Source organism: Sorex araneus, chromosome 10 (genome assembly GCF_027595985.1).
Source record: "Sorex araneus isolate mSorAra2 chromosome 10, mSorAra2.pri, whole genome shotgun sequence".
Taxonomy (NCBI): Eukaryota; Metazoa; Chordata; class Mammalia; order Eulipotyphla; family Soricidae; genus Sorex; species Sorex araneus.
Genome location: NC_073311.1, coordinates 51,648,302 through 51,720,390, shown reverse-complemented (window position 1 = coordinate 51,720,390; position 72,089 = coordinate 51,648,302). Strand labels below are relative to the sequence as shown.

Below are 72,089 nucleotides of genomic sequence, written 5' to 3'. Positions count from 1 at the left end.
TCGTTTCACTATAATAAGGAGAATATATTTAGTGCAAAATTTTAGCCAAATTAAATATCCTGCAAAAGTTTGGTGCAAATTTTTTTAATTAAAACTGATACAGAAAGCAATAATGCCATGAATAGAAATGGTAAGTCTGTTAGTTTAAGTATTTAATACGTACCTGTAAATGTTGTCAGTGTTGAATGATATTTAACTTCTGATGTGAAAGTAATATTTCCTTCTAGGCTGGCCACATTTTCACACTTCTGAAAAACTTCAAATCATAGTTTAAGGTTATTATTATAAATGGCTAACTAAGATCACTTTATTATTCTCATTTCTCCTAATTCTAACATACCCAGCTGGGCTATAGAGATAGCACAAGAATTAAGGCCGTTGCATTTGTCTTCAGAAAGAAAAGATCATGAGTTTATGTTTAATATAAGTGATAATGAGTTCAATTAGTGAGCAGCAAGAAAGAGCTCAGAGTTCAGACCTTCTCTGGTTAGAGAGAGAGAGAGAGAGAGAGAGAGAGAGAGAGAGAGAGAGAGTTTAGTCTCTGAGAAGGACCAGAGCCATCGTACACCAGGTAGAGTAAGTTTGACTTGCACGAGGCCCATCCAGGTTCCATGCCCGGCATTCCATATAGTCCCTTGAGCACTTCCAGGATTCCTGAGTACAGAGTCAGGAGTAACCCCTGAGCATTGCTGGGCGTGACCCAAAAGGCCCAAAAATAATGTGTTTGAAAAAGCTCTACAGAAATATGAAAACTGAAAGTTTTGAGTCATTAAATGGATGAATATTGTAAAAACCCACAAAAGGTTCGTCATATAACAGAGTATTACTCCACTTCTTCTTGAACCCAGCAGCTATCTGCAAAATTACATATTTATTTGTAAAAAACAAATATCAATTGTACAGTCTTTCACGTCCTTTGTTACCACAAATACAACTCTAGAAAGAAATGTATAGCCTAACAGTTTTAGGATTTATATATATGTTCATGTTTCCTATCCTTATTTCTTTCATGATCCTAATTCTTCCATTGTCACTAATCCTTATTACTAATAGACTCCTTTAAAAAAAATAAAATTAAAAAAACAGTTTCCAATCTGTTCAAAATTACCTTCCAGAAATTCATAACTGCTCGTGTTGCATATATGTTGTCCCTTCATGTAAATCCTTGAATACATTCATTTGCATTAACGAGAAAATATGCATTTTTCAAACACAAAACAACCTTCATGATGTGTGCTAACCCAAACCCACTTCTACCCACATCTTTCATTTGGCCAGAAATTAATTTTTTCATATCTAACTTTATCACTTTTTTCAGCTGTTCTTTACAGCTTCATAAGTCTTCTACATGCTGATCTCCCTAAATTGCTCCTGTGTCATTTACATCTTGTCAGTTAGTATAACGTACAGGAATGCTTTCCCAAGCTGAGGCTATTATACACCATTCACTGATATCTTTACTATCCCATAACTAATAAAGTTTATTTTAAAAGTTAGCATTATTGATAGCTGCTGCCATGCAAATAGCCAACTTCACAACTTCACAACTAATCTCAGAAGGCATACTAAGGGAAGCCAATGAAACTCACTGGTAACCTGTCTTCAGGCTGAAAACTCTGAGACCCCCTCAGTGGGGGGGGAGGGGGCTGAGCATCTGTCCCGCTGAAGCTCCAGAAGACACACCCATACCCACATGCCACAGCCCCCACCATACACATGGCCAAGCTTCACTGCTTCACAACTAATCTCTGAAGAGATGCCAAAACAACAAAACTTCCCAGGTACACTGGCTTGGGGGCTGGAAACTGGGAGTTTCTCAGAATGGGAATACGCAGCTTCCCTCTATCACCCTTACTGCCCAAAGTCCCAGCAGCCACACCCACATCCCATAGCTGCCACCATGGAAAAGCCCAGCTTAACAGCTTCACGACTAATCTTGGAAGAGATGCCGAGCTGATGGAAAACTCACGGGGTACACCAGTCTTCAGACTAAAAACTCTGGGGGCTCCTCGAGAGGGAGAAGGTGGGGAATCATGCTGGTGCTACAGATCCTGGAGTCCTGGGCCTCCCGACAATATGGACCACCCAGTAGGAGATAACAAATTAGATGGGAAGGTAGCATAGAAGCAACTAAGCTCAAGAAGCAAAAACGGGGACGGGAGCGTTAGCACAGCGGGTAGGGCGTTTGCCTTGCACGCCGTCGACCCAGGTTCGATTCCCAGCATCCCATATGGTCCCCCGAGCACCACCAGGAGTAATTCCTGAGCGCAGAGCCAGGACTAACCCCTATGCATCTCCAGGTGTGACCCAAAAAGCTATTAAAAAAAAAAAAGTAAAAACGGTAGCACATAAGATCAACTAGCACAGCTCAGCAAATTCTCAGTCAGCAATTTTAACACCATTGTTCGATATAACAATTTTCACAAACTTCCTTTTACTACGTTATTTTTTTTTTAATTCCACTTACCAGTTTGTCCTGACAGGCAATATAAAATAATTAAGTGCCTGCTAAGGGGGTAGGTGTGGAGGTAGGTGGGAAACTGGGGAACAAAGTTGGAGGGAGTGTCATACTGGTGTTGGGATTGGTGCTGGAACATTGACTGCTGGAAACAACTGTATTATGAACAACTTTATAAACCACGGTGTTTAAATACAATTTTTTAAGCTAGCATTATTACTGTGCTCACTTCAGCAGTACATATACTAAAAAAAAGCTAGCATTATTACTCCAAATGTAGTAACTTACTCTTTAGAAACTGCTTTATTTAAAAAAGTAAATTTAATAACCAATGTCCATTTTAGATTTTGTGTCTTTGTTTTCCATACACTAATTGAGACCAATACAAACTACTCAAAATTGTTGAATGAGTGAACCAAAGAATTTATAACATCAGGAAAAGAGACACTGAAAAGAAATGTTTTGTACAAAAATATTTAAAATTACATGAAAAACATAGCTACAGATGGAAAATACTTAATGCTATGCAAAATATTTTGCATTTATCTTTTCATATTATCTTTCTTTGTGACAATCATGATTTTAATGTGATAATCTCAAATAAAAGTTCACCAAATTTTCTGACTGTACGAAAATCTCATCACTGTCATGTCACTGTCATCCCGTTGCTCATCAATTTGCTTGAGCGGGCACCAGTAACGTCTCCATTGTGAGACTTTGTTGTTACTGTTTCTGGCATATCGAATACACCACAGGTAGCTTGCCAGGCTCTACCATGCGGGCGAGATACTCTTGATAGCTTGCCGGGCTCTCCGAGAGGGGCAGAGGAATCGAACCCGGGTCAGCCACATGCAAGGCAAATGCCCTACCGTTGTGCTATTGATCCAGCCCATGAAAATCTCATTAGAAAAATAAGTGAACTCAAATATATAGTAAATGACACTGTAAAAATCAGCAGTTTGGTGCTATTGTGGGTGTAATTTTTGTATTTTCTTTCAAAATCTAGGTGAAAACAAAATTAAAAAATCATCTTCATATGAAAAATATTTTTGTGTGATTTGAGGCTACACCCAGCATTACTCAGGCCTTGCTCCTGTCTCTGTGCTCAGTCAGGGATCATTCCTGGTGGGGCTCAGAAGACCGTATGGGATACTAAAGATTGAACCTGGGGTCTGCCATCTGCCAGAAAAGCACCCTACCCACTATACTAACTCTCCAGTCCCAAATCTCCCCATAAAAATTTTAAAGATCATCATCATTATAAACATTTATATAAAAACTTAAGTTTAACAATACTTCAGGGAAAGTTTAATAGTTAAAACATTGTATTTTCTTTTCCTGACTCATTTTCAGGAAATGAAAATGTGCATACTGATACTCACACATATATCCTAAAATTGAGATTGCCAGCCGAAAAAATATATATAAAATTCCCAGACATATTGCAATTCTGTGCCATGGAAATTCTGTACAAAATATAAGACAAAAGTCAGAATAAAAATTAGCATAATACAATCTTCAGAGTTAAAACAAAATGGAAATTTACACTAGAAAAGAGTTTCTTAAGTTTTTCCCATCCCTTTTTGATCATGAAAACAGAACAAAATAGTGACCTCTCCTTCTGTGAGCTGGATGTCTTTTGCCCATCCATTTCTTTGTTTGGGGCAGTTTCAGTTCTACACATTCTATTTCCTCTTCGTTCATTACTGAGATTCCAGGCAAAAAAATAAAAATGTTAAAGAGCAGCAAAAATATATGTAATGTTTCATAATAATGCACAATATATAAGTAACAATGGAAATACTTATCATGAACAGAAAATTAAATGAATGGTAAGAATATAAGCATTTATCAGGACATATCTGAAAATATGTATAAGTAAAGAAAATGTGATAAGAGATATCTACAAATGAAGTTTAAGTTCAAATTTATCTCTATTAATTTGTAGTTATCAAAATAGTATCCTTCACTTGTATACACTTCTTTAAACAATTACTCCAAATATTCAGAATATTCTCTTTGTCCAGAAAAATAATAGTGCTTAAAGAAAACATTTTTCCAAGAAATTAGTTTTTGCTAACTTTGTGTAACTTTTTTCTAACTTTGGTTTTATTTTGATATTTTGCTAAATTTTTAAAAAACATTTTTCCTAAACAAATTTGAATCTTGGGTTATTAAAGTATCTTAGTATTGCACTATTTAATTTCTTTATAATTTAAGGAAGCTTATATTCATCAATTATCAAAGAATGCTAAATGTATATAGATACTCTGTCTTTCAACATACAGATACCCATAACCAAATAATAAGAAAATTTCCATAAGTAAAAAGTTAGATTTTTATTTATTATATTATACCAAATTTCAAACTGTTCTCGAATGAGAATGAGGACATTCTAATTTGCAGAATTCATTGCTGACTGGAGGTAAAAATCTATAGACATAAGGTAAAGAATTAGTTCATGTTGTTCAGAAAAACAACTATTTCCCAAATATCTGAGATTGAAACATATATTCTACATAATAAATATGTGACCAGCTCTTATTTTAATCCATTCTTGTCTTCTCCTGAGATCAAAGTTAACAGCACATATTAATTAACAGGGATGATAAGGTAAATTCTTTCTGCGAAAATCTCAAACCCTCCTATGTCTCTAAATGCCTTCCCCCTAATAAATTTGAATTAATTAATCATTTCTGCCCAACAGTGAGAACACAGAGATGCGGGTCACCAGTCATCTGACTGACTGACAGTACCTGTGTAGATCCAGGAGGGTTCACTGCTGGAGCACAGCCTGTTTGGAACACAGTGGGTTGTACTGCACTGCTTGAACCTCCACCCAGAGACCGGTCGAAACTTGGTATGAGGAGTGTGACTTAGAGACAGTGTGTCAAAAGAAAGAGGCAGTGACCATAGGACATACACCTTTCGCACACAGAAAGTTTCCACTCATGACTGTGTCCTCCTATTCAAATTACCCAACTGTATGGGTAATTACCCAACTGTATTTAAACAGCTGAATGCATTTAAACAGCTAAATGTAACATGTTTATAAACATTGCTTTTATTTTTAACATACATCTCAGGGGTAAGCAGAAGCTCAATTGACTATGGAAAACATGAATGCATGTAATATTGTATAAATATACACAATATATATACACATTAATTTCTAAATAATAAGATACAAGTAAAAGAAGTAGAATAGTTCTACTTTTCTTATCTGGTTAAAACATGCTTTCTCTAGAAAGAAGACAAATTAAGATATAAACAACCTTTTAAGACAGCCTAATATATTGATTGGGTTCATATGACTGCAGTTATTTTAAAACATCAAAGACAAATTCATCTCGTTAGCCAGTTGACACCTCAAAATATCACACAGAGTCCAAAGCACTTTTGGTTTTTGGTTTTGTTGTGTTTTGTTCCTTTTCATATCACATGATCTATTCAATTCATTGGCCCCCAAAGCTTGAGTTCTTTAAAATTCTCCTCAATAATGTGTCTGAAGAGACACATTATTGAGGAAACCCACCTCTCTGTCAGACACACAGATTGAAGAATTTTCTAATGCAATTTTCCATAGTTGGAAATGTCTTCTTCTATCACTCCCTAGTGAAGGAAGCTCTCATCCCCTTGTCAATAATGGTATCCCAGGTGACTTTCTCCAGCTGTTTTATCATGTAGTTTTGTTCTTGATTCTTTCTGGGATCCAATGGTTTTCAAATAAACATAACGAGGAAGGTGTTCTAGACAATCTCTGGACAACAGAACATTCCCTTAAACGTGAACATTAATCTCAGACCCACCATGAACCGTGCTGTGCCTGGCACACAGCTACAATCATTCCGCCGTGCTTCTATGTTAAATCCCACCATTCCAAATGTTCTCTTTATAACAGAATGGGAGACTAACACCCAAGGGTAGTAGAGGTAAGGACCAGGAGGATTGCTCCACAGCTTGGAAGCTGGCCTCACATGCTGGGGGAAAAGGCACTCAGATAGGGAAGGGAACACCAAGTAAAGGATGCTTGGAGGGCCCACTCAGGATGGGAGATGTGTGCTGAAAGTGGACTATAGACTGAGCATGATGGACTGTATTGCAAACCACAACACCCAAAAGGAGAGATTAAAAGGGAATGCATCTGCCACAGAGGCTGGAGGGGTGGGGGGATGGGAGATGGAAGGGATGGGGAGAGTGATAGTGGGAACATTGGTGGCGGAGAATGGGCACTGGTGGAGGGATGGGTACTCAATCATTGTGTGAAGAAACACAAGCACAAGAGTTTGAAAGTCTGTAACTGTACCTCACGGTGATTCACTAAAACTATTTTAAAATAAATTTTAAAAATAAAATAATAAAATAAACAAATTGTTCCACTAATAGAAACATATCTTATAAACTTTTGCTATAAAATATATTATTCTTTATTGTAAAGAGGCTTTAAAAGTGTAGTCTAGAGCAATAGTTTCTCCACCTTTTTCTGATCATGTCCACCAGCTAACCTTGTTTCCTTCTTGTGTCCACTTCCCAATCCTCTGTGACCCCCTACTCTCTTACCATGTCCCATTCATACAGGTTTCACCAGTGGCCCTCTTGGAGCATCCTAAGAGTCCACAGGTGGCCCTGAGGCCTCCAGCTGAGAAACGCTGCTCTAGAGAGTCAGCCAGAGCCCCGGTGTCATGAGACTGGGAGAGTTAAGGGTTCCCTGCGTTTCACACATCGGAGTCTCTGGGAAAGCGGAAGGGAAACGCTGAATGAAGTCTCCACCTTCTCTGTAGCATCAAGAACTCCTCCACGCAAGAGGAACTGTTAGGAAGATTCAACTTTGGACTCAGAATATATTATTTGGAATTTAATAACAGTTTTGTATAATAAAAGGAAAGTCCTAAAGTCTCTAACTTGACTCAACAAAAGTAACATATTTATAGTTTCTGTTCTTTGTAAAGTTGTACAGACTTGAGTCTACCATTGTGTAATCTTCTCAGATTAGCTCATAAATTCCAAAGATTTTGGGAAAATCACTCGTGAAGGTGATTAACAACAATTTTAGTAATTGGTATTTTTTAATTAAACACTTAAAGATATTTAGTTTTTATCATATTTCAGAATTTTAAGAAGTCTATTGTACTATACCCTTTGAATGTGTTATCAACTGTATGCTAGAAAAATATAAATTATTATTGTAACAACAGCACAGGTCTATTACATCTATTTTTTTTATTTTTTTATTTTGTTTTCTATTTTGAGTTAAAAAACAGTTGTATTAATTAACTGATTATTGCCAGAGAATCTTTTCCGTTGGAAAAGTTCTTTTCCACTCTTAAGCCACCTGCATTTTATTTTTAAACATGATGATTTACACTGTTGTTTATAATACAGCAGTTTCAAGCATTCAGTCTTCCAACACCTATCCCACCGCCAATGTGACCTTACTCCACCAATATCCCCAGCTTTCCACACCCCCCCCAAGCCTGACTCCTTAGCACACACAAGACAATTAATCTTACATTGCCTGTTACAACAAAATGGAAAATGCAATTATCAAAAAAAAAACAGTTTAGAAAAGAAAATTTGTGAAAACTATTATATCTGACAATGGAGTTATTAAAGTCATTAAGGAATTCCTGCGCTATTTTGTGCTTGTCTAGATTTCTGTGGTATTGTTTCATTTATTGAACTTAGTGGACTTCTGTGCAACTTTCTCATCTATTTTGCTGGCTCCTACTGGGCTAACAGTGTTCTGAATTTGGATATGTCACGTGGCCTCATCTGTAGCCGCTCACTCCTGGAGCAGAAGGACTGGAATGATTCTTTCATTTAGTGTCTCTTGAGATAAGTATGAAGCTGTGGATCTGGGTCATTTCTATGCCAGAGCCAGTGGGGTGTGAGTCGGGCTGCTGGGGTTTTAACAGGATGGGGACTCAACCCAATCCCCTCCCAGGAAGACCCCAGAGTTTTCCACTGAGACAGATCTACCTGGAGTTCCTGAGATTTTTCATCAGCTTGGTGTCTCTTCCAAGATTATATGTGCATTAATATAATATACATTATTGGTACAACATACAATATGTGTATATGTGACATATGCATATATACGTATATTATTATATAGACCTAATATATAATATAGGTTCAATATATAATATGTGCTCATATATGCATATATTGTATATTGCACCAATTACATATATATGTATGTGTATATATATAATATATATAAGATCTTCCTACAATGTTTCCTATACCTTTCACTTGAATGTTTAGTTACTCTTTCAGATCCCACTAAAACGTTTTTCCTGTTTCACTATTTTGATATTCTTCAAATTTCAGTATCAAACACTAAAATGACTTTGCAGTGAAAGATAAAAACCATTAGTGCCCCAAATTAAAACTGGTCCTATATAAATGAAAGAACAAGAAATAAAGAGTGAGAGGAAACAGCAAGAGAAAAAGAGAAAGAGCCAGAGAGAGAGAGACAGAGACAGAGACTTATAATAGGGTAAAGTAGAGCAGAGCATGAGGACAGCAAGTTATAACTATTCTGGTGGTGAGCATGGTGCAGAAACATTGTATTCCTGGAACAATAATTTTTAAAGTACTGTAAATCACAGTGTCTAAATAAATTAGAAAATAACAAATTAGTCTGAATTTTATAATAATTCAGACAATGTTTAAAGTCCAAACGGCTTTCATACAGGTTCCGGATAGGAGCTGTGGTGGTAGCGCAGTCGATAGGGAGCTCACCGTGCCTGTGGCCAACCCAGGCCCCCTCCCCAGCACCTCGTATAGCCCCTACGTCCACCAGGAGTGATCCCAGAGCGCAAAGCAATAAGTGCACCCTGTGCATAGCTGACTGTGGCCCGAAACAAACAAAAAATTAAAAGGTCCGTGGTAAGTTTTCAGACCACGACAGCAGTACTCAGAAACTACTCCAAGTACAGTGCTCGGGGTTCTTTCCAATAGTGCTCAGGAGACTTTGTGGTGCCAGAGATCAATTCTGGGACTCCTGTATGCAAAGCATACACTCTAGCTTTTTGAACTATTTCTCAGTCAACTAATTTTAATTTTTATGCTATATACTTGTTATATGCTATTTCACCCATTGTTAAATTTATTTTGAGAAGACCTTTTATTCACCTTTTAAAATTTTTAATAAATAAATTTATTTATTAAATAAATAAAGAGGGTCTCTTGCCCGCACGCCTGGCTGTCTTCCCCGGGGCCCCTCAGAGGGGATGGACTCCAGCTTCCCTCCCCACCCTGAGCAGAGCTCCCAGCAGCCGAAGACCACCGAAACCTAGCTACAGCCATGCTCGAGGCCCCTCTCCACATGTTCAGACAGGCCTCATGCATGAAGGTACGGGCAGAGGAACCCAGGTGTGTATAATCCCAACAACAGCCAACATCCAGAGAGAGACTTAAAAGCAAGCTCTCAGAAGCGGTATCTTTAGCCTACTTCTCCTCTGGGAGAAACTGGCAATCTTCTGAGAGTGCCCACATGGGACAGCCTTGCAAGCTTCCCATGGTGTATTCATATGCAAAATCCAGTAACAAGCTGGATCTCATTCCCCTGACCCTGAAGAGCCCCCAGTACAACACTGTTAGGAGGGCCAAGTCGAGATAGACTTCTAAGATCTCAGGGAAAGGACGAAATGAGATGTTACTGAACCCGCCCGTGATTTCGTGATTCGTGATTCGTGATTCGTGATGATTTAAACTTAAAACTTTGAAAGACAGAGATTAGATATTCCTGGTTATCATTATAAATAAAGTTTTTATCATATAAAGAAAGGATACATTTCCATGTCTTCTCTTTTTCAGAATTATGTTTGTCAGTTCTATTCTCTGGAACATGAAGAAGCACTTTAAATATAAGGAATATGATATGAAGACGCTCAGTCTTGGGGCAGCAGTTATATACAGTGGGCAGGCACTTTCCTTGCACCTGGCTGACCTGAGTTCTATCTCTGCCATCCCATCTGGTCCCCTGAGCAAATCAAATGGCACAAGATTCTGCATTTTTATCCATTAAAATTTTATTGGGAAAATCAAACCAATCGGAAACACACTGGTGGGAAAGATGGGAGGAAGCAGGAATTCTCAATGCTGCATCTGGGGACCAATAGTCACCAAGTATGAGAACTAAATAGCATCAATATTTAACTGTACAGACATTGCAGAGAGAAACTATACTGCCAGAGAGTCACGTCAGAAATAATACTCTGTGGAAGGTGATACTGTATTAATTCCTGTGTATGAAACTTCTTTCTATCATTGTAAATTAAGGTTTTATATATCCTAGAAAATAAAAGTTGTTGAATAAATGTTGGTACAACATTTGCAACTTCTTATAAAAAAAATGCAGCAGCTCCTAATGCTATGTTATGTAGCCATCAGAAAGATATAGTTCTAAATAAAGTATAAAAGGGCTGTGATTTTATAGTTATATAATATCAAGTTAAGCAGATACCATGTATATGCTTGTACTTTCCTAGATGATGCCTAGAATAACATCTAAAAGTCCACTATGTTTCTAAGTTGAGAAGTAGGTAAATAGAGGACAAGAATATTAAAGAAAATTATTCATTATTTTATATCTGATAGTTTGGATGCTTTACTACTTTAGTACTATGTTAAAAATGGTCAAGCAAATTTAATTAAACTGTTAAGAAAAACAAATTGATTTTATCAATCAAAGTAAATTTGATGTTTATAAATAAAATTAATTGATAAGTTCATGTATTTCAAAAATACTTAATATATTAATAATTTTGTTTAAAATTTTATATAAAATGCCTGCATTTTTTTTGCTTAAGAATATTTGAGACCACAATTCTTCATAAAGCATATACAGCTATTTTGATAGAAAAAATTTTTTTCAAATAGTTATTAAAAATGAAAATTTTCTAACTTTTATACAGTTTCTATTTTCATTATGAAGAACTTAAATTCCTTTCACAGATGAAATGAAATTCTTTAGTACAAACAGCATCCACTATGTTTATTGACTTGAGACGTCCACATTTCTCCTCTGATTCAAATGTAGTTGCTTGAAAAGTCCTGCATTAAAAAACATTTTTGCTTTTTAAACACAGTCCTTGAGTAAATTTGTCACAAGCTTAAAACATTGTGCATTTATTTCAAGGAACATCAAAATCATATGGCAGGTGTGTAACTCTAAAATTATAAGATACACCATATGTAAAATTAAGGGAAATATTTCCACCAGTGGACAAGAAAACTAAGTAGAAAGGGTACTAGAGAATAGAATCTGCATACTTTCAGACATAAACATTTTAAATTCTTTAGACACTTCTAAAGCTTCTGGAGAGTGATTAAGTATAACAAGTGGTCAGGAGTTAAATATTTAAATACTTATTATGCACCATTACCATTCTTGTAAGACATTTTAGTCTTTTACAGAAAAAAATATTACCGTTAAGTAGTAATGGATAGACTGTTAAATATCAAATGTTCAGGAAACTGGACAAGATTTTTTTTTTTCTTTTTGGGTCACACCCAGCAATGCTCAGGGGTTACTCCTGGCTTTGCACTCAGGAATTGCTCCTGGCAGTGCCTGGGGGACCATATGGGATGCCGGGGATCGAACCGTGTCAGCCGTGTGCAAGGCAAATGCCCTGCCCGCTGTGCTATCGCTCCGGCCCCAGGACAAGATATTTTTATGATTATGACTGTGACCTAACCTTTATTACCTGTGTGAGGTTGTTGTTTTATATTTTCCCAATGTCACTAATGATGAACATCTTTTCATATTTTGCTTGAAAATCTGTATACGATCATTGAGGAACTGTCTGTTAAGTTTTCTCTCCATTTTTGATGGGATTATTTTCTTGTTGAGCTTTGTGAGTGCTTTGTATATCTTGAACTCTAGCCCTATTCCAATGTATGATAAGAGGATATTTTGTCCCATTCAACAGAATATCCTAATTAGTTGTCAAACTTAATAAGTGCAGAAGCTTTTGAGTTTGATGTCATCATGTTTGCTATTTCTACTTCTGTCTTCTTTGAGAGTGAAATAATCTTATTAATAACTTCTTCAAGTTCAATATCATGAAGAGCTTTGCCTATCCTTTCCTTAATGTGTTGTTAGAGACACGGGTCTAAAATTGTGATCTTAAACCATTTTGATTACCCTTTAGGATGGTGTAAGATATGAGGCCAGTTTCTTTTTCTTACTTGAAGCTGACTAGTTTTCCCAGCTCCAATTGTTAAAGAGGCTTTCCTTACTTCATTTAATGTAATCAGTGCCTTGGCCAAAAATTAATGGTCCATATATCTAAGGGTTTACTTTGGGGTTCACAATTACATTTCATTAGTCTGATGGCTTGTCTTAATTTCGGTGCCATATTGCTTTTATTAGTATAGCTCAGTAGCATAGCTTAGAGTCAGAGAATTCTGCCACAGCTATACATTTAATTTAGAGAAAGAGAGAGACCAGAGCAATAGCATAGTGGGTAGGTTGCTTGCCTTGCATGTGCCTACCCAAATCCCCCATGCACCACTAGGAGTGATTCCTGAGCGCAGAGCCAGGAGTCACCCCAACCATCAGCAAGTGTGGCCCAAAAACAAAAAAAAACAAAACAGAGAGAGTGCAAGACTTAGATAATTTTTTATAATATATAAAAATTATTACATATTTAGTTTCCACTAATCACATCAGGCAATACAACGAATGTCATTGACTATATTAGGAATAGGAAAGACACAATAGCAAAAAATGTTACGTTATTGTATTTATAGGGACCATCAATTACTCAATACAAGAAGAAATGATGGTTTGGGGGCCTTATTATGTGATATTTAGACACTAGCATTTGGTTGTCTGCCTGAAAGAAAAATCAATCATAAGATGTTCTCTAAGTACCCAAGAATTTTATATATTCTCAGCTTATAGTCTATGAATCAGTCACTGAGATAAAAGAAAGCCCATAAAATCAAAACATACAATTTCCAAGAAGGTCCTGTGCCATCTGTCCACATCCAGGGAGAATTAGTTCCTTTTTTATGCAATCCAACCCAATAACTATATTTAATTTTTGATTGGATAAATAACTGTTAAAAAATAAAATGGCCAGTATTATTCATAATATCAATAATTATACTTTAGCTACAGACAATTAATATAAAGCCAGGTACATTTATCTCCAAGAACTCTCTCAATAAACAGAGATGGTACTATTTTTCTATTGTTCTGATTTTAAAAGTGAAAGTGCAGATATATAAATGAATGAATCCCCAATTATTTGTAACTAAAAAAAAAAAGAAGCAATGGAATTTTTACCTCCACATACAATCAGTTACTCTAAACCCAGAACCAACCTTAATCAGAAAAAAATCTTGAAAAATATAAAAATTTAGTTCAAAAAACAAATAAAATATTCTTATTATTAAATAATATAGGAATATTATCTATTTGGAAAAATAAAACATCAAGAACTTTTAGCTAAAATAAATAAAATTTGTACAACCCAAGAAAAATGTAAACTGAAAGCAAACAAAATTTGCACACAATATATCTAATAAAGAATCAATATCTAAGATTTATGGATAACTTATGCAACATAATCTAAAGAAAACAACCCAAACAAAGATCATGCACTTTAGATAAACATTTCTCAAAAAATACATGCATATATGAAAAGATGCTCATCATCACTGGTTCCAATTTAAATGCAAATTTAACTTACCATACTTACCACCTCATACCTCATACTTCTGAGAATGGTTTCCATTGAAAAGAGCGTTTTGAAACAAGTGTTGGTGGACAGTATGGGTTAAAAAGAAAAACTTTCATGCACTCTTGGTGAGAATGTAACTTGGTAGCAATATAACTTTAAAAAATGATATAGAGCTTCCTCAAGAATGCAAATACAAAGGAACAACGTAATTCATTTTGCCCATTTTTAATATAACTACTTAAATAACATTAAAAAACTCAGCACAAAAAGTCACGTTTATCCCAACATTTGTTGTAGCATTGCAATATAGCTAAATTGTGGAAGCAAACAAATTTCCTATTGACAGATGATTAGAGAAAAATTATGTAGCACATTTATACAAAGTAATACTAATCGGCAATAAAGAGAAGAAAAATGCCATTCACACCAAAATACAAGGGTCTCCAAGAAGCTATGCAAGGCAAGTGAAGTACAGGCAAAAAGGACAAGTACCTGATGATTCCACATTTATGTGCAATGGAAACATATAAAATTGATAAAAACTAAATAAAATTGTGGACATGGATAACAAACTAAGGTACTGATGGGAACCTTAATTATCTTCAATAGGGAGTAGGAGACAAGGTAAGGTGGTGTGGAAAAAGATGAGTCATTCAGGTGGTACCAGCCCTGCCCTCCACCAAGATTTAAGCGCAGAGGCTGCACGTGTGCGACCTTTCAGCTGCTGCAGGAGCATGATCCCAGAGGCCAGCTAAACTACTCTGGGCAACAGCAGCTTCTTGCAGAAATGTCTCTAGACTGTGAACTGAGCCACGGCCCCATGTCGCACCAGTAGGGGAAGGGCTTTTCTCTCTCAGCTTTTCCTTTCCAGGCACAGCATGGCGACCACCATTTTATGAGCACTACAAAAGGGAGGTACAAGCTTGCAGTGATGCAATTTCTGGCAGAAATTTTCCTGGACTTAGTTACTAAAATACAGAAATCCAAAACCGTGCAGCCACAACAGCCGCGACCTCCTATCTCTTAATTGTCAGCAATGGAAAACAAATTATCAAATGCTTCCTTTTCAACAGGTCTGACTTTGGTGGGGAAACTCCAAACAATAATGGTGAGTTTTTTGTTGAAATATTGAATATAATCAAAGTAAAGTAAAATCTATCAGCTACACAGGTTGGGGGCAGGGTTGGGGGGAGGTATACTGGGGTTCCTGGTGGTGGAATATGTGCACTGGTGAAGGGATAGGTGTTGAGCATTGTATAACTGAGATTTAAGCCTGAAAGCTCTGTAACTTTCCACATGGTGATTCAATAAAAAAAAATTTTTTTAAAGACTCATTCATTGTAAAATTAAGCAAACAATTTGCTCGAATATTAAAAATTAAACATCAATAATAAGAAAATATTAAATAAAATATGATGTGAATAAACATAGAAAGGTACAAAGATCACTAGAGTCATGGAAATTTAAATTAAGGCTACACAGATATATTTCTTAACTATTAAACTGACAAAAATTAAGAATACAACCCTGAGTTTATAGGATGGTAGAAATCAAAGATCCTTAAAACTGTTGCAAAAATCACATTGAAACAATTTGGAATTACACAATTTCCAACTCTTCCATACCATGTTACAAATGATTCCACTTCTAAAGGAATCTTTTAAAAGGTAACATAGGACATGGAAAACTCTTGCACGGAGTTTTCTAAGCATTACAATGGAGGATTATTCCAACAGCAAAAACTAAAGAACCCAAATACTACACTAAAGACAATGAGGTGTATTCCCACTGTAGAATATTACGCAGCAGTGAAATTAAAAAAAAAATACAGTTACAAGTTTCAAAATAGGTTGTCATTTGCTTGTTCTGCACACTCTTTTGTACATTTTTTGTTTATCAAAATAATAAATGGAGTATTCAGGAAACAGTCTTAATGCAAAAACATCATTAACACAACATGGTAGTATCATCAGGACCAGGTTATGTGAAATAAGCAAAAGGATAAATAAGTAGATTATCTCATTCACGTGTGGGACACAGAGAAACAAACAGGACAGAACAAACAAAACCACATGAAAACAAAGTCGTGAGCTCAGACTACAGAGTAATGGCTACTTCCTGTGGTTACTCTGGTGAACAGGAAGCAAGGAAGTAGCCATGAACTGTGCTTCGTACTTTGGTGCGGCTAGTGACATGGGAACATATTTTGAAGGGAATGAAATTGTGTCCTAAAACTTTAAACAGAATTATAAACTAATGCTACATCGGTAAATTAAAAGTTTATGTGCTTATGGCCACTCAACACCTTTATTGCAAACCACAACACCTAACCAGAGAGAGAGAACAAAAGGGAATTCCCTGCCATAGTGGCAGGGTGGGGTGGGGGGAGACGGGACTGGGAAGGGGGGGTGGGATGTTGGGTTTACTGGTGGTGGAGAATGGGCACTGGTGAAGGGATGGGTTATCAAACTCTGTAAGGGAGAAACATGAGCACAAAAATGTATAAATCTGTAACTGTACCCTCACGTTGACTCACTAATTAAAAATAAACTATAAAAAAAAAAAAAGAATAATAAAAAAAAAAAGTTTATGTGCTTAATTATGCAGCACTGTAGCACTGTCATCCTGTTATTCATCGATTTGCTCGAGCAGGCACCAGTAACGTCCCCATTTGTGAGACTTGTTGTTACTGTTTTTGGCATATCGAAAACGCCATGGGTTGCTTGCCAGGCTCTGTCATGCGGGCCGGATACTCTTGGTAGCTTACTGGGCTCTCCGAGAGGGACAGAGGAATCGAACCCAGGTCAGCCACATGCAAGGCAAACACCCTACCCGCTGTGCTATCACTCCAGTCCTTTAATTCAATAGATATACTTTATGAACCCCAAACATTTATTTAAATGTGAAACAATAAATTTTCCTTCCTAAATTTAATGTATAACTCATATTTTCTCCCTCTTGATCTCCACAAATATGTGCCTACATATATACCCACACGGAATCACACACATGTACATATGAACACTAACATTTATCCACTGCTATTAAACAGCATAGAAGAAAAATTTAAAAATAACCCCTTTTAATATATTCCTTTTAGATTTGTATATTTACATAGTAATTTTTATGAATAAAATATTGGATCGATGGATGAATAGTATTGAAGCTTCTCTAAATGGGCTTTACTGTCTCAAAGTCTCTGAAGAAGCACTAAAATTAAACATCTGTTCTTTCACTCACAATATTTTTTGTAATACGTTAGGGACAAACATAAGCATTTAAGACCCAATCTGTTTTCAAGTAGCTAGTATAAACCACCACTTTATCTAAACTCTTGGGCTTTATAAAACCACAAAGTATTTAAATCCTAAATTATTCATGTGACAGGAATTCTCATCTACATTAGAACCTGACTCAGAACTTTTTTTAACACCTTCACTATTCTAATTACAAATATGAAAGGGAAATTATTCTTCAGTGGGTTAAAAGTATGATACCTTATTTTTGCCTTAAGGGTAAAGTTTTGAGAAAATTCAAATAAGCTAAACTAGGTCATTTAAAAATATGAATAATAACTGTGAGAAGTTTAGTTGAAAATCTAATGTTCATATTGTTTGATAGCAGGAATAAAACTGAATTGGAAATCACAGAGAAAACTATGAATTATAAATAAGTTTAATTTATTTTTTTTCTTTTGGGTCACACCTGGCGATGCACAGGGGTTACTCCTGGCTCTGCACTCAGGAATTACTCCTGATGGTACTCAGGGGACCATAGGGGATGCTGGGAATCAGAACCAGGTTGGCTGCATGTAAGGAAAATGCCCTAACCGCTGTGCTATCGCTCCAGCCACTAATTTCTTAATTTAGGAATATATTGGTAGTATTTGGCATTCAAGTTCATACTTTGATTAAATCAATTTTTAAATTTATCCATTTTATATTACATTGTCCATTTATTTCTAATAGTGAGTGATTCACTGTGTTGCTATTTTAATTCTGTGTTTCATAAAAATGAAAATATAAGGTTTGTTTTAACATGTTCTCAAAAGTTGCCAATAGAAATAACATATCTTGGGGTAAGTATGAAAAGTTTGGTGCCTAAATAAACTTAAGGATAAAACCTACAGCATAAGGGGCTGGAGCAATAGCACAGCGGGTAGGGCATTTGCCTGGCATACAGCCGATCCGGGTTCAATTCCCAGCTTCCCATATGGTCCCCTAAGCATTGCCAGGAGTTAATTCCTGAGTGCATGAGCCAGGAGTAACCCCTGCGCATCACTGGGTGTGACCCAAAAAGCCAAAAATAAAAAATAAAAACCTACAGAATAAAATTAAATTTGCATTCATTTCCCCAAATCTTCAAAATCATAACAAAGATGACCCATCTTTTAAAAAATAATAATAATAAAGATTCCACTATATATCAAGATTACAGCAAAATAAACATTAAATTTTGACAATATATTTTTAAAACCATATTCATTCTACTTATCTATAGTAATATATGTTACTATATATTACTATAATTTTTATATAATTATAATTTTTCACACAATCATAACAGTTAAGAGAATCTTCTTTCCTCGGAAGTGTGATGACTCCTAAATGATGATTGTGGAAGAACAGAAATCAGCACAATGAGAAACTTTCTCCAAAAAGCTGAAGATCATTTTTATTTTGCCCCATGAGGACAAGTATTGAATAGTGCATAGTATACTACTAAAATGTATAGATATTTTATACATCATGACAATAATCAAACTTATTCCCTAACACCCACAGCTAAGCTACTGATCTGGATTAAGACAAGGATTCTCCAGTCCAATTCCTGGCAACCTCATATGGTCCACCACACATCACCAGAAGGGATCCCTGAATACAGAGCCAAGAGCAAGCCCTGAGAACTACCACGTGGTTCCCCCCCCCCGCAAAAAAAAATCAAAAAAAGTAAAGTAAAACAAGGGTTATCCCATGTTATGCCTGTGTCAATTCATCTGCATAGAAATTGGTGGCATGTACAAAAGTTCCAAAATTTTCAAGTAATATTGGAGGAAAATCTAAACAATGCTAACTCAAGATATGCAAACTCCTCATCAAGCATCTACAAAAGTATGATAAAGTCAGGGTACCTGTTCCTCTTGGTCATCAATCTTAATGAGATTGGATTCAAGGTCTTGGCATGATTTCCGACTCTCATTCCAAGTTTTCTCTTCTTTTGAAAAATAGTAACAGTTTTTTCCACAGCAGGACCATTTTCCTTGATATACATCACAGTCTTTCTCTAGGAAGCAAATCCCATCATGATACTCAAACCAAGGCCATTTATGTTACTTATGATGCATAAAACTGCTTATTTTAAACTGAATGTCCAGCAAAAAGGTGGCCCTGTATCTCTATATTTACATGTCAGAAACAGTTCTTCCACCAAATTCTCTAATAATACGGAGTCAGAGACTGTCACTGACAGATCCAAGGCAATCGTTTCAATTAAACCCAAAAATGTTAACTTCTCTGTACAAATCAATTTCAGTAATAATAAGCAGCTTTCCATCTTGGGAGAAGTCCATTAATGTAAATATCTGGGAATAGTTGTAATTCCAAAGAAGGAAATTTTTATCTAAATTTCAAATAGTGTATAGTATGCTAAAATCTAAAGATCTATCATACATGATGAAAATATATCATACATGATTATTTTAAGCATAAAATAATCAAATCAATACAATAACACAATAAAGTTTCTCACTGTGTATATGTTAAGCTCTATAAAAGATTTGTAGAGAAAAGTTGCACCAAGTTTGAGTTCAGATTAAAGCGCCTGTAATGCTAAGTGAAATGAGTCAAAAAGACATAGAATGACTGCACTCATTTGTGGAATATAAAGTAACATAATATGAGACTGACACCCAAGGACAGTAGAGATAAGGGCCAGGAAGATTGCTCCATGATTGGAAGCCTGCCTCATGAGTTGGGGAAGAAGGCAGCTGGGATAGAGAAGGGATCAGTAAGTCAATGATAGCTGTAGGGATGGCTCGGGATGGGAGATGTGTGATGAAAGTAGATAAAGGGCCAAACGTGATTCTTTATCTGTACTGCAAATCATAATGCCTAAAGGTAGAGAGAGAGTATGAGGGAAATTGTCTGCCATACAGGCAGGGGCAGGGTTGGAAAGTGGGGGGATACTGAGGACATTGGTGGTGGAAAATGTACACTGTGGAAGGATGGGTGTGTGTTCGATTATAGTATGACTTAAAGTCAAACATGAAAGCTTTGTAACTGTATCTCACAGCCATTCATTAAAAAATTAAATAAATAAAGCTCATATAAAATTTTTGTTTGGTTGCTTGACTGCTGGTCAGCTTTCATGTTCCTCAGGTAGATATCCGAAAACGGTATTGCTTGATCATATGGCATCCCCGCTGCCCTTCTTAATACCTACCCCAGAGCCCATAAACGCTATGTCAAACACGCAAACGCGAAAGACATTTGCACTCCAATTTTCATAGCAGAGCCATTTACAGTAGCCAGGATTTGGAAGCAACCGAAGTGCCCAAGAACAGATGAGTGGCTAAAGGAAATGCAGTAACGCCAGAGAGATAGCACAGAATTTAAAGAACTCGCCTGGCCAGTGGCCATACTCAAGTCAATTCTCAACATCCGTCCTAAACACAGAGCCCCAGGAGTGAGCCCTGAGCACTGCTGAGCATGGTCCAACCCCTCTCCCCCTTCAAAAAATAAAACTGTGTTATATGTATTTGCGGTCGACTATTACTTGACTTTGAGATAAGATGAAAGCATGCCATTTGCTTTCAAAGGTGACATTCTGAATAAAATGTTTTAATTTCATACTGAAATGAGACACACTGCATAATTTCATGAAAAGGTCTATAAACTTCCAAATTGCATTTTCAGTACATACCTTTGATAGTTTGTGAAAGTGTGTGACTTTTTTCATTTGTGACTTTGTTATCTTGTATTTTCCACTTAGAAGAGCACTGAAAAACTTCATGTTAGAAATCAAGTTAAGAATTACTCTAATTGAGTGCAGCCACGTGGGCTTTCCCATTTCTCCGCGCCCGCACCCCCAGAATGACTGACGAAGAGGACGGAGCTGCTTGGGACACCGGCAGCCCACCAGCAACCTGCAGTATGTGACTTGAGAGTTTCTGCCAGGTCCCCCGAGCGGGGGCCTGGCGTTTCTCTTTTTTTTTTTTTCTTTAATCTATCTCTCTTCCCCTCAACCTCTGGGCACAGCACAGCATCTATCCCACTTCTGAGCACAAAATGGAGAGACGCACCCAAGTGCGCGGCGCGGCTGGCGGGGGATCGAGGGCGGGGAAGTACCGGTCTCCGCCCACATCGGACACTTAAAGAGAGTGCAGCCACGTGGGCTTTCCCATTTCTCCGCGCCCGCACCCCCAGAATGACTGACGAAGAGGACGGAGCTGCTTGGGACACCGGCAGCCCACCAGCAACCTGCAGTATGTGACTTGAGAGTTTCCGCCAGGTCCCCCGTGCGGAAATCTCTCTCTCTCTCTCTCTCCTTCAACTTTCTCCCTGGACTTTAGACAGAAACCCAAAACCGCGCGGCCGCTGCCGCGGCCGCGCGACTTAATGTCATCTTAGTATCAGCAGTATGTAATGGTTCCTTCTTAATGGGTCGGACTTTTGTGGGTGATCCTAACAAGAATAGTAAGTATTTTGTTGAAATATTGAAGGCAATCAAAATGGTAGCCATCTCTCTAGACTGAACTAAGCTATATCCCCACGCTGGCTGAGAAGAAATATCCTTCTTTCTCGGGAAGAAACGTGGCGTGGTGTCAAACATAGTGTGATGTCCATTAAGCAAACAGACCTGGTGGCGTGGGAATGGGAAATAAGGGGAAAAATTAGGTACATGGACCAGCGGGACGCTGGTGGTATCTCGAGCCGGAGCCGATATCAGCGCAAGAGCTTTGGTTCCAGAAACTGCTTCCAGACACTCTACTAGACTATCAACTAAGCCAGAGCCCCACGCCGGCTGATGACGGGAAATAACCATCCTCTACGGTTTTTTTTTCCCTTTGTCAGACAGCGTGGCGATTACTAAACAGGCGTGAACTCGGTGGGGCGGGGCAAGGGGGAAAAAGAAAAGTTATGTAACAAACAGCAGGACTTAATATCTCTATATGCTTAGTAATGGAGAATTATCAAATGCCTCATTGGCAATAGGACTGTCTTTTTCTTTTTGGGGGGAAACCCCAGCAACGGTAGTGAGTTGTGTGTTGAAACATGGAATGTAATCGAGATAAGCGCAAATGAAGTGAAACCTATCACGTATAAGGGTGGGGACTAGGGAGGTGGGAGGGGGCGGCAGATAGACTGGGGGGGTTGGGAATGTAAGATGGGCACTGGTGAAGGAAGGGGTATTTGAATATTGTATAACTGACATAATCCTGAGAACTTTGTAACCCTCCACTTGGTGATTCAATAAAAAAAAAAATAAAATAAAAAAAAAATTTAAAAAAAAAAAAAAAAAAAAAAAAAGAATTACTCTAATAAATACCACATAACTGTAACCATTTAATCAAACCCTAACTGGCAAAGCAAATTATGTTGATTAAATGAAGTAGAATCAGAGAAAATTAGCTTAAGACATTTTGAAATGATATAATGTGGATTTTAAAATATAACAACTCATGTATTATTGCAAGCAAGCAAATGTTTTCTTTGTTGGCTGACTCCAAAATAATTCCTATCTATCTGTTACATCACATCTATTATTATTTCCGTTAAAAATGCTTTCTTGGCCTTAGAAAATTTCTAATTTTCATAAGACATATTCAAGTCACTATCCTAAACAAATAATCTCTCACTTTAAAAAATACAATGAAAATATTTCCCTTCAAACTGAAATCATTCAGAGTTAAACTTTTTATTTCTGTGTCTTTGATACTATGCTTCACACAGCTGTACGACTGAACCTAAAAGTAATAGTTATCAGGAGGAAAGAAATCTTTTAAAAATATGTGTACAAGAGTTTTTAATTCATAGAAACACTGGTGAGTAGAATTTAATCATAAAAAATACACTTTAAATTTATTTTCTTTTGATTACCTAAGCAGTGTTACAGTATTTAAGGTGTATAATATTTAAATAATGATCATCTCATTATTTTTCTCTTTTACTCTGGTTATTAAAAACTTATGCATAAAAATAAGTTTAAAACCATATGGAACACATTGTACATATGAGTAATTTTTCCATGGCTTAGAGTGGTTATGACATTTTATATTTATGATAACCTAAGTAATAACAAAATAACAAATCATTATAATAATCAGAATTACCAACACTAAAATTATTGTTAACATAATAATTTCTTTAATATTTTTGGACCAAACTCGGCTGTGCTCAGATTTACTCCTAACACAGGGATTACTCCCAGAGGGGATAGAAAGACCACAAGACACGCCAGCGATAAAACCAGGGTCTGCCGCACCCACCTGCTGAACTATCTCTTTGGCCCCAAGATTTCCACAGAATTTTATAGTTTACAAAGACTCACCAGAGATTCGGTATTCATAGTAGCCCGTTTTCCAACTTAACTCATTTTTCTAAACATCAATTTTTATTACTTGATACTCACACATATATCCCAAGGTAATGGTTGCCAGCAAAAGTAAAACACATAAAATTCCCAGACTGGATGCAATACAATGCCATGGAAATCCTATACAAAATCAACACACAAAAGAGATGATAAGCATTGAGTAGAGCAAAGCCCCAGACTTAGAACAATAGGTAAATTATTTGTTAAACTATTATCACAATTTTTATTTTATTTTTAATTTTTTTATTTTAATAAATCATCATGAGATACATTTATTGACTGACAGACTTTCATGACTGCGTTTCATGCAAACAATGTTCAAGTACCCATCCCTCCACCAGTGCCCATTCTCCACCCCCAATGTCCCCAGTACCCAATTTTTGTCTCCACAAATCTTATCAGTCTTAGATTATACTTAAATAAAGAAAAGATACAATGTTAATTATGTACAGACACGGTTGTCACTATCTTATTGTTTTTTTATATGTTTTCAGGAAAAATAGAGCATTACCTCTCTTAATCTGCACTGGGCATCTTCGGGGCTTTCCTTTGAGTTTCATGTTCCTATTCAACAATTTTTTCTCTTTCACTTTGAAATCTGCAGACAAAATATATAATGAAGTCTCGAAAAGTTTTATAGGCATTGATTACAATACTGAAAAATTTAAACATTCATCATGAAGTAATAAAAAGATCTTAAGTATTAACATGGCATCCCGAACCAAGTAAGCAAAACTATATATATGGAACAATATATAAAAAGATCAAAAGATATATATGTAATTAACATAAACATACATTCACATACATATATTATATATCCAGAAATATTTTAACTATATTATAAATTTTAAAATAATTCCATTAAGATATTGAATAATTTCAGGGCTGGAATGATAGCACAGCGGGTAGAGCGTTTGCCTTGCACACGGCCAACCCGGATTTGATTCCCAGCATCCCATATGGTCCCCCCAGCACTGCCAGGAATGATTCCTGAGTGCATGAGCCAGGAGTAACCCCTGTGCATTGCTGGGTGTGACCCAAAAAGCAAAAAATAAAAAAAAGATATTTAATAATTTCAGGGGGCTGGAGCGATAATGCAGCAGGTAAGGTTCTTGCCCTGCATGGGGCCGACCTGGATATGATCCCTTGTATCACAGATGGTAAACCCACCCCGCCAGAAGTGAATCCTGAGTTCAGGGCCAGGAGTAAGCCCTGAGCACAGCGAATGTGGCCCCAAAAAATAAAAAGAAAAATTAAAAATTAATAATTTCTCCTTTAGAAATATGACAATGATTCCTTTTTTTTTAAATAACATTTCATGGGGCCTGAGCGATAGCACAGCGGGTAGGACTGCCTTGCATGAGGCTAATCTGGGTTTGATCCACAGCATCCCATATGATCCCTGAGTACCGCCAGGAGTAATTCCTGAGTGCAGAGCCAGGAGTAACCCCTGAGGATCACCAGGTGTGACCCAAAAAGCAAAAAATATATAGTAATAGTTTTTCATAACTTTACAAACTACCAGATTGTTCTCAGTTGCACATTGGAATATCACAATAGCTTATGATTTTGTCATTTAATTATTTTGTAATGTGAAGAAACTTGATTTGGACAAGTTTTAAATAATGATAAGGTATTATTACCATGTTTTAATATACATTCTTTTTTTACATAGCAACAGATAATAAGGTAAATCTTCCTCTAAAGTAATGTATTTTTCTTGCTAACTACTTCTCTTAGTTAATTCATTCATTGAATAAATATCTAAATAACAAAAGACATGCTTTAAACATAAAAATACTCATAAAAATTCAGACTTTATATTATATGTAACTTTACTATGAAACAGTTTAAACTTGGAAACTATTTGTTGATTCATTAGACTGGGAAAGAAAATAAATATGAATTTATGAGATCTAAAAAAGAATTTTTATAGGATCCAAATATCTGAGTTCCTAAAAGATAATAAATATTTTACCTACTTTCATACAGGTCCATCGCTGCCCTGGCCTGCAGAATGAAGTTAATAGAACATATAAATCAATGTGATCTTCAGCTCAGGTCTTTCCTGCAGCTATCCAAACCCCTACCAGCTGCAATGACCACAGAGGCGGGTCACACACCCACGATGACTGATAGTACCTACGTGGATTCTGGCGATTTCACAGTGGAAGCAGCATACGCTTGTCAGAAACAGGTTAAAATGTTCTACCTTGCTGACTTGTATCTCTGCTCAGACACTAGGAGGAACTGAACCAATGACTGTGCCTTAGTGACACTGTGTCAAAAAAAAAAAAAATCAATAGCCATATGACATGCAGCCACTTCACATAAAAAGTTTCCACTGAGGATGACTATTTTCCATTTACTTGTCTGAAATTGTGTCAGACAAGAGTTACCGAAAACTGAAACAAATATATTTCTAGGCTTCAATCATATCAATTCAGATCTGAGCTTTAGCAAATCACTGTGAAGACTAGGGGGGAAAAAATCTCTGAATCTCATCAGATTATAAAACTAACAACAAAAGTTTCAAAATTATAATAATGAAAGATATATCCATATTTAACTGCCAGGATTTAAACATTTTTTACAGCATGCCAGTAAATTATCAATTTTTCAATATCAATATGGTAAAATATATAAACCTCTAAAACTGGCATCAATGCTAACCCACTTTTATCAAATATCTGAAACATACCCAGATTGCTTAATCAAGTACAATAAACAGAAATACTTACAATATTGGATTCTCTAGTTTTCTACCTCTGTCTTGTATGATGAACAAGTGGTCAGAGAAAAACTTTCTCTTTAAATAATAAAAATTAAAATAAAATAAAACATTAATAAAAATTAACTCATAAACAGTAAGATAAGCATAAAATATTGAAGGAATTTGAATACAGTTCTTTTAAAACATTGAAGCTGAACTTAATCCCCGCCAGCGGTTGGAGCTGCAACCATGCACGAACTTACTTTAAATTGTGATTTGTCACTTCGGTGAGCAGGGTGCTGTCTACATGGCCTTGGTAGCAGGTCACAGGGGAGCAAAACCAGTTTGGTTTTGTTTCATGTCAACCTCTTTGATCTGTGCACCTGAAGAAGCCACCTATGTCTTGATGGTGTAAAATCCATTTCAGAATTTTACTGTAACAGCCACTGAGAACTTAGTTTTATGTCAGCATTTGAACTGTTTTCAAACGCACTTTTCCGTAGTTTGCGATTCCTTCTATATAAGCCACAAAACAAAGCTGTGTTTGCCCCTGCAAACCATGGTAGCTCATTTGAGATTCTTTGGCCTATGGGTTTGCCTTTGATTTATTCTAGAATCTAACTGATTTCAGAGAATCTGTTTCTGACATAAGTATATCTCAAGAACAGCGTTCTCGAGATTTTCCATTCAACTGGCTCTTCTCATGAAGACAGACGTTAGAATACTGCGGAACAACGGTCTTCCAGGACCACATGTGTAATCACTCTGGTTGCCTGCTTTATTTTATGCCCAATTGTCCTTTCTCAAAAATGTTTGGGTTTTGTTTTTTTTTTGCTTTTTTTGGGGGGTCACACCTGGCTCTGCACAGGGGTTACTCCTGGCTCTGCACTCAGGAATTATCCCTGGCGGTGCTCTGGGGACCATATGGGATGCTGGGAATCGAACCCGGGTCGGCCGCGTGCAAGGCAAACGCTCTACCCGCTGTGCTATCGCTCCAGCCCCTCAAAAATGTTTTTTAACAGAAACATATCAAATAGTATCCACTTTATTAGGTCAAGTACAAGTAAGATAGGAAATAGAGCAGGAATATCTAAGCAGGACAGTGAATAAGTGATTCCTACGCCCTCTGAGCACTGTTGCCACTAGCTGGCAGAGCTTCGGACTGACTGCAGGTCACACTCTGTGTTCCCCAGAAGTTGCAGTGCTGCAAACACTGAGTAGAAGTCCCCACCTCCACTGCAACCTCAAGAATCCCTCTGTGCAAAAGGAGCCGTTAGCAAGACGGCTTCATGATCAGAATCTCCGTTTGGTGTATTATAACACTAGGCACTTAGTTTTTCACTTTAGAAACCATTTCTAATTAGGATCCTTTCCAAATATTATCTGATCAGCTAACACATTTGTATCCCTAAATATTTTTATATAGTAAGCAATGTATATTGAATGTTTACTCAATAAAATCTACACTAATGAAAATATGAAAAGAAAGATACTACTTCTAGATATGGGTTTATCACTTTTTTGAGGACTTTCTTCTTGTTATTTTTTTGTGGGGGGAGAAGGGAAAAGAGATTCGGTTCATAATGGATCCTGAATCATTAATTTTCAAGGAAATTCATAGAAAGGTATTTCCCTTTTAAAATATGTCACACTAAACATTAGACCTAGTAAGAGAGAGGTAAAACTTAATCAAATAATACTATAAAACAATAAGACATTTGAATTCTAGGGTAACGAAATAAATCTAAGATTTATTCTAAAGATTAAATCTAAAGATTTAAGGGTCTATTAATTAAGTAAAATTTCTAAAGCCAGATCCTATAGTGCATTTCAAGAATTTTTTCTTATTACAAAGACAAATGGTTGATGCTGGAGAGATAGCACAGCAGGCAGAGTGCTTGCCTTACAGAGGACGAGTTGAGTTCTATCCCCAGCACGCCACATGGTCCCCCAAATCTTGCAAGGAGCGATCCCTGAGCACAGCCAGGAGTAAGTCCTGATCACCCCCAGGTGTGGCAAAAAAAATGACCAAGACACAAGTTATTGTTACTGATAAGAGCGTCAACTGGTCCAGCTTTGGGGGGGAACAGAATGAACTCTTCTCAAAAACCAGGAATTGAGCTCCCCTGTGACCGAGCAGTTCTACTTTTTGGCACCATCCCCACAACTAACTTCACAATAAAACATTTTCACTCTCATGTTTATTGCAGCAGTATTCACAAGAGCCAAAATCCAGGAACAAGCCACGTCCAGAGCAGATGACTGGGTAAAGAAACTATGGTATGTATACCCAGTGAAATACTACTAAACTGTAAGAAGGGATGAAATCCTGAAATTTGCTACTACGTGGATGGATCCAGAGAGTATAGTGCTGAGTGAAGTCTGTAAGAAAGACAGATACAGGATGGTCTTGCTCATAAAGAGGATAAAAATAAGCATAGTAGGGAAATTTTAAAAAGCGCCAAAGCAACAGAAACTGAGAACTGGTCTTTAGTGTGAAATTTACCAGGGTGGGAAATTGCAGACAGAATGCATGGGAGGAAGGCAGAGACAACGGTGGAGGGAACAAGAGAGTCATTGTTCCTGCTAATTTTCATTGATTTACCACAAGCTATCCAATATTCACCAATATTTATACAAAACGCAATGTAAACATAGTATAATTTTGTGTTTTCAATAGTGGTCAATAGAATTTGAATAACATATATGCTACTTATTTAATAACACATAGTAGCATTGCAGCACTGTCTTCCCGTTTTCCATTGATTTGCTCGAGTGGGCACTAGTAACGTCTCCATTGTGAGGCTTATTGTTACTGTTTTTGGCATATCCAATATGCCACGGTAGCTTGCCAGGCTCTGCCATGCTGGCGGGATACTCTCGGTAGCTTGCTGGGCTCTCCAAGAGGGACGATTCTGGGTCAGACGTGTGCAAGGCCAATGCCCTACACCCTGTGCTATCACTATATGTTATTAAAATTATATGTGTCAAAAAAATGCACCACCATTTTTATAGTCTGTTCAAAAGGACTTCCCAACATCCATAGACTTATGTGCCTTAAACTTAAAAAGGGAAATAAGCGTAAACTTTAAGTGTAAACTACATAATAACCTTACAGAACTGGTCTCGAGGTAACGAGGGCCCTCACCTGTTGATTGTCTGTGGTTGCTCTTGTCAGTCCCTTAAATATGAACGATAATCAAGCAGGATTGGTTGGAGGCTCTTTTCAATAAATTAATAACATGTAATTTAATAATATGATATAAGATATTAATTGTAAAGTGTTGTTAAATATTATTCCATTAATTAAATAAATTAATCACATGTAATAAATTGAATTAATAACATGTAATAAAGTAATAACATGTAATAAATTGATAATATGTGATAAATTAATAACATGTAATTTAATAATATTATATAAGATATTAATTGTAAAGTGTTGTTAATTATTAATTATTCCATTAATTAAATGTTATTTAGTGTTAATTGATTTTAACATTCATGAATGTTAAAATGTATGCAAAAATTCACTTATTTCGTATACTCTTCACCACATTGCTGTTATAAGTTAAAGCTTGTGATAAAGTCATATTTTCCTGATAAATTGATTTTAGTTTATATTTTAAATGGAGAATATCTGGAAACCAACTGATATGAAAATGTAATTGTAACTATAAAACTGCATTTATTATAAAATTATTATATTGTTTAAAATTCAAACATTTTCAACATAGTAAGAAGGGAATTTAATTTAGATATCCATTGTAAACCAGAATGTAGCATTTATACAGATGAAAAAAATTTTAAATTAATCATCCGTGTTACTCAGAAAAGTTGAATATTACCTAAACATATGAGAGTTCCAAAAGTCATATTCTGTAATAACTTCACTCTTATTCTGATTCATTCCTGTCTTCACCCGTAGAATAAAGTTAACATGCTAATTAGTTTGCATGGATGGGAGTGTCAGCCCTTTCCAACAGTAACCCTCAATCCACCCAACTTCCCACATAGCTTTTCATAGGAAATTCTGCTTTACCCCTATTGCCTAACAATGAAACCTCAGGATCACACACCTACTCTGACTGAGAGGAAATATGTGTCCCTTAATCTTTACTTCTGTTGGTCTCAGAGTCTGCCTTTATTCCAGTTCCACACAGGGTTTTTTCTATTATAAGTATAAGGTTAAAATACAAAGTATAAATTTGAGGAGTTTATTTGAAGAATGTCATTGGAATTTAGTTGGGAATACAATGAATCTGTGTATAGATTTGGGTAGAATGCAATAAGCATTTTGCAATAAGCAAATGCAATAAGCATTTTCACAATGCTTATTCTACAATCTGTGAAAAACAAAATAATTTTCCATTTTTTTTTGCTTCACTTCTGTTTCTTTCAACGAGTTTGCAATGTTCATCCCCCTCTCTTACAACTTGTTTAGTTTGGATACTAATTGGCCAATACCAGTTTAGCTGTCCTGATATTTCCATTTACCATTTGCCTGTATGATCATTCTCTTACTTTTCACCCTGAGATGTGTTCATCAAGAGAATTAAAAAATCCGAATGTGTCTCTCATAAACACCAGACACTTGACTTGTGTTTCCTGATCCCCGAAGTCTCTCTGTTCCATTTTATTGGGGAGTTCAAAGTCATTCTTCATATGAAGAATTTGTTGCCACATTCTATGAGGATTTGGGATATTTTGGCCAGTTAACATTGTTCTTTCTCTCTCCCTTGTTTACTCTGCTTATGTTTTGCTTCTGATCTTGTATATAATGATGTGCTACCATTGGTTTCTTTTTACTACTTTCTTCTAAGCGTGTGTGCTTTGAGGTTACCTTGTAGTTTACTTCTAAAATCTGAGCTTATTTCCCCTTTTTTAAGTTTCAAGCACAGCACATGTGTCAGGAGGTTGGTTTGTGAGTCACCATATATACACTCCATCTTTCCTTTCATTTTATTACCTTTATGTACTTACTGTCTCCAGATCTTTAACTTATTTGTTAGTAAAGTTGATGAGTAGGTACCTGATATTTTTTCTGATGCAATTGCAGTGAGGTTTTTGTTTCTTTCTCTTCTATCTCACTGTTCAAATATATAAATCAATAGAGCTTTATATAATGATTTTATAATATGGCATTTTATTGGTTTTGTTCCCAATAAATTTTTTGGTGGGATCTTTAAGGTTTTCTGGGAATATTATGTCACAATCAAATACTTCTTTTCTTATTTGAATTCATTCATAAATATGCAGATTAATTTGATAAGTATTCACCTCCTTGTTGAATCTTCAATCCATAGGCATGGTATTTGCATTTTCTTCAGTCTTAGGTTTCTTTGAATAAATCTTTGTTTTGGGGGGGTTCTCAGTGGGTTTTTGTTTTGTTGGGTTTTTTGTGCAGCCTTATTCACTCTAGGCTCTCTCCAGTCTCTAATGCTAGACCTTAGTTCAGCATCTCTGAATATCTCACCTCCTGCTTTCTTTTGAGTGGTGTTTGTATATATCCTACTTCTTTTCTCTGGGCCCATGACTCCATATTTAGATGAATATCTTGTGTGACACTCATAAGAAGATATTCCTTTTAATCTATCATCAGTCTCTTGGTCATTTCACTGGCATGTTTATGCTGAGTGCATGTGCTGAGAGGGGTTTTTTATTTCAATCACAGCAAATGTTAATTACTGGTGAGACTCAACATATGTATAATATTATTAAACCTGACTCATTTGATAACAAACATCTCTCCAGTTACCAAGATCTTCCTTAATATATTTCAATAAAATCTGGTAAATTTCTACATAGAAATTGTTTTGACTTTTTTGTTAGATTATCTTTTCACGATCACGAAATCCTGTTAATCATCGATTTCTCGAGCGGGCTCAGTAACTTCTCCATTTGTCCTTTCCCTGAGATCTTAGAAGTCTCTCTCGACTCAGCCCTCCCAGTGATGTCACACTGGAGGCTCTTTCAGGGTCAGGGGAATGGGATCCAGCTTGTTACTGGATTTAGCATATGAATACACTATGGGAAGCTTGCAAGGCTGTCCTATGTGGGCAGGAAACTCTCAGAAGCTTGCCAGTTTCTCCCAGAGGGAGAAGTAGGCTACAAGATATCTTGAGCTTCTGGGAGCTCGCTTTTAAGTCTCTGGATGTTGGCCGTTGATGGGATTACACACACCTGGGTTCCTCTGCTGGTCCCTTCATATATGAGGCCTATCCGAACGTGTGGAGAGGGGCCTCGAGCATGGCTATAGGTAGGTTCCAGTGGTCTTCAGCTGCCGGGAGCTCTGCTCGGGGTGGGATGGGAAGCTGGAGCCCATCCCCTCCAAGGGGCCCCGAGGAAGACAGCCAGGCATGCGGGCAAGAGACTCTCTGAGATTATCTTTTAGGTTTAAAAATGTTTCCTGGACACACAAAAGAATCTTGGAACCGAGCAGCTCATGCAGAGATGCCTCCTGACTCTGCACCAGGCCGATTTCACCAGGTTGCCTCAGAGAAAAGTAGGCATCATCCCTCCACCTGCCCCCGAGGTATCCTGGCACCTGCCGACTTCCAGAACCCAATGAAAAGCCTTGGTACTCGGGTTAGTGACGACAGACTCCAAGCCACCTAGGATAGAGGATTGGCCAGTCCCTCCCATTTCCCGCCCCCATGGGACTCTGAATGCACACCCATGAGCTGCCTCCAGGCGACTATTTAAGCCCATTCATGGCCAGTACCCAGAGACACACAAAACAATCATGGAACGAGCACCTTGCTGCAGAGATTTCTCCAGGCCCTAATTATCTAAAATTTTAGATTTCTAAAACTGCGGTGGGCAATACAAATAAAATATGTAGCAATCTAGCATCTGCCTCTTTGGCAGGTTTGAGTGGTGGTGGAAAATTCAAAATAATGGTAGTGGGAAAGTGTGATGGTGGTGGAACTGGTGTCGAAATATTGAATGTAATCCATTATTGTGAACAACTTTATGAAAATTAAAAAAAACATAATAAAAGTGTTTTCCTAATTAAAAAAACTTATTGTTAAGCTTATAGAAATACAATAACCATATAAAAATTTGCAAGACCATTTATACAATTTCTTGAATTTTGAAAAAATAAATCTACCTATTTTGTCCCCACAAAAAAACATAGATTGATGTTTTTCACCTGCAGCAACTTTAAAATAAATCACTTACTTCAAATAAGATTTTTGTAGATGTAATAAAATCGATCCTTAGGGAAAGATCTAAACAAATATACTTAAATGGAATATGCTTCTGCTGATACTTAGATTTTGAACTAGCATACGAAAATTTTTTCTACTGTTTACAAAACAACCAAACTGTGTTTTTTATGTTAAACCTATGACACAAATACAACATGAAGTGTCCAGCGTTCAGCTAATTAAGTGCAATATTACTAGCATGGAATAATGTGTCCCAGCAGTAATCCCTTGCAGTAAAATAGCTATTTATTCACCATTATTGTTTCTTCTGGGAATTAACCATATTCCAGTTAGTTTTGTCTTAAGTTTTAACCATGGAAATTATTTTTATTGGTCTTGAACTTTATAAGTCAACAGAATTTTATAGGATGAATCATTTGATGTGTCATTTCATTTGCCCAAAATTATATTTGTGATTTTCATGCAAAAAAGATATAAATAGACATTTTAAATAATATATATCACATACAAAAATGCTCAATCTCATTAATAATGGGAAATTACACATCTAAATGACTCAAGATATGCTTTTTTATTGGATAGTTAATTGTGAAAATCAAGTTGGAAACAGATTGGTGGAGGGATGGGAGGAAGCAGGCATTTTTGAGAGTTGCCATAAAGATGACTAGGGTACCACCTCCATGAAGGGCAATTTCCAAATAGGTATTAATATTTAATGAACACATGTTTGACACAGTAATTGTACTGCTAGAGACTTACACAATGGATATATGCAATGAAAGACGTACTAAATTTTATTCATTGAGAATACATTCTACTCTAGCAAAATGATAGTTAAAATCTAAATATAAGGGCTGGAGTGATTGTACAGTGGGTTGGGCATTTGCCTTGCACGTGGTCAACCAGCTTCAATACCAGGCTTCCCATACGGGTCCTGAGCACTGCCAGGAGTAATTCCTGGGTGCAGACTCAGGAGTAATCCCTGAGCATTTCCAAGTGTGACCCCAAAAGCCAAAAAAATTAAAAATAAAATCATATTTAAATATCTTTAGAAACAAAAGTCATTAGATAAATGTTGGTACATCACTTGCAACTATTTACTAAAAGTACTCTGATGCAACAATATGCAACAATCAGATATGCAACAATCAGAAAGACATTTAAAATATATATAGAACTACACTTTTATCTAGTAATATAGTTAAGCAAAAATTATATATATGAAAATATAACTGTACTTTTCTACGTTATATCTGGTATAATATTTGAGAAGACAATTATGAGTTTAACTCTAAGAAAAAATAAGTAGGCAAACAGAAGACAAAATGGATTAAGAGAATTTGTTTACCATTATATATCATATTTTGAACAATATTATTATTTAATTACCTGGTCAAATAAATGTAATAAAATAATTAGGAAAACTAAATACAAATAAATCAATCAAATGGAATTTGTTTAACATTGTCTATGCTATTGGGTTCTTGTATTTCAAAAAGCAAAGTTTCTTGGGGATTAATAATTTAAGAATGGATACAATTTCTTGTTTTATTCTTCCTCAGAAATGTTTGAGAGATCATCATTCTTTATAAATTATGTTTAGTTGGGGCCAGAGAGCTAGCACTGTGGTTCAGGCATTTGTCTTGATTGCAAATATCTCTGGTTTGGTCCCAGGTAGCACAGGTGTTTTTCTGAGCATTTCCAGGAGTGACCCTTGAGTACAGAGCCAGGAATAAGTCTTGAGCACAGCCAGGTGTGGTCCAAACATCATCCCACTCCCAATTATGCTTAGTTGACAAGTTACAGTGAAATCCTCAAAGGTTTTTTCCTAATAGCTATTAAAGATAATGATAATTGGCCAGAAAGGTGCCAGAAAGATAGTAGAATGGGTAGGGCACTTGTCTTACAGATGGCCAACCTGGGTTCGATCCCCAGCATCTCATATGGTCTCTGAGGCAGCACCAGAAACGACTTCTTTGTGCAGAGCCAGAAGTTACTCCTGAGCATCACCAGGTGTGGCCCAAAAACAAAAATGAATTGGTCAGACAGATAGTACAGTGTGTAAAACACTTGGCTTGTCACTGACCAGGTTCAATCCCCAGCACTATATAAGATCCCTTGAGCAGGTCCAAGATTTATCCCTGAATACAGTCAGGACTCAGTTTCTAAGCACTGCCAGGTGGGACCCCAAACCTTTTTTTTTTGTTTTGGGAGGCAACACCCAGCAGTGCTTAGGGCTTACTTGAGGCTCTCTGCTCAGGGATCACTCCTGGCAGGGCTCAAGGGATCATAGGGATGCTACGGACTGAACCCAGGTCAGTTGTGTGCAAGCCCTATCTGCGATAAGTCTCCACCACCATCATCCCCATCTTTTAAATGATAAAAATATAGAGTTTTAGTATATCCATTATTTTCAATATGAAGAACTTTTCTTTTCACAAATGTAATAAAATTCTCTAGTGCAAAGAGCCGCCACTATGTTGGTTGGTTTCAGGTGTCCACATTTTTCATCCAATCCAGATGTAAATGGTTGAAAATTCCTGCATCAAATAAAACATTTATTTTTGAATAATAATTCTTGGGAAATATTTGATTACTCCAGGTGTCAGATATGTATACAATTATTTCAATGAATATAAAAATCTATGACAAATGAGTAGCTTTGAGCAATAAAATCTAACTATAACCTAAAACTAATGCAAATATTGCTTCAAAATATGGAAAAAGGAAAGGGATACGGAAACAGAGTGAGATCTAGACATGGATTTTGCATGGACATTTAAAGAGTTCTTCAGACACTTCTGAAACTTCTAGGATGGTCAAATATAATAAATTCATTTTAGGACAGAATTGAACAAGATACTAAAATATTACTGATTTTATATCATAGAATACATAGACACACAGGGCATTGTCTCTAGTGTTGCTTACTTTGATTATAGAAGATGCTCTAATAGAGACAGGCATGTGACTCACTGGTACAGCACATGTCTCTTATATGTCAGACCTTGGGTTCCATCCTCAGCACCCCAGATGAGAGTAATCATTTAAACTAATAACATTAGAGAGAGCAGCACTTCTATTTAAGAAATTCCATTATCCTTCATGTTATTTCAGGGGTTGTTTTTTTTTTTCATTACTGCTCTAATTGTTTCTTACTTATATTCACCTCCCTAATTTGTAATCCGTATCTTAAACATTTTTATACTAGAGCATAGGAGAGCCTGGCAAGCTCCTCATGGCATATTCATATGCCAAAACCAGTAACAATGATGGGTCTCATTCCCCTGACCCTAAAAGAGCCTCCAATGCGGCATCATTGGGAAGGACGAGTAAAGAGAGACTTCTAAAATCTCAGGGCTAGGACGAATGGAGACGTTACTGAGACCACTCGAGAAAATCAACAATCAACGAGATGATTATGATAATGATCCTAAACATGTGGGTGGGTGTGCAAGGACTCCAGCCTTAGACTTACTGATTATTACTTAGCAGTCTCAGTGCACCTAGAAGAGTTCAATTCACATTCCCACCAAAGATTTATCATTTAACCATCCTAGTCCTGCACCAGATACTAAGGTGATATTGCTAGAAACAGATATTTAATTAATTTATTAAAACCACTTAGTTAACAAATCTCAACATCTTCCCTGTCAAAATTTGTTCATTAGCATTCCTGCAATGACTGGGCTGAACACCTTGGAACATTCCCTGGTTTCTCTTCCTCCCCATATGTCTTTGAAATATATTTGTCATCTAGCACGTATCAGTAGCACCAAGCTGGCCCACCTTCACCAAGCTCCCACCTTCACTCGTAGGATAACCTCACCTAGAGTTGTTGCATGTTAATTGATCCCACTATCCCACATAAAACCACCCCATTTCATCTCAACAGTGTCAAGAAACAATCTGAAAATAGAAGTCCGAGTCATTCTTCTATGTCAGTTCTTTATAATGCCAGGGATCTTAAGTATACTCACCTTTGCTTCCTTCAGTCAGGATGGAAGGAATTTGCTGTTGCTCAATTTGCTCTAGCATCTCAGAGTTTTTTCTTCTTCCTCAAGCATGCTAAACATACTACCAGTTCAATCTTTACAAACTTTTCCCCTGAGCACGTACTATCATTATGGTAGCCAACATTGCTGGTTCATAAAGACATTGTACAACTATCAGTGACAAGGAGTTGGTTCTGACCAACCCATTTGAAAGAGCAAAATTTCATCTTATCTCCATGCACAATTCAGTACTTTGGATTATGTAAAGAAGCATAAAATGTCATTATATTCTCTAGTAACCAATTATCTATCTCTTCTAATATACCTTAAAATTTAATTAGCAGTTTGGGCACTTTGCCATTCATTTTGTTCGATCAATATCATTCCTGCTTTAGAAAGCATGACCCGTAAGAGCAGGATTCTTTGCACATTTATTAATTACTATAGTTTCTGTGCCTACAATATTACATAACATATTGGAAGCACTAGTGAAAAACATATTAAGTAATCCAATGATATAATATTGGTCTTCTAATTATGTAGGTTTATATATACAGATTGTCTTTTCTTTGTTTTTTAATCTTCTTCCTGAAACACACCCAACTTATTTATGCTCACTTGCAAATGAGAGAATTAACAGGAATTAAGTGTATGCGTGCAAATTAAAGCTTAAAAAATCTTAAGAGCCACACTAGCAGGCCAATGTCTTACCATTAGGCTACTAAATAGTCAAGATAAATAAATGTCTTACTTGGAAGTGAATTTTTTAATTTTTTTAGTTTTACATTATGGTAAAGTAATACTGTAAATTTTAGGGAGTTCTGGGTTTAAATATAATTTTTTATATTTTTTAAATTTTCAATAATTCCTATAAATGTAAGTCATATCATAAAATATATTAGAGAAATATACAAAAGGGAAATCACTTTTCTGTGTTTGAAAAGACCATCATTAAACAATACAGAAAGGAACACTGTTTGGATATGATTTTTCGAAGCTCTGAGGTTAGCATTTGGTCGTATGTTTGAAAAGTGAGATGAATCACAAGATTCTCCCCAAATCTCCAAGAATCTTGACAATTCTTGGTCTATGATACATAAGTAGTTTCCTGAGGAAGAAAGAAAAGGGAAGTTAATGAAACTAAAACTTACAGTTCTGGAGAAGGCCTGGTGCCATCTAGCCACGTCCAGACACTGCTCCCCCTCTTTTTATGCAATCCAACCCAATAGCTGTATTTTATTTTTAATTGTATGAATCTCTGTGGGAAAATTAGAAATTCCACTGTAACTCATAATAACAGCCATAACATTTTACTTACAGAGGATTCACATGAACCAGGCACGTGTTCTGAGAAAATGTGAAAATGGAAAGGTCTAAACGGATCAATAACAACTCTTTGTAACTGGATGAAATATAACAAGGAAAAGAAGTAATGCTCTTTGAACTCCATTTAGAATTGATGACACTAACTCAGGAGCCTTTTTCAGAATGCATCCTAACTAATATGAAAAGAGAAATTTCAAATATGGGGATATCTTCAGCAATTTAAGTTAAATAATAAATGATGCTCGTAATCACTGATTCTCCAAAATTCAAAGTACAGTCACACCAAGTTACCACCTCACTCTCTGAAAATTGGTGTCCATTTCAAGGAACAACAAATGTTAATGAGGACTGGGATAAAAGAAAAACTGTCTTGTACTCCAGTGAAAATGTTTATTGGTAAAACCAATATACAATTATATATTTAGGAAAACAGTTTGTGTTTTTCTCAAAAAGGCAAAGATAGAACTACCATATAGTTCAAAAATCCCACTATTGGGCTATCTTAAATATAAGAAGAGATTAACACAAAATATTATGTTCACCTCCATACTTATCATAGTATTATAGTATAGCAAAAATATGGAAGCAACCCAACTGTCCATTGATAAATGGTTAAAGAAAGAAATATAGTCATTTATAAAAGTAATACTATTCAGCACTAAAAAAAAAATTAAATTTTCGCATTCATAAAAATGGAAGGTACTCCAGGGAACTGTGCAAATAAAAATAAGCTAGAAATAAAAATTTCAATACTGGATGATTTTACAAGTGGGTGGACTAACTTTGACCTTAGATTACAAAAATATTAGCAAGAAGTGGGAAGAAGGATTGAGGGAAAAGAAAGAGGTAGATTACAAGTGACATAAGGACAGAAATGGAAAGTCTTGGGCAGTTTGGTGATGATGAAGGCATAGTAACTTTGTACATAAAAACTATAAATTTTAACATGACTATTAAACTATAATTTTAATTGCATTATTTTTGGTTTGGGGGCCACACTCAGCGGTGCTCAAGACTTAATCCTGGCTCTGCACTTAGAGATCATCCTGGTGGTACCTGGGGACCTTATGTGGTGTCAGGGATCTAACCCATGTTGGCTGGGTGCAAGAAAAGTGCCCTATTTGCTGTACTATCACTCCAAACCCTAAAATATTTTTAATTGATGGGTGGGTGGGGGTGGTGCAGGGTAATATAAGAGTCTATTGCTACTTTCAAACATCTTTGGATTTAAGTCATTACTTTTTCTTTGTATCATTATCATTATAAAATTTTTATATCCTAAATAAACTATTAGTGGAACACGTATGTTCTTCTATGGCAAAATATGAAACAATTTTGATAGTCTATCAGTGTTTCAGTTTTAGGTATGCCAGTCAAGTCATTTTACAATGAGATATGAGAACATGAGAAAAATTTTCAAAGATTTCAAAATAACCAGATTATATGTTTGAAATAAAAGGATTATTGACAACTGTCACTGTATCACTGTATCTCTGTCAGCCCATTGATCATCAATTTGCTCTAGCGGGCACCAGTAACATCTCCATTCTCCTAGCCCTGAGATTTTAGCAGCCTCTCTTTACTCGTTCTTCCCAGCGGTGTCGAATTGGAGGCTCTTTCAGGGTAAGGGGAATGAGACCCATCATTGTTACTGTATTTGGCATATTGGATACACCATGGAAAGCTTGCTAGGTTCTGCTGTAATTGACAACTATAACCAGTTTAATCAAAGCTTGAAACTTCAGAGAACTCTGAAGAATAAAAATAAAGAAAAAAATAATCAGAAATCACAAATAAAAATTATGGAATGTGAATAAAGTTAATTTCTTTATGATAGAACAAAAAACAATCATTTAGTAATTAACTGAAAACCATGATGTTCTGGGGCTGGAGTGATAGCACATCGGATAGGGTGTTTGCCTTGCACATGGCCAAACCAGATTCGATTCCCAGTATCCCATATGGTCCCCTGAGCACTGCCAGGAGTAATTTCTGAGTGCAAAGCCAGGAGTAACCCATATGCACCGCCAGGTGTGACCCCAAAAGCAAAAAAATAAAAAATAAGAAAACCATGATGTTCAAGATGACCATAATACTGTAATTATATCCAGATTTTCCTATTTATGTTGATATTCTATTACTTTATCCAGCTATTTCTTATTTTGAAGAATGATTCACTGTTGGAGCCGGAACGATAGTGCAGTGATAGTACAGTGGGAAGGATGTTTGCCTTGCACACAGCAGACCCAGGTTAGACCCTCAGCATCCCATATGGTCCCCGAGCACTTCCAGAAATAATTCTTGAGTGTAGAGCCAGGAGTAACCTGTACACATCATCAGATATGATCCACCCCAAAAGAAAAAGGACTCACTGTTGCTATTTTAATGAGTTGAGTTATAAAGAAGGAAATGAAGTTTTTAACAAGTACTCAAAATGCCAATATAACTAACACTGCTGGAGTTAAATATTATTAATGGAATTTTGTACCTAAATTGGATCACTGGAACAAAATCTGCATGATCACATTGACTTTGCATTGATTTCCCCACATTTTTTAGTTATGGCAAGCATGACCTAGAGTTTCTCTTTTTGCAGAGATGTTTCAAAGGCCAGAAAGATAGTACAGGAGGTAAAGTACTTGCCTCATGAAACGACATCAGCTACAACCTTGGTTTGAAACTCCAGTACCACATATGGTCCCCTAAGGACAGAGTAAGGTACAACCTTTGTGTACCACCAAATGTGGACCAACCTCCTCCCAATAAATAAATAATGAATTGCTTAACAACAAAAACAACAACAAAAAAGAATTTTATCTATTTATGAAGACAAGTAAAACAAATATTCACTTTTTGAAGTCATCACCTGTGATTTTTTAATCTGATTTATCTAAAGTCATATTAGTAGTAAGAGTTTTAGCTTCTCTTGTGTGAATCCTCCCAAAGAAGGATTATGGAAGAAAAGTACTCAGTACAATGAGCAAGTTCCTCTTTTAAACTGCCTGTGTCACTGACAGTTGTTCCACAGTACTGATAGCACTGTAGCACTGCCGTCCTGTTGTTCATCAATTTGCACGAGCGGGCACCAGTAACGTCTCCATTGTGAGACTTGCTGTTACTGTTTTTGGCATATCAAATATGCCATGGGTAGCTTGCCAGGCTCTGGGAGGGTGGGATACTCTCGGTAGCTTGCCAGACTCTTCAAGAGGGATGAAGGAATCGAACCCAGGTCGGCCACATGCAAGGCAAACACCCTACCCACTGTGCTATCACTCAAGTCCATAGTACTGAGAGCAAAGTTATTTCTCTGAATTAAAGCAATATTTACACTTGTGCTGAAACTCTGCTCCACTCGTGTTTCCTCATCTCTATGCAGATCTGCAGTGTGTACAAGTGTTTTCAATAAAATTCTCCAAAGGATGATGGAGGAAAATCTGAACAACTATCCAAACTGAGACCCGCAAACTTTCCATCAAGAACTTTCGGTTTTTAAAGCAAACAAACCTGCTCCTCTTTGCCAGTGATCTTAATGAGAGTAGATTCCAGCCCTTGACAGGACTTTTTACTCTGTTCCCAAGTTTTCTCTTCTGTTGATAAATAATAACAGCTCTTTTCACAGCAGGACCATTTTCCTGGGTATATGTCACAATATTTCCCTAGGAAGCAAAATAATCATGATTCTCAAACTCAAGAGAACATGGAGATATTTATTTTTGTTGTACTTGATTGCTCCATTCAGGAAGGCAAGGGGGCAGGTCAGTGGTCAGGGCCATATGCCTTGCATGCGCAGGAACCCAGGTCTGATCATTGGAACTGCATGGTCCACTGAGCCCGACCCATTGGCTCTGGGGGTTCCCAGCACCAGGAGACCTGATAGAACCCCCTGGCCTGACCTGGCCAGTACAGAATTTGGCTCATTTAAGCAAATGTTATTAAAAATGCTCCTTGAGCTCTTTAAGCACTTCAAAAAGACAAATAAAACAAAAAAAAATAACAGTTATAGCCCACTTGAAACTGATGTCCAGAGAAAAGGTGGTATATCTGTACCTCAAATATGTGCCAGGTATAGTTATTCCGTAAAAATCTGTAGGCAAGAATAAGGAGTCGAGACTAGCTCTGACAGACATAAAACCATTGTAAAATTTGTATCTAGAAATCTTAACTTTCCTAGTACAAATGAACTCCAGAATAAGTGAAAATCTCCAGATTTGGAGAAATCCATTTTAACGAATGTCTGAGAATGGCATTGATGCCAATGTTGGGGAAACATTGGGAAACAACCAGCCCAATGTTGGGAAAAACCTATCTGCAAGCACAAAAGATAATTAAATTTATATGACAATATAATACAAGCTTCTAAATCTAAGTCAAGCCTTTAAATAACTGTGAAAAAAAAGATGTCTACCATAACCCATGGATGAATATAAAGTTAATCAATACTCATGTCCTAATTTTTGACAAAACTGAAATATTTTCAAATGTGATTTATTTGCCTTATTATAGCATACGTTGACCTATATCTTAGAATTGTTTATAAAATCCTGATTTTCCAATTTTTCATCAATCATTTTGAAATTACCTTGGGCAGAATTTAGAACTTTCTAATCACTTATTTCACTGTCCTTATTATTTATGAAAATAATATTTTAGCATATTTCTTGACATTTCTATCTACATTGAAGTTGTGTTTTGTTGTGTCTAAATCAAGCAGCGCTTATTATAATTGTAAAATCAGGAAAGAGTTTTGTGTAGTCGTGGGTCAAGGCATTTTCTTACTGTCCTATTGTAGGAAAGCACACATTACATAAAATTGTAACAATTATTAAAGGATTTTTCAGACTCCTTAGAGGAAGAAAGGAAGGAAAGAAGAAAGGAAGAAAGGAAGGAAGGAAGGAAGGAAGGAAGGAAGGAAGGAAGGAAGGAAGGAAGGAAGGAAGGAAGGAAGGAAGGAAGGAAGGAAGGAAAGAAAGAAATTCATGTTTTCTTTTCTTTATTTTTTTGCTTTTTGGGCCACACCTGGCGATGCATAGGGGTTACTCCTGGCTCTGCACTCAGGAATTACCCCTGGCGGTGCTTAGGGGACCATATGGGATGCTGGGGATTGAACCCAGGTATGCTGCATGCAAGTCAAACGCCCTACCCGCTGTGCTATCGCTCCAGCCCCAGGAAATTCATGTTTTTAAGTTACATATTGAAAATGAGTTGAACAAGATAGTTCCATGAAAAAATTAAGCTATCAATTTAATTATTTACCGCATACCTTGATTATGTTGTAAAGTTGTGAAATCTTCAATTCCTGATGAAGACATATTTTTTCCATTTGTGTATTTGTTACCTTGAATTTTGTTTTCAGAAAAGCACTGAAAAACTTTAATCATGTTATAAAATCAAAATCAAGAATAACTTTAATGCATCAAGTTACAAGGATGATTTACATCAATTCTAAATAGCGAAGAAAATTATTAGAAAAGTGAAATTTTGCATCCAGTATTTTACTTAGTATTTGGAATCATATTCTAAACAAATGGAATTGACTCTAGGTTTAGTATAATTATAATATATTTTTTGAATATAGGTAAATATAGAGCACAGAAGGGTATGTCTAAGCTTTAAAAAGAGTTAAAAATCTCAGAAATTGTTTCTCCTAGAAACTTGAAAATAGTCTAAAGATATTAAATTATGGTTTCCAATCTCTAGTGGATGTCATTTTTATCCACTGAGAATTTATTAACAACTATAAATTGGCATTTCCATTTCTGCCACCACTTAAGAACATTCCACCAACTTCAGTGTTTATTTATAAAATTCTATTACGAATTTCCATGTCTAGAACTCTCTTCTTTTCAGAAGACGGCCTTAAAATACTAAGTATATACAACCCATTTCTCCTTGGCTGTTTTTACTATAAATATATAAGATTTCATCCATCTATCTCAGATTTACAAAAAAAAAAAAACTATTTTGCTCTTCTCTGAATAAGTCTGGAATTCTAAGCCCTCTGATGGACTTCTTCCTCAATGATGATCTTCCACTATTCTCTGTCAAAGCTTTCCTATATTCCTATTTTAATGTTTCTCTTCTATGGGATAGAGTTATCACATTAACTTTTCCAGAAAATTCCCCTGTTGATTCTTTGAGCCATTTTTTTAATAAAAGAATTTAATTTGATAGCCAGTGATTGGTTAAAAGTATGCATAATCCATCCTTCATGTGTTCTATCATTCTTTCATTGGGTAGCTAATTTGACAATTTTCAAAGAAAATGCAGCTATACCCTTAACCATTTTTTTTAATTGAATCACTGTGAGATAGACCCTGACAAAGCCGTTCATGATTAGGTTTCAATCATACAGTCTTCCAACACCCATCCCTCCACCCTCGCACATTTTACCACACCCATCCCAGCACCAGTGTGTCCAGTTTCCCTCCTATCATCCCCCACTCCCCACCTCCTGCCTATCCCCTCTCTCTCTCTGTGTCTCTCTGTGTCTCTATCTCTGTCTCTGTCTCTCTGTCTCTCTCTGTCTCTCTGTCTGTCTTTCTCTCTCTCTCTCTCTCTCTCTCTCTCTCTCTCTCTCTCTCTCTCTCTCTCTCTCTCTCTCTCTCTCTCTCTCTCTCTGACCCCCACCCCTTTTGGGCTTTGTGTAACCATTATTTTTTAGCAATTGATGTGCTCTACCACTGAATCACATCCCCCAGTTTATATTTTATCTATCTTTTACATTATACTTCATTCCATCCTTTTACCTCTATGTTATACTATAACTTTAATAAATAATAAATATGGTTAAAAAAAACCTGTGAGAGTAAAATAATAAAACCATCATTATCAAATTGTCAGTACGGCTATCAGTTACCATGATCACAAACATTTTTCGAGACCGTTATAACTTTGAAAGGTTCTGCTTTAGTTCCACAGTGACAGACTCATTTCCCATCCTGGCTCAGTGTTGTGCACTTGGTACTCACACAAATATCCTAAGACTGCGTTCGACAACAGTAGAAAAAAACACACAATTCCTAGATTTTCTATGCAGATATTGCTTGAAACTTCTGTACAAAATCAAAAAGATAATATATAATTATATAACATATAATATATATTATATTATTATATATACAGAGAGCGATATAGTAAGCAATGAACATAGCAAAGCCCTCATGATTAAAACAAAATAGGTAACAGTTGAAAGTGCTATTTTCTATGATCACAAAACATTGGATATTTCATTTAAATATAACTCTTAGTATATAATTACTCATGTAATATCAAATATGTTTAGATACTTATATTGATCATTTTTCTTACTTGACATCATATTTTCAGAAATCAGAAAAGCAGAAGAAAATGTTACCTTTCCTTTTGTGTCTGTTTCTCTGTTTCCTCAAGCGGGGATGTTCCAAGTTGGCATATATCACTTCATTCTCTGCATTCATTTCTAAGGGTAACAAGGGAAATGCAGAAAGGAATATCTGTAGAGCTTCATAATGTATAAAAGATAATATTTTTAAATGGAAATATCCATCATGAAATTGTGAGAGTAACTGGGAAGAAAAATAAAATTAAATAAGTGATTTTTAAAAATATTTGTCTAAGGATATAAAAAAATTAAAGTTTTTTCTTATAAAATGTGATTCTACTATGACATTGGAAAAATAAATTGGTGTTGTCTCTAAAACAATGGTTTGGATATTCCCTAAAATATATAAAAATTAAAATTATATTAATTAATATATAATATTAAATATACATTGTACTTATATTAATAAAATAAATATAGATTGTGTTTGTATTAATAAAATTATATTAATTAATATAGTTAATTACATGAGTAAGGAAGAATAAAACACTCATCCTATCCCAAAAACAAAATGGAGAAAATACATGTTCCTTGCAGCACTATCCACAATAGCTAAAATCTGGAAACAACCCAAGTGTCCAAAAATCGGTGACTAGATAAAGAAAGTATGGTATGTATGCATGATAGAATATTACTTGGCCATAAAAAAAGATAAGAAGTAAAACATGTGATTTGCTACTTCGAGGATGAAGCTGGAGAGTATTATGCTGATTGAAGTTAGAGGAAGAGAGATGGGTGCAGAATGATCTCCCTCATACACAGGGTATAATCAATGATAGAATAACAAATACTCAGAAACAATGGAAACAAAGAACAGAAGAACTCAGGAGGAAACACCGCAGGTGGGGGATGGGGACAGGTTACTGGGGGAAAGAGCAGGGAGGGGGCAACCACTATGGTGGAGGGAAGTGGTCAAGGAAGAAGGAGATGGTGCTGAAAGATGCTAAAATGTCATGCATGAAACGCTACCAGCAGCAGTACTGTAAATCATAGTGCAACAGGTGGATCAACATGGAGAGTACCATGCTAAGTGGAATGAGTCAGAAAGAGAGGGACAGACATAGAAAGATTGCACTCATCTGTGGGATATAAAATAACAGAGTAGGAGACTAACACCCAAGAATAGTAGTATATAATACCAGGAGGTTGGTTCCATGGCTTGGAAGCTGGCCTCACACGCTGGGGGGAAAGGCAGCCCGGATAGAGAAGGGAACACCAAGTTAAATGTGGTTGGAGATCCCGCGCGGGAAGGGAGATGCGTGCTGAAAGTAGACTAGAGACTGAACACGATGGCCACTCAATACCCCTATCGCAAACCACAACACCCAAAAGGAGAGAGAGAACAAAAGGGAGTACCCTGCCATAGAGGCGGGGGGGGGGGGGGCGACGGGATTGGAGGGTGGGAGGGATACTGGCTTCACTGGTGGTGGAGAATGGACACTGGTGGAGGGATGGGTTCTTGAACATTGTATGAGGGAAACACCAGCACGGAGATGGGTAAATTTGGAACTGTACCCTCACGGTGACTCACTAATTAAAAAAATAAATAATTTTTTTTAAAAAATCTCTTCTCGGGGACTGGAGCGATAGCACAGCGGGTAGGGCGTTTACCTTGCACGAGGCTGACCCAGATTAGATTCCCAGCATCCTACATGGTCCCCCAGCACTGCCAGGGGTAATTCCTGAGTGCACAGCCAGGAGTAACCCCTGTGCATTGCTGGGTGTGACCCAAAAAGCAAAACAAAACTAAAACAATCTCTTCTTGTAGAGGTCGACTGGTGGGTGGGAGGAAAAGGAAGTGGGGAGGGGGGCACGGGTGATGGGACAGGGCAGTGGGCATGAGCGAAGGGATTGATGTTGAAACACCGGGTGCCTGAAACCCAATAATAAATAACTTTGTAATTTCATGGGGGCTAAATAAAATTGTAAACATTTTAATTAAGTTAAACTTTACAGCATTTAAAAAAGAAAACACTCAGGGGGCTGGAGGATAGCACAGCGGGTAGGGCATTTGCCTTGCACGCAGCCAACCTGTGTTCGATTCCCAGCATCCCATATGGTCCCCTGAGCACCGCCAGGAGTGATTCCTGAGTGCAGAGCCAGGAGTAACCCCTGTGTATCGCCGGGTGTGGCCCAAAAAGAAAGAAAAAAAAAAAAGAAAAGAAAACATTCAGTCCTTACATTTATATGGTTTCTCTCCAGTGTGAATTCTCCTATGAATAGTAAGTACTGAGGATTTGCTAAAGGCTTCCCACACATACAAAAGGTTTCTCTCCCGAATGAGTTCTCCTATGTACAGTGATCCCTGAGGATGTTCTAGAAGCCTTCCCACATTCCTGACACACACAAGGCTTCCAGCAGACCCTTCAGCCTTCAGCAGCGCAGGCAATTTCATACTGAAGAGAAATCTAATGTGTGAAATGTGGAAGGCGTATGACCATTGTGCAAGTCTTTGTAGTCATAGGAACATTCATAGTGGAGAGAAGCCTTGCTTGTAAGGAATGTGGGAAGGCCTTCACCAAGAACTCAGGCTTTGGCAGGCATATGAAAATACAAAGTGGCGAGAACACTTTAGGGTGTCCAGAATAGAAGGCCTCTGTTCCCCTGAGTCCTTAGGAAACATAGTAACATTCATATTGGATGACTCCATCCCTAATAATAATCCCAAGTTTAGAAGTAACCCTTTCAAAAAATAGAATTTTGCTTGGACAAGGTTGATCGGGTGTTGTAAAAGGGCAGTCGAGCATGTCACAAGTTTCCGGTGACTGCAGTACCGTGAGGGAAAGGGTGTTGCTGATGACCACACTTGCCTGGGCATGGTAGTGATTACTAATCCCTACACCACTGTTTCAGCCTTTGGACTCGACGTGTATGCTGACTTGCAAATAATGGGTCTTGGTGATGGAATCCAGATGGAAATTGATTTAAATAGGAACTAAGTACACAGGTACAAAAACAAAAAAAAAATAAATGAATAAAAAAGAAAAAAGAAAACACTCATTCTATTTGCACCCAATGACCATCACAGCATTAGTCAAGACAGACAAGACTTAGAATCAACCTAAGCACTTCTCTGCAGACATTGAGTAAGGAAGTTTGGGCATAAATACTTGAGAGATTTTTCTATTTGAAACGTGAAACTGCGGAGGCCAGAGACATAGTACAGTGGGTACAGCACTTACCTTGCATGCACCAACCTGGATCCTATCCCCAGCACCCTATGGGGTACCCTAAGCCCCGTCAGGAGTAAGCCCTGAATGCAGAGCCAGGAATAACCCCTTAACACTGCCCAGGAGTGTGGCCCTAAAACAAAAACAAAACAGAAGCTGAAACGCTGCCCTTTGGTACAAAAGACATTGCATGTGAGGTAATTATGGCTAAGTAAAAGAAAGCAAAGAAAAAGTAAAAGAAAGCACATGGTTTCTTCTTTTTTCTTTTTGGGTCATAGCCAGCGATGCTCAGGGGTTACTCCTGGATCGGCACTCAGGAATTACTCCTGGCAGTGCTTGGGGGATCCTATGGAACACCAGGGATTAGAACTCAGGTTGGCCACGTGCAAGGCCATAATGCCCTACCCGCTGTCCGATCACTCTGGCTCAGTTTCACTAATATGCAAGGTTTGAATAACTGAAGCAAAAAATAAATGTCCATCAAAAGTCACTCCCAGACTCAGTGAAACTGTGCTGCTTACGAGGGAAAGGGGCAGAGAGGGGCCGAGGAGAGGAGAGGGGTGCTCCAGATGGCAGGATAGCCCTGGAATTTTGGTAGAAGAAATGGGGACTACTACACACTATGTGAAGCTCAACCTCCGAATTTCATAATAGAAGTTAATAAGAAAATAACATTTTGGGGCTGGAGCGATAGCACAGCAGGTATAGCATTTGCCTTGCACGCGGCCGACCGGCATCCCATATGGTCCCCCAAGCACCGCCAGGAGTAATTCCTGAGTGCAGAGCCAGGAGGAACCCCTGAGCATCACTGGGTATGAACCAAAAAGCAAAAATAAATAAATAAACATTTTAATGTAAATATGTTTGTGAGTATATATGTGTGTGTCATATATATATGTGTGTGTGTATATATATATATATATATATATATATATATATGGACTGGAAAAATAGCACAGTGGGTAGGGCATTTGCCTTGCATGTGGCCGATCCAGGTTCGATTCCTCTGCCCCTCTCAGAGAGTCCGGCAAGCTACAGAGAGTATCTCACCAGCACAGCAAAGCCTGGCAAAGCTCCCCGTGGCGTATTCAATATGCCAAAAACAGTAGCAACAAGTCTCACAATGGAGACGTTACTAGTGCCCGCTTGAGCAAATCAATGAACAACGGGACGACAGTGCTACAGTGTAGTGATAGATAGAACCAGGAGTGACAGATAGCAGCCAGGGTGCTGGCCTTGCATGCAGCCAATCTGGGTTCCAACCCCAGCACCTTCAAGTCCCACCAGGTGTGATCCCTGAGCACAGAGCCAGGAGTAAGACCTGAGCACAGCCTGCTGTGGCCCCAAACAAAACAAAATGGACTAACTCCTTCGTGAGAAAAATATAGGAATCTTGGAATTCAAGAGATGGGAGTTGAAGAAGTAATGCTGAATACGGCAGGCTTGTCATTGTCACGTCAGCACCACGGCTTCTGTTCAGCACGTGCCCCCAGCACAGACTTGATGTTGGGCTCACTCCTGCGTGTCCCATTGGGCAGACTGACCCAACGCAAATGGTTATTGTCAAAATTTCATGTAACACTTTAGTTCGGTGCCAACCAACATAACCACAATTCCGGGGTCCCCGGATGGCAAGAAGCAGCGTGCGGCACCCGCTCCAACGTGCTAAATAATGAAAACGGTTACACTATCTACTAGGTGCTTTTATAAGCAGAGTCTTTAAGAAGCAAAACTTTTTTTTTCTTTTTGGGTCACACACGGCATTGCACAGGGGTTACTCCTGGCTCATGCACTCAGGAATCACTCCTGGCGGTGCTTGGGGGACCATATGGGATGCTGGGAATCAAACCTGGGTCGGCCGCGTGCAAGACAAACACCCTATCTGCTGTGCTATCACTCCAGCCCCCAAGAAGCAAAATTTTATGCTTTTACAAAGTGTACATAATAATACTCTTCCTCTAGAATTACTGTAAATATCAATTAAAGAGAAAAAAAATCTCTTTAAAATGTTATTTTTTGATTTTGTAGAAAGAACCAGATAACCATGAAACCTCATAGATTTTAATATTGGATTCTGAAATAAATCTTAACATTGAACCATTGACTTTTTAATTTCAGGAAAGTCTATTTTATCAAATAATGATAAACTGCCATTTGTTTTTCAATAAATGGTTTCTCTACCATAGTGCCAGAGTTTAAGATAAACCTTACTTGAAGTAGCTGATTGACTTTTATTTAATCATTGTAATTAAATATTTGTATAATAAGAAAATAATTATAACTATAAAGCTGCACTTATGTGATAGAAAAGTAAGCTTTTGATGATGGTATTTAAAACTTTAGATAAGCCAATACTAAGTATAAGGGAGCATTATAGAGGTAAGAAAAAAGAAACATTTATTTTGTGTTAAAAATTAGTCACCCAAAATCTGAGGATTTCAAAATTCATAATATTCTTAGTTAAACATTTTGGCCTACTTGCATTCTGATATATTCCTAAATTTACCTGTGAATTAGAGTAACCATTAAATGTACTAACCTTGATTCCCACAGTCAGTTCTTTTTCCGCAACAATCCAAAGTCCTCAGCATTCTAAATATCTTCCCCAGAGCAAATTCTGTCTTATTTCTCCTTGTCTAAGAACAGAGACTTTGGAAACATATTCATAATGAAGTACCTGTGTGCACGCCTTCAGATTTCTCCAGCTGCAGCGCAACCTTGGGCAGAATCACTGCAAGAATGTGCTGGCTTGGATCTCTGAGACCAGGAGGAACTAGATTGTGATGACGAGACCCTAGAGACACAGTGATACGTGAGCCAATGACTACATGGCACGCACCATTCCCACACAGAAAGTTTCCACTGCTGACTGAATCTCATCTACTCCCACATCCTGCATCAGAATTACAGACAATTAAAATGCTCGATTTATAGGCAAGACATCAATTCACATCTGCGCTTTAGCAGTTACCAGAGGACTCAGAATAATATCATCTCAGAGTGTCATGAGATTCAAAAGTTAAACACAGTTGTCAAAATTACAGAAGTTAAAGGATATAATCATGCTCTTAGATTTGCATGATTTATACAGTGTATCTTGTATTAGAATGATGGCGAATCCTCATTGGTTCTATAAATACATGCCTGTGGTAAAAATAGATAAATGTCAAAATGCACATAAACAGCCTCTGTCTTTTACTACTTCAAGATACCAAAATTACTTTTATTCTACATAACATAAATGCATATGAGGTTGGTTGGATTTAATCATAGCAGTTTTCTACTTCTTTCTGTGTTCTTCTTTAATTGCAAAACAAAGAAATTAATAATTTCTTTAAACACTTAATGGTTTTGAATGGAGTTATTTTAAACATCAAAGTCAAAATCACCTGTTCCACAACTTGTAGCCACAACTGTCACAGCAATTTGAGTGGGTGGGGAACACTCCATTTAGAGATGCTAAGGGGGTTCCCATGGCTCTGTGCTCAGGGGTCACCTAGCATGTGGGAAACCATGCAATATCAGGAGTCAAAGCCAGTCCTCCAAAAACGCAAAGCAGTGCTCGTCTGGTTGACCTGTCTCTCTGGTCCTATTATAGCACCTTATAAGTTACTATTTGTGGAGTCAGAGCGATAGACAGTGGATTCGCCTCTTGCCTTGCACACAGCCTACCTGGGTTCAATCCTCAGCACCCCGTATGGTCCCCCAAGCACTCCAGGAGTGATCCCTGAGGAGAGCCAGGTGTAATCCCTGAGCACTGCCAGGTGTGGCCCCCAAACAAACAAGCAACTGCTATTTGTTTGGGCTGGAAAAAATAGTAGAGCAGCTTACACACTTGCCTTCACACACTTGACCTGGGCTTGATTTCTGGAACCATCTGTGGTCCTGAGCCCACCAGGAGTGATCTCTGAGCCAGAGCCAAGGGTAAACCCTCAGCACCAACTGGTGCTTGTTAAACTTCACTGCACTGTAGCACTGTCGTCCCGCTGTTCATCAATCTGCTCGATCAGGCACCAATAACGTCTCCATTATGAGACTTGTTGTGACTGTTTTTAGCATATTGAATACGTCACGGGTAGCTTTCCAGGCCCTGCCGAGAGGGCAGGATACTCTCGGTAGCTTGCTGGGCTCTCCCAGAGAGATGGAAGAATCAAACCTGTAACCCGGGTCGCGTGCATGTAAGGAAAATGCCCTACTCTCTGTGCTATCACTAAAGAAAAATAAAGAATTACTATTTATGATTCAATGAGAAGCTACATGACCATTCAACCCCAGAAGTAGCTTTGCATAGGAACAAATGCAATTTGTTTTTTCATATTATCTGTATAAATCTATGACTCTAAAGGGTCCACAAACTCTGGTGAAAGGAAAAGGCTATCTACAGATGGGTGTAGTGTTGAAATTATGTGAATGAATAGTATGACTAACAATATTATAACTCCAGCACCTCAATAAAAATGGTTTTAAAAAAATCAATAAAGTGCCCCTAGAGCTCTGGTACTTTGAATTGTATGTAATGATAATTAAAATTCTTGTGTGAACTATACCAATAAAGTCTTTTCAGAGAACTTTCCATACTTAAGAGATTCCTTCCACCATTATTCCTAGAGCAAAATGATTTTATGACCTCATAAATAATCATTGCACATTTGAGAATCTCCAGAACTCTCTTCACAGGTTTACCTGTGCTTTATTCACTTGATTGACTAGAACCAAATTGATTGCATAGAGTGTATTTCTGACATAAAAAATGAAATTTTTTTATTTACTTTTATTTTATTAGTGAATCACCGTGAGACAAAGTTACAGACTCACAGGTTTTCATGGTTACGTTTCAGTCATACAATGATCGAGTGTCCATCCCTCCACCAGTGCCCATTTTCCACCACCAGTGGTCCCAGCATCCCTCCCACCACCCCCACCCTGTCCCCTTCACCCCACCCTGCCTCTGTGGCAGGGCATTCCCCCCAAAATGAAATTTTTAATAATAAATTTATTCTAAAAATCTTCTATGTAGAAATACTTTTGTTAAAATGCAGATATTGGTTTTTTCCTTTTGTAATATTGACTTAATGATTTTTATAAATAACATTACATTATAATGTTAGGTAAGTTTTACATGTGTGTCACTGAAGAGTGTGTATGTATGGAGCAATCACTACAACTTCAGTTCTTTCCTTCATCATACTTTTGTCTTCTTTGTTCCAATTTAGCTATTCCAGCCTCCCTAACATTCTGCTAACCACTAGTTGGTCTCAAAATATAAAGTTTATTTTTGTTGTATTTACTTCATTCATTTGGTTCCCACAAAAATAGTGTCTGCCTTCGCGGGATTTATTTCACCAAAACCCTTGAGGCCCATACATGCATGCTTTTGCAAATATATATGACTTTATGTATGTCCTGTAGCTGAGTAGTATTTCATTATGGACATAAACCAAAACTTCTGTATTTATTTGACAGATAAAAGGCACTAACCTGTTTTCAGCTCTTGGCTATTGTAAATAATACTCCAATAATTTGAGTACATTTCTCTTGAAATTACTGTATTTTTCTGGTAAATGTCTTGAAGTAGATTGATTAGCTGGATAATATGTAGTTTCTATTTTCAGTATTTATATTTTCATTCTGCTTTACTATGGGATTTTTTTTAATTTATTAAGTCTCAATGAATTTCCAAGCTACAAAGTTATTCATGATGGAGCCTTGGGTGTACAATGTCCCAACACCAATTCCTTGAGCAGTGCCCACTTCCTTCTATCAATGTCCCCTGTTTCCCTCCCATGTGCCAGCCGGCCTCCATGGCAGGCTCTCTTTCTCGTCCTTTTAGTCACCCTGGCTTACATCCTGTTACTGATAGGGCATCATTCACAATAGCACTTCAGGCTCACATAGCAACAAACAGCTCATTAAATCCTTGATGACTTTAACAACACCACTGTGACATGTAACAATTTTCACAAAGCACGTGCCCGCGGCCTCTCAGCGGCCAACCCAGGTTTGATTCCTCTGTCCCTCTCAGAAACCCCGGCAAGCTACCAAGAGTATTCCGCCTGCACGGCAAAGCCTGGCAAGCTCCCCATGGTGTATTCAATGTGCCAAAAACAGTAACAACAAGTCTCACAATGGAGATGTTACTGGTGCCTGCTCGAGCAAATCGATGAACAACTGGATAATAGTGCGACAGTACAGTGCACTGCATTCTTTTACTGAACTATTTTTGATAATCCCACTTACCATTTTATTGTAACAAACAATATTAAATGAATTATTTTGTGTCTGCCAAGGGGCAGGCTTGTGGGGGGCGCGGTAGGGAAGACTGGGACAATGGTGAAGAGAAGATCACACTGGCGGTGGGACTTGTGTTGGAACACTGAATACTGGAAACAACTATATGATGAACAACTTTGTAAACCACAGTGCTTAAATGTTTTTTTAATAGATTGTTAAAATGACTATCTTAGCTGAGCTATTATATAGATTAAATGCAATCCCCATCCAAATTCAGATGAGATTCTTCAAGGACCTAGAAAAGTCAATAATAAAGTTGGTAAGGAATCAAAATAACCAAAATTATACTGAAAATAATAAGAAATTTGGTGTACATTACCAATTTAGAGCTGTATATTGATTCTATACAGCATGATACGACATGATACTGGAATAAAGAGAGCATCTCTGATCAAAGGGTCAGAATCAAATACCCAAGAACAAAACCTCATACACATGGGCAGTTAATTTATGATACAGCAGCTGAGAACATGAAATGGAGTAAAGATAGCCTCTTCAACAAACAGTGCTGGAGAAACTGGATAGTCATATGTAAAACATTAAAACTGGATTCATATCTAAGACCTTACACAAATGTCAATTCAAAATGGATTATAGACCTTGAGATCTGACCAACTACTAGAAAGTATGTTGAGGAAAATATAGGTAGAATACTCCAAGATTTGGACCTCGAAGGTGTCTTCAGTGATATAAAACCACTGGCAAAGGCAACAGAATCAAAATTAAAATAGGGCACATCAAATTAAAGAGTTTCTTCGTGACAAAGGTAGGGGAAAAAAGGCTAAACTGGGACAGCTAATTTAATGGGGTTGGGAGGGTAAATATTTGCATTAAACATATTGATAAAAGGTTGATATCCAGAATACCAAAGTACTCACAAAGATCAACCCAAAACCTTATTTTAAAATCATATTTTAAAAAGGGAGTGGAAATGAACAGACACTTCTCAGAAGACAGGCAGATGGCTAGTAGACACTTGAAAAAATGTTCTGCATCATTTATCATTAGGGAAATCCAAATCAAGACAAGGAGATATCATCTTGCACCTGTGAGAATGGCACACATCAAAAATAGTGGAAACAATTTGTGTTTGTGGGTGTGGTGAAAAAGGAACTCTCAGCCATTGCTGGTTGGAATATTGGAATATTGTCCGGTTCAACCCCTATGGAAAACAGTATGGGGAGTTCTCAGTAAACTTAGAATTGAGCTGAAATATGACCCAGCAATTTCACTTGTGGGCATTTATCCCCAGAATAGCAACAACAACAAAAAAAGTGTTCAAAAGGACAGATGAACACCATTATTCATTGCTGCACTTAGAACAATAGTCAAGATATTAAATCAACCTACATGTCCAATGACAGATGAATAGTGTGAAGATGTAATATATACATAATGGAATACTATGCAGCTGCAAGAAATAATAAAATCATGCAATCTGCTGCTATCTGGTTGGAACTGAAAGATACCTTATTTAGTGAAGTAAGCGGGAAGAAAGAAACATAGGATAATCTCACTTATCTGTGGTAAATAGAATAACCGGATGAGGAAATTACTGTTAAGGGGCGATGCCTAGATCACCCTTGACCCCAGGTAATAGGGAGGAGAAGGAGAGAGAGGAAGAAAAAAATAAAGTGGGGAAGGAAGAATGACAGAAGGACAGAAATCAAAAAGGGGAAGGAAGATGATGAGAAAGGTGGGTCGTGGGTTTGGTCATACCAATGATGTGGGAGAGTGTCGTAGCTGCATATTCAAAGCTCAGAGTCAACAATACTGAAAACATGAGATCTAAACTGCAACCACTGAACTTTATAATGTGTCTATCAAGGTGGCAGGAGGTGGTAGGCATGGGAGGAGGGGCAGGACGGAGCATGGGAACACTGGAAGCTGATGCTGGTGGTGGGATTGGTGTTGAAACAACATATGTCTAAACTTAACTATCAACAACTTTAAAACTCATGGCTCTTTGGCCTCACGTGCTGGGGGGAAAGGCAGTTGGGATGGAGATGGGACCACTAAGTAAATGACGGTTGGAGAGATCACTCAGGATGGGAGATGTGCACTGAAAGCAGACTAAGAACGGAACATGATGACCTCTTAGTATCTGTATTGCAAACCGTCATGCCCAAAAATAGAGAGAGAGTAAGAAGGAAGGTGGCTGCCGCAGAGACAGGGGGTGGGATGGGTGGGGGTGGCGGGACAGATACTGGAGACATTGGTGGTGGAAAATGCGCACTGGTGGAGGGATGGGTGCTCGGTCATTGTATGACTGAAACTTAATCATGAAAGTTTGCAACTATCTCACAGTGATTCAATTAAAAAAAAAACTCACCGGCCTTAAATTTTAAGATAACAAAGAAAACAAGCCTCAGACCTTCTTTCTGTTCCCAATAAAGGTTCTCTCATATGTTTGTGTGAGGTGTCCTAGTTTTCTACTCGCTCTTTGACACATTAAGATGTTATTCTGGGGCTGGAGTGATAGCACCGTGTGTAGGACGTTTGCCTTGCACTTAGCGGACCCAGATTTGAATCCCAGCATCCCATATGGTCCCCTGAGCACCGCCAGGAGTAACTCATGAGTGCAGAGCCAGGAGTAACCCCTGTGCATCACCGGGTGTGACCCAAAAAGAAAAAAAAAGATGTTATTCAAGTTTTCCTACAGTTTATTCCAATTCCTTGAACAGGTCTAAGCTAATTCTAGTCATTCACTCATTCTACAGGCGTCCTGGTCTCTTGCACGTATATGGGTAGCATCCTGCAAACAGCGCTGTATGTCTAGCTGCAAACAGACACTTCTCCGGTCAGGCTCCTCAGTAATGTGAGCTCTGCATCGGGTGAGCATCGCTGTTCCTGTGGTTATCCTCAGCACACACTAGCTGAGATGTGCAGCTGCTGCTTAGCACCAAGTGTGAGGTCTGGGGAGGAAGTTTTCTTCTGAGAGGTTTTCTTCCATGGTAGAATTTGTACAAGCTGGCCTTGTCCTCTTAGATGCAGAAAGGGGTTTAGTCCCAGACTCTTGGCTCTGCTAAGGCAGTGCCACGAGTTTGTTATGTGAAATGGAAGAGTATGGGGAGCAAGAAAACTCTTTTTTTTTTCTTGAAGAGTAACAGCTTTTATTTTACCATCATGCATATAAGAAAAACAACGATGCCAATGGTGCATTTCAAATTCGACCAAAATTTCACAAGTATTTATGGGATAGGAAAAGAAGTGTTAATTACTGAATTGTCACAATAGCAAATCATCAAGTCAGTAATGAAGACACCCCTTTTCTGTGAACCTACAGAAAAGGTTTTTGTTGGTTTCTCTCTTCTTTCCCAAGAAGACAACAGTCTCAGATTCTTCAGGATCTGGCAAGAACAAGTCGTTCAAATTATATTTTCGAGCATAGAGTTTTAACAGAAACAGAAACAAGTTAAAATCTGTCATGAATATGCATTTGTCTCTATATCGTAAAAGAAAATAAGTTTTTTTTAATGTGGGAGCAAGAAATTCTTGGGCCTGTTGGTTACCTTCAATCTTGGTCATGTCCTGTGTGCCTTCCCCTTGAAAGAGTAACTCCGCCTCAGTGTCAGGTTTTTCCCTATAGTGTGGTGTGTGTGTGTGTGTGTGTGTGTGTGTGTGTGTGTGTGTGTGTGTGTGTGTTCCCAGTAAATAGAATTGCTTTCTACCTGCATGGCAGAACCAGGCCGTATACCAGTATGAGATCTTTGTCTTTGGCGCCAGAGGGTTGAGCCTCTATTTATTCTATTCTTTCCCCAATAACAGGTCTGGGATCACTGATGTCGGGGCTTCCTGCAGCTCTGTTGCCGTCTGCTTCTTGCTGTGGGGCTTGTGGTTACGTGCAAGAGTGGTCTGTGTTTCCCCAGCTACAAGAAAGCGGTGCTTCTTCCCTGTCCTGGACTCACTGTAGTTCTCACAAATCAAAAGAAAGAGGTATATGCATCCCTTCCCCAAGAGAAGAAATATTTGTATGACCTTGGCCCGAACGTTTTAAGGGTTTTCTGGTTCCTGGGAGCAGGGGGTGCCCTGGTTTCTCCCTCTCGAAGCTTTGGTCAAGTGAGAAATGAATAGGAAACTGTTGAGGTTTCACATCTCCGTATCACTAAGGGAGTCCCCACCCACCTCTCCGCCTCCCAGTCTTCTGACCTGTCCTGCAGCTCAGAGGTTGAGGCTTCACAGTGCCCTGACAATGTACACCGAGCCTTTCACTGTGTTGGCGGCTGAAGAGCTGGTAGGGCAGGCAGGGCTTGCATGCAGCCTACCCACGGTCGATCCCTGGCACCCACTGTGAGCACCAACAGAAGTGATCCCTGAGCGCAGAACCATGAGGAAGCCCTGAATACCACTGGGTTTGCCACCCCCGCCCCCAACAAATAAAAGAGTGTGTTCAAATTTTCCACTATCTCTGTCTTATCAACTCGATAGCACCCACTCTTCCTTTTCTGTCAGAAGTGAAACCACTTGTGGTTCCCAGCTCACCTCAGAGGTGCACCTGCCCCCTTTGGACATCACTCGACTTGGTTGCTTGTAACCTCAGCACTCTGATGTGCTCAGATCAAGTTAAGATTTTGTTGATTACTTCGTGTCACTCCTGCCTCTTTAAAACTGCTCTGCAAGGCCCTAGCAGGTCTCCCATTGTGACTGTGTTTCTGACTGTTTTTTCCCCTCTGTCTGTTCATATTTGTTTTATGCTCCAATGCACATCCTACGTTAGTTTTTATGCATTAACAAGTGTCATACCTTCTTAATAAATTGATCCCTTGATCATTACATAATGTCCATCCTCTGCTCTATTCTGGAAATGTAAATAACTTACTGTAATAGCCAGAGCTCAGTTTTTAAAAGTGGAATATGCATTTGATGAGGTGTAAAGTAGAAGGCAACTAATCTCAATCAAAAAAGTATATGTTAGCACACAGACTCAACTTTCACCAACATGTTAATAATCTCTTATACAAGAGCTTAATATCTCCAGAGTGAGATACAACAATCCTCACACACCTAACTCTAAAGTAACTTTTTTGAATAATTTTTCAGCAGATTATTCATAACAAGCAATACAAAAAAGCACACTGTATAGTCCACCAAGCACTGCCAGGAGTGATTCCTGAGAGCAGAGCTAGAAGTAACCTCTGAGCATCTCTGGGTGTGGCCCCAAAACCAACAAATAAAATAAAATTTGGTTAGAACTGAGGATGTTTGAATAAATAAGGTGGAATAACTGGGGAAAATAAATCTAAGCCAAATAATTAGATCTTGTTTCTCACCTAATAATGTTTCTGATGTGATTGATTAAGCAAATGCCATTACTACACATCTCAAGGGAATAGAAGTGAGAGTCCATAAGAAAATTCACAAGCATATGGGCTATGTATTGATAACAAAGAAGCTAAGAGATACGATGGAGAAAGGAAAGTCTCTTTAACAAATGGCTTTAGGAAACCTGGATGGCCACGTGCAGAAGTAAACTAGATCATTCTCTCATACCATATACAAAGAGATGCATTCAAACACAGGAAGCGCCTAGGGCTGTTACCTCTTTATTTTCTCGTTCTCCTGGTTTGTACTTCCTTTTCACTCAACCATGAAAATCTGTCTCAATCAGCCTGGAACATGGCTGCAAAGAAAGTGCTTTTTCTAAGGCAGAAGTAGTTGAGGGTCACTTGTTAAACCATATGTTTTCCCCCAGGCACTGGGGTAGGGAAATGCAGAAAACAAATAAAGTGGGAATAGACCTGAGAATAGGCAGAGAGAACTATGGATGTGATGGAACAGGAAGTAGGACATAACCCAGCTGTTTTGGGGTACATTTTCCTATCACTTCTCCATTACCTGTGGACAGTGTAGCTTCTCAATGGTTCTGAACATGTTAAGCTCTCTCCGAAGGAAGGCAGGAAACCTGGACCTTTGATGTGGGACAGGACTGGAATTATAAAGGGATAATCCTCCTGCCCCTCCTCCGACCAAGAATGGATCAAACTGAATTTTCTGTCCTACTGTGGGATCCCAGTGAAGATGAACAGGCAGAACCTGTTGCTCCATGAGAAAGGAGTGTACCTGAATGTGATCCATATTATAAACCTTCATCCTAAAAGCAGATTCTATTGGAAATACAGGACTTAGTCAGAAAGCATGACTCATCTGAAGATACAAAGAGCAATTTCTTTCACTAGAGGAAGAAATTCTAAGGCACCAAAATCTCATATTCTTGATCAAAAAGAGTAAGTATGCTTAGGCTACATATAAAAATTGGGCTCAGGGGCTGGAGCGATAGCACAGAGGGTAGGGGTTAGCCTTGCACGCAGTCAACCGGGGTTCGATTCCCAGCATCCCATATGGTCCCCCCAGTACCGCCAGGAGTAATTCTGGCATTAGTGAGTGCATGAGCCAGGAGTAACCCCTGTGCATCGCCAGGTATAACCCAAAAGAGAAAAAAAAGCGGGGGGGACTCAGAGGAGGTGAATCTGCAGAGGTATTTTGAGCTAAGTCATAAAGGAAAAAGCAAATTTCCCCTTTTAGGTTACGAAAGTATCTACGTTCTGGCACCAACGGCTGAGTGCTGGCTGAGCTGACCACAGGAGCTGTGGGGACCAGAGTGCAACATGCAGTTAATCGATTATCTTCTAATGAATTGATCTTTAATTTGCCTTTTCTTGCATCAGAAATAGTTTCTGCTTCAAAGATGACAGACTCATAGTCTAATAATGTTTTTCTTATTCTTCCAGAGTGTTAGAAATTCTGTTTGATTTCACTGTAAATTTACCCTCTTTTGACTTCTTCCCCTCCTTCGGGTAGCCCTACAACTAAACTCTAAAACACCCCAGTTTTCTTTCTTTTCTCTTTGCAGCAGTGACATTTTATTTGGAAACAAACGAATGAGTCACAATTATGAAAATACCCTAACTAAACTCACACGTGAGACAAATAAAAAATGAGAAACTAAACCTTTAATAATCATTCTGTCCATACTTCAGAAAATGGGACCTGGATATAACATTATTTCTAAATCTAGATTTTAAAAAATAGGGATCATGCGGCTGGGGCAATAACACAGCGGGTAGGGCATTTGCCTTGCACGTGGCCGACCCAGGTTCGATTCCCAGCATACTATATGGTCCCTGAGCACTGCCAGGGATCATTCCTGAGTGCAGAGCCAGGAGTGACCCCTGTGCATTGCTGGGTGTGACCCAAAAAGCAATCAATCAATCAATCAATAGGGATTTGTTGAACCATTTGTGTTTTACCACATTATATTTTTTTTAAGAGTAAGAATTTGCCTTGATCATATTTTTGCATATTTCTTCTTTTACCCCAATCTTTGGTACCTGGAAAATAATAATCTCTGGGTTCAGGCTAACAGATATGACCCCTCAGCTAAGATAATATCCCAGGAAAAGGGAGGAGCGTCAGTTCAAAGCCTAGACAAGTATATAGTTCTGACTCCCTTTTCAATGACACACACCAGTGATTTCAGCTTAATTAATTTACAATTGCATTATCCCATGCTCACTCTTTTCCTTCTAGCATCTTCTTGGCCTACCTCACTGACCAGTCATTGATTGAAGCTCTGAAAATGTCACTAGACATTGCTTTGTGAAAACATATTCAAATCATACTAAAATACAAACTAATCAGGTACCACATGATTAGTTTGTGTTAAACCAACTGTTTGAGTTACTATGAGATAATTAAAAGTATAAAAGTTATTACATTGGTGAAGGGATTTGTGTTGAAACATTATATGACTGAGACCCAATCATGAACAACTTTGTAATTGTGTATCCAAATAAAATTGTATCCAACGGTGATTCAATTAAAAAACTTAGATAGAAAAAAAAATGTTAAGAGACATTACAAAATGCTCTATGAAAATTAGAACCTAAACTAGAATCTAAAAATAGACTCGGATACTTCCTGAGAGGTTTTAGGTCTAGTCCCGCAGAGAACGAGAAGTGGAAAGTAGAAGTAGAAAGAGATGTAGCTCGGGCTCCCTAAAGTACCTGAATTAAAACCTCACAGGAAGTCTCAACAGCCCGAGAGCAAAGGACGCATCTCTGAGCGGCTGGGAGACCCCTCGAAGGCTCGAAGTCTCCTCTCCTTCCTCACTTCCATGCAAGCCCCCAAAATAAGGTAAAAGATGATTTTTTTTTTTGGCTTTTTGGGTCACACCTGGCTCTGCACTCAGGAATTACCCCTGGCGATGCTCAGGGGCCATATGGGACTCTGGGAATCGAACCCGGGTCAGCCGCATGCAAGGCAAACACCCTACCTGCTGTGCTATTGCTCCAGCCCCAAAAGATGATTTTTTTAATAACATAACCAAGCTCCAGGAAGTGCGCAGCTGTGAATGAGCTCTTATAGCATAGTTCTCCCTCTTGGAGAACCTGGCAAGCTACTGAGAGTTCCCTGCCTGCATAGGAGAGCCTAGCAAGCTCACCATGGCATATTCATATGCCAAACACAGTAACAATTATGGGTCTCATTCCCCTGACCCTGAAAGATCCTCCAATGTGGCACCGTTGGAAAGGACGAGTAAATTGAGGCTGCTAAAATCTCAGGGCTAGGACGAATGGAGATGCTACTGCCCTGCTCGAGCACATCGATGATCAACGGGATGATAGTGATAGTGATAGATTCAAAAAAATTTTTTTTAATTTTATTGAATCACTGTGAGATAGTTACAAGCTTTCATGTTTGGATTACAATCACACAATGATCAAGCACCCATCCCTCCACCAGTGCACATTCCCTAACACCAATACCCCCTTTCCCAGCCTTCCCCTGGTTCCAAGGCAGACAATATTTACACTTCCATGCAAGTCCCAGAAATGAAATTAAAGATATTTTTTAATAACATGGGCCCAAGAATTATCCTTCAATCCTTGGCTTAGTCCTTGGACTTGAGCAATAGCACAGCAGGTAGGGCATTTGCCTTGCACGTGGCCAATCCAGGTTCGATTCCTCTGTCCCTCTCAGACAGCCCAGCAAGTTACTGAGAGTATCCTGCCCACAACCAGAGCCTGGTAAGCTTTCCGTGGTGTATTCGATATGCCAAAAACAATAACAAGTCTCACAATGGAGACGTTACTGGTGCCCGCTCAAGCAAAATCAATGAACAATGGGCTGACAGTGCTGACAGTACCTTGGCTTAAATTTGGCCTCTTGGAACCTGCACGGCTTGATTAGAATAAAAAATAGCCAGTATGGTACCCTAAGTACCACCAGGACTGATTTCTGAGCACAGGGCTTGCTATACCCTGAACACTGGTGGGTGCAACAACAACAACAACAAAAAGCAACAAAATAATGAAGTCGGTCCCTTGAATATGGATTCTCTTAGTATGTTTATGTAAAAAAATATTCACCTGGAATTCTAATACTCCTTCTTGCTAACACACTGATTTCCAGAGAAGGAAGGGAAAACCTTATGAAAGCCATGCTAGTTGAATTCATCTCAGCACCACAATCCAAACGTTGGTAAACTCAAACAAGCCGCTTTTCAGTAACAATATCTATAACGTTACCTAATTTCTGTTCATCTATGTCAATCACTCCCCAGCCTTCTCTCCTTCCCCCAGCCTGCTCTCCTCCCATTTTCTAGGTCCGTGTAGTTGTTTTGTTTTCTTAAATTCCATCTACCAGTGAGATTTCAGTTTCATTTTTTTTCATCTGATTTATTTCATTTAACACCATTCCCCTCAAAGTTCATCCCTATTGTCACCAAATGGCAAAATTGCCACTTTTTTAAAACACCATTCTCTGAGCAAGTGGGGTGTGGCCCCAAAACCCAAAAACCAAAAATAAAACCACTACCATGGTTACGTTCCATCAGCACACACACACACACACACACACACACACACATTCTTGTTTTGTTTTGTTTTGTTTTGTTTTAATCTTTTGGTTTAGAGGCCACACCCTACGGTGTTTAGGGGCTACTCCTGCCCTGTGCTCAGGACCGACCCTGGTAGAACTCAGGAGACAATCCCAAGTAGGGTTAGCCAAGAAAGCGTTATCTTCCCTAAACTGTCTCTCCAGTCACATTATTATTTATTCAACCACCCATCCATGGATGGATGCTCAGATTGTTTCTTGATCTTGGTGTTTCCAAGTCCAGTTCTTTAATTACTATTACATGTCAGAAACATTTTTTGTATAACAACTGTTTTTGTAAAAATAATTTCTAACCTTTTATGTTTTCCAGTTGTTGCCTAATATATTTAATTCCTTCAATATTGTTAGTCATAAGGCTTATCTCAATATTAGGCAATTCAAATAATGTTGAGGTAAAAAGCTAAGTGTAAAGCATTTCCTTCACATATATTATTTTCTGAAGTAGAATCATGAAAACATTAGACAATAAAAAACAAAATTACTAACTCAAAAGTGCAGTCACATCAATACAAAAATTTATTTATATAACAATTGAATTAATACTAAAAAGAAGTTGATATTATTTTACTGGTGCTATATTACTATATTTTTACTAATAAACCTTTTGAAAAGTCTTTAAGCTTTTTTTCACTAAATAATTGTCATTTAGGTTATATGTTTACTATAGTACTAATTTTTTGTTAACCTGAAATAATACCAGTGTGTCAAATAATGGTTTCTTTTTCCCTCCTAGGAGAAATAAGAAGTGGCATAGATATAAGCTAGATATAGACTTTTATCTATATCTAGCTATAAGTCTGGGGTGGTGAGGAGGGTGCTGGTGGACATTTATGGATGTACCCAATGACCACACCCCCCAGGGACTCCTTCTTATCTTCAATATTCAAATATATCATGAATTTGCAACTTGGTTTGTGTTGTATTGCCATCTGGTGGCTTCTGTGAAAATTACAAATCCAAGGTTTAAGCACAAGGACTAGGAAGGAAAGGAAACAAGGACTAAGAAGGAAAGAAAGAGTAGAATTAAGAAGCAGCATTTGTTTTTGTGCCTTGGGGTAGATACAAAGAAGTGGAACTGCTAAGTGTCAAAGTCATTCAGTCAAGAAATAAACGCAGACCACTACTGCACTCAGCACAACAGTTAGGATGTGGAATCAGCTTAGGTGTCCAACATCAGGCAAGTGGATAATCAAAAAATGATTTATATATATACACAATGGAATACTATACAGCTGCAAGTAAGGATGTAATGATGCATTTGTGCTGCAACTTGGATGGAACTGGAGGATTTTTTAAGTCAAGTAGTCAGAAGATAAAGGACAAACACTTGATGCTCTCACCTATCTGTGGTATAAGAAGAATAACAGAGGGAGGGAATGCATGGTATCAAAGTGGAGGTGTAATGTGCATATTACACTTGACCCTAGATAATAGAAAGGATAGGGACAGGGAAGAAAGAATCCAAACACAGGGGCTGGGGGAGTGAGAAGAGGTGGACAGGAGATGACAGGGGTGTGGTCAGGCCCTTGGGCACATTGGTGGAGTAGAGGTGAGGTATAGGTGGATAATCTCAGCTGCAAAATAAACGACACCAGAAGCAGGAGACCCAAACTATAACATCCAAACTTTACAACGTGCTTGTCATAGAGGAAGGCTGGGGGGTGGGGTGGGATTGGGAGGGAACCTGGGGGCACTGGTGGGTGGATGTTGACACTGGTTGTGGGACTGGTGCTGGAACACTGTATGCCTGAAAGTCAACTATGAATGCAGTAACTCACAATGCCCTCGGAAGAAAGGAAGAAAAGAGAAAGAAAGAAAGAAAGAAAGAAAGAAAGAAAGAAAGAAAGAAAGAAAGAAAGAAAGAAAGAAAGAAAGAAAGAAAGAAAGAAAGAAAGAAAGAAAGAAAGAAAGAAGGGAGGGAGGGAGGGAGGGAGGGAGGGAGGGAGAGAGAGAGAGAGAGAGAGAGAGAGAGAGAGAGAGAGAAAGAAAGAAAGAAAGAAAGAAAGAAAGAAAGAAAGAAAGAAAGAAAGAAAGAAAGAAAGAAAGAAAGAAAGAAAGAAAGAAAGAAAGAAAGAAAGAAAGAAAGAAAGAAAGAAAGAAAGAAAGAAAGAAAGAAAGAAAGCCTAAATCTAAACAATAGCAATAAAACTTACGGGTCTCATGAGTCTTTCAAGAACTCTTGCAATTTGAATTTCTAAAAGTCTCTCTCTACATACACACACACACACACACACACACACACACATACGCACACACACATATAATAAAGCTTACAGACTGTTTCCAATGCTACTTGTTCCTTCAGACAGTCTGAATTTCTGGAGCAGCTCCTGCGCTGACTGTTCTATCCAGCACTGAAGGCAGACAGGAGTTTCAGCGCAAGGATTCTGAACACAAAACCAACTGACCATTACAAATTGGACTAAAGACTTGCAAGGGGAGAATAATAGTTACTAGCATGCATATAGTCTACGTTATTCTACACGCTGTATGCTAATGATGCAAGCCCCTCGACAATGACCCCCAATCATCATTCATACGTCCAGGGATTCTCCCCATTGTGTAATCTTCCCAGGAGTTCGGGCTAGTTTTCATCTTTTTTTCTTCCAATACTTCTTCTAGGAACAAACCATGACGGGAATAGTTCTAGGTAGAAGCCCAGCGGTCGGGAGCTGATGAGATCAATACTGTGACGAGCCTGTGGTTGACCCACAGCCTTTGGGGTGAGCTTTTGAACTTCATCAAGTTGTGGCATTGGACCCCAGTCCCACCACATCCTGAAGGAAGCTGTGTGAGCCAATTTCCAGGTTAGGTGGGTTCTTGCTGCTGTATGTGTGAGGTAAGGGAGGGACATTTGTTGCACAGAAATAAATAACTCTAGAGTAATGAGAACTGGAAACTTACTGAAATGTTTGAAAATTGATTTCAACTTAGTAACTCAAACTGTCTTCTACAAAATTAAACTGCAAGTGAATCTAATTACTTTGAATATCCAAAACACACATACACAAACTAACAAAAAATTACTACAAGAAACTAATGCCACTAAAATAGAACTAAACTACATTTAACTTGTTCTTTCTATCATTTTTATGTTTTTCCATGACTATAATTGTCCTTGCACTGTCCAGCAGCTACATACTACTTTGATAATTTGATAATTTTGGTACTTTCTCAGCCTTGCAGTAATTCAGGGAGGAAGGAAGGGAAAATCAAAACAATTCAGGAAGTGGTTTATCAGAACTGATTTTTAGTCAGAATTTGTCATTTTCCCACAGAGTTTTAACTTGAGCTATAAACCAGTATGTTAATGTTAACTTTTGTTTTGAGATTTAGCTTGATTTATTATTAGAATGAGACATTATAAATTCCCACTTATCACAAAGATACTGGATTTTTTAAATCTAAATCTCAAACTGATATATGTCTCAATCACATTTCATTATGTACAATGCTATCATTATTATACTGTCCCTGTCACTGTCACTGTCATCCCTTTGCTCATCGATTTGCTCGAGCAGGCACCAATAACATCTCCCTTTTGAGACTTGTTACTGTTTTGGGCATATTGAATACGGCACAGTGAGCTTGCCAAGCTCTGCCATGCAGATGAGATCATCTAGTTTATATGTTTTGCTAGATTCTGTTATGCATCATAACTTTTATTGCATTATTGAAACTTGGGGGCCATTTAGAAAATGTATAGCCAGAAAAAAAGAGCTATCAAAGACACTTGGCTAAAATCACCATCTTAAACCCTACGTTGAACTCTCTTTCCCCTCTTCTGTTTTCTCAATATAAACAATCACCTATTTTTATTTCTGCTTTTACTGTTCTATTTTTTTCTAATATAACTAAAACAAATATTCCTCCATATTTCATAAACTATATGTATATTTTATGAGGGAGGAAATTCATAGTTAGAAAGTGTATTAACTTACTTATCTTTAAAAAAAAAATAAAACCTGGCTGGAGCGATAGTACAGTGGGTAGGGCGTTTGCCTTGCACGCAGCCGACCGGGTTCGATTCCCAGCATCCCATATGGTCCCCTAGCACTGCCAGGAGTAATTCCTGAGTGCAAAGCCAGGAGTAACCCCTGTGCCTTGCCAGGTGTGACCCAAAAAGCAAAAAACAAAAACAAACAAACAAAAAAAACCCTAGCATATTCTTTCAGATCACAACTACTTATACCCACAAACTTTTTTCCTTTAGGTATCATTATGAACCTATAAAAACTTACAAAAATTTAATTTATTTTAATTAACTATTATTATGATTGCTCATGCCACAACTAACCAAATAAAAAGTTCCTTCAATTTACTCATATGTACTGTCTTAAATGTTTTATTATTTGCTGATAACAGTAACATATTCCTGCTTGAATATTAATTTTTTTCTTCCAACACAAAATCAACTAAACTTTAAAGAGCCTGATATTTTTCTTTCTTCCTTTAAAAACTTTTAATGACTCCCCCCATAGGCTAGTCACAACATTTTCTCATTATCTGGCCTCTGACCATTTTTTTATCTTCAGTTTCTGTCACTCTCCCCAAAAGCCACAATATCCTCCCACACCAGCCTTTTTTGTATATTCCATTCGCAAGAAGAGAAGCAACTGACCATATTTCCTTCTTTCGGTGTAGTGGGAGAAGCACTGCAGTAAACAACAAAAACAAAACTACAGTGTGTTCTTAGCATCGCCGGCCCCGGCGATACCATGCCTGGAGGAGAGCTGATCTTCTATAAATCATTTTTAATTAAAGGGAGAGTATATGCGTATGTGAAGCCAGATGGTAGAAATTAATTCATGAGGTGCATTGCAAGAGTGGTTCAAAGAAAGAAAATGTTAATTACCTACATCAAAACAAAATTACAGCGGCAGAAATTATTGGAGATAGCTGCAGTGCAATGTGGAACTCTGCTCCGGAAAAGACACTGAAAAGAGATGCACTGTGGGAGGAAATGAAATCAGACAGTTCACTGCACCATGGCTGGGATTCAAGAGCATCATGTGAAGTGAATAAGTTATAGGGAGAAGGACAAATAATGGGTGCTCTCACCCACCCGTGTCATAGAGAGAGACTGTCACTGTCATCCTGTTGCTCATCGATTTGCTCAAGCGGGCACCAGTAACGTCTCTCATTGTGAGACTTATTGTTTCTATTTTTGGCATATCAAATACACCACGGGTAGCTTGCCAGGCTCTGCCATGCTGTGCGGTCGAAATACTCTCGGTAGCTTGCCAGGCTCTCTGAGAGGGGCAGAGGAATCAAACACGGGTTGGCCACGTGCAAGGTGAACACCCTACCGCTGTGCTATCGCTCCAGCCCAGAGGAAAACAAAACAAGGAATAAGTAGTATCAAAACAATAACAAACCTTTGGCCTTGGATAACACCAAACAATGGGGAAAAGGGAGGCTGAGAATGAGGTGAGCTAGAAGTGACATAAGAACATTGGTAGTAAATCTTACAAACTTTGGTGGTAGCTGAGTGCTGTAACTTTGTACCCCAATACCATAAACCCTAACACTCTCATAACCATGTTATACCTAAAATATAATTTTATATTTTATATCTTTATGGAAACCTGCTATTCCTGTCATTTTCATTCTCAAGCTGCCCTTTTAATTTTTATACATGTAATTTTATATTTGTATGTGCATAAAATGACATGTAATACTAACATGTATGTATGTGCTATAAAATGACATGTAACACTAACATGTAGTTTATAATAAATTGTTATTCAAGTAAACATATGTTGACAAATAATGACTTCCTCTAGCATCTAGAACAGCATCTCAATAAATGACTATTGTATACAATTTTATTATTTACTAAATCATCACAGTGGAATTACATGATTAATGTAAGCATCCCCCAATGCCACTCACATAACATGACAGCATGTAGTTTTATTTTTCTTTAATTGTGTTATTTTTCTTGAGCCACATCCAGCAAGCTCAGGGCTTATACTGTGCTCAGGGAAACACTCCTGGTAGAATTTAAGAGCCATAAGGGATACTTGGGATCAAACCCAGTTTAGCCACATGCAAGGAGGGTAATCACCCTCCTCACTATAATACAAAAGCAAAAATAACTGTAACTTGGACTTTTTAGATGCTGGAGTTCCCTCCTACCATTTAATGCTAACTGCTCAAAGTCAAGATGTTTTCTTCTGATTCTCCCTAGAAATGGTTCCAAGTCCAAATATGACCTCATAAGGCATAAGCACAATTTTCTGCAATTAAAATTATGTCCCAAATAACAAAACTCTTAAATTCAAATGTATATGGACTTTCAAGCAAAATAAGATGATCTTCTCTGTACTTTCTGAACTGCAATTGATTCATAGTGACAGAAATAAACGACAACTGTGGCTGAGGTACTCCACTCAGAAGATG

General features: G+C 37.8%; 2 protein-coding genes across 2 annotated transcripts; both read right to left on the bottom strand.

Moving 5' to 3' along the window:
- Positions 1-11,394: 11,394 nt before the first annotated feature.
- On the bottom strand, positions 11,395-25,755 carry LOC129399166 (natural killer cells antigen CD94-like). Its single transcript, XM_055118461.1, has 7 exons — positions 25,740-25,755; positions 24,266-24,352; positions 23,791-23,874; positions 21,082-21,165; positions 19,292-19,443; positions 13,428-13,534; positions 11,395-11,521 (listed from the first exon to the last, which is right to left on the bottom strand). Exons 1-7 carry the CDS (start codon positions 25,753-25,755, stop codon positions 11,395-11,397), a joined length of 657 nt encoding a protein of 218 aa, XP_054974436.1.
- Positions 25,756-35,951: 10,196 nt separating this feature from the next.
- On the bottom strand, positions 35,952-68,439 carry LOC129399165 (C-type lectin domain family 7 member A-like). The gene is made up of 7 exons (XM_055118460.1): positions 68,298-68,439; positions 52,174-52,290; positions 46,321-46,404; positions 44,227-44,301; positions 42,471-42,622; positions 38,792-38,898; positions 35,952-36,185 (listed from the first exon to the last, which is right to left on the bottom strand). Exons 1-7 carry the CDS (start codon positions 68,437-68,439, stop codon positions 36,059-36,061), a joined length of 804 nt encoding a protein of 267 aa, XP_054974435.1. The 3' UTR covers positions 35,952-36,058.
- Between the last annotated feature and the right edge of the window lie 3,650 nt (positions 68,440-72,089).

What these genes read in the sequence shown, in the direction of transcription:
- LOC129399166 (XM_055118461.1), bottom strand. An exon ending in CCCAGTGCAGATTAAGAGAG is followed by an intron (nt 23,875 to 24,265) that starts GTAATGCTCTAT and finishes GATTTTGTATAG; the next exon opens with GATTTCCATGGCATTGTATT. An exon ending in ACTTTCACAAACTATCAAAG is followed by an intron (nt 19,444 to 21,081) that starts GTATGTACTGAA and finishes TTTGCTTCCTAG; the next exon opens with AGAAAGACTGTGATGTATAT.
- LOC129399165 (XM_055118460.1), bottom strand. Translation starts at nt 68,439, where the DNA reads ATGCCACAACTTGATGAAGTTCAAAAGCTCACCCCAAAGGCTGTGGGT. An exon ending in ATGGTTTGTTCCTAGAAGAA is followed by an intron (nt 52,291 to 68,297) that starts GTATTGGAAGAA and finishes CTGTGTCTCTAG; the next exon opens with GGTCTCGTCATCACAATCTA. An exon ending in ATCTGAAGGCGTGCACACAG is followed by an intron (nt 46,405 to 52,173) that starts GTACTTCATTAT and finishes TGTTACCCTTAG; the next exon opens with AAATGAATGCAGAGAATGAA.